The 72,089-nt window shown below is 42.8% G+C and overlaps 2 protein-coding genes across 5 annotated transcripts; one reads left to right on the forward strand and one right to left on the reverse strand.

Moving 5' to 3' along the window:
- Window positions 1-3,239: 3,239 nt before the first annotated feature.
- Window positions 3,240-26,501, forward strand: LOC140494524 (procathepsin L-like). 4 transcript variants are annotated; one of them, XM_072593788.1, is made up of 8 exons: window positions 3,240-3,276; window positions 10,428-10,567; window positions 13,729-13,851; window positions 18,760-18,918; window positions 19,456-19,680; window positions 22,019-22,187; window positions 25,299-25,416; window positions 26,019-26,501. In XM_072593788.1, exons 2-8 carry the CDS (start codon window positions 10,442-10,444, stop codon window positions 26,116-26,118), a joined length of 1,020 nt encoding a protein of 339 aa, XP_072449889.1. In that variant the 5' UTR covers window positions 3,240-3,276; window positions 10,428-10,441; the 3' UTR covers window positions 26,119-26,501. The 4 variants fall into 4 exon arrangements, with proteins under 4 accessions (XP_072449889.1, XP_072449890.1, XP_072449892.1 ...); XM_072593789.1 differs by lacking the exons at window positions 3,240-3,276; window positions 10,428-10,567 and adding an exon at window positions 12,219-12,314; XM_072593791.1 differs by lacking the exons at window positions 3,240-3,276; window positions 10,428-10,567 and adding an exon at window positions 12,693-12,740.
- Window positions 26,502-38,548: 12,047 nt separating this feature from the next.
- LOC140494526 (procathepsin L-like) lies at window positions 38,549-57,593 on the reverse strand. Its single transcript, XM_072593794.1, has 8 exons — window positions 57,566-57,593; window positions 54,816-54,957; window positions 53,117-53,239; window positions 49,070-49,222; window positions 46,213-46,431; window positions 45,922-46,087; window positions 42,510-42,615; window positions 38,549-39,545 (listed from the first exon to the last, which is right to left on the reverse strand). The coding sequence occupies exons 2-8, from the start codon at window positions 54,954-54,956 to the stop codon at window positions 39,425-39,427; spliced, it is 1,029 nt and encodes a 342-aa protein (XP_072449895.1). The 5' UTR covers window position 54,957; window positions 57,566-57,593; the 3' UTR covers window positions 38,549-39,424.
- Between the last annotated feature and the right edge of the window lie 14,496 nt (window positions 57,594-72,089).

Genomic DNA, 72,089 nt, shown 5'->3' on the forward strand with positions numbered 1-72,089 from the left:
CTGCACATTTTTGGATTGTTGGAGGAAACCAGAGGACCCGGAGGATACCTACACAGAGACAGGGAGAACGTGCAAACTCCTCACAGTTGCCCTTTGGTGGAATTGAACCCGGATCCCTGGCACTGTGAGGCAGCAGTGCTAACTGCTGAGCCACCATGTCACCCCAAAATTGTAATTTGACTCCTTTGTTCTCTTCCTAGTTAGAAATGTTTTAACCATAGTGTGATAGATGCATGCTAAAAAGAAGTAAATATATTTGTTGTCACTGGCTGAGAGGAGGTTAAAAATAGACAAACTGATACCCCTGGTCTAACAATAGAAAAGTCAACAAACTTGATAACAGGAAGTAAGGCAACTTGCATCACCTTCTCAGGCCAATCAATGCTGGCCAGCCAACAATGCCCAGGTTTTGTGAGTGAAGACAAAATTCTGCAAACAGGAGATATAAACCAGAAGATAATTGACGGTGGGAGGGGGGTGTTTGAAGCAGAAATAAAGATAAACTTTTCTGGAAATATATATTCTACAATTGTTTCTTATTAATGTCCGTTCTTTCAAGGTAGCTACTATGAGAACAGGTGCCATTCCAGTGAGTCAAGTCATCCAACTGATAGCAGGATGTGGAAGTAATGGAGAGTCATTATTCCAGCATAGATTAGAGTTCCCCTCAGTCCAAAATGAGTCAAATCATTGAACTTCTTCCAGCCATGCAGCTTTGCCCTCGGTTCTGTGCTTCTGGCATTCACACCCGCTGCCATGGTCTCTTGAAGGGAGGCTTTGTGCTGCTCCTCTTGGAGGATATGCCCCACTGTCTACATCTGGGTCTGCAAGACATCATCTGGCAATCTCAGGGCTTTCTCAGCTCTTCATTCAGCAATGAACTGATGACCTCTTTATAAGAGCCAGTTGCTTCCTCTGTACCTCAGGTTTGAACAGGCAGACAGGAATATTGATATTTAAAAACTCTCTCAGGATCCCAGAGACTTTTTTCTGAGAACAGGATATCAGGAGAGAGACTGCAGAATTTGGGTTTCTTTCCTTATACTGTTGGATCTGGAGAACAGAACACTAAATCCATAGAGGGTTGCAAGGCAACTGTGACCATAGGAGCCTCTGGTCATCTCAAAAATAAGTTTTCCCAGTAATTAAAACAATTAAACATTTAAAATGATCTCCTTGAAAGCAATTTCTCCAAAGTCACTTAATTACCAGTAAAAAGAACAGGAGGCTTACAGCACATATTAAACTATGGATATTATTTCCAATAAGCCACAATCTATGGTGTGTCCAAATTGTTCAAAATCTCTCGGTAATTCCAGATAGCCTTTACATATAATATGCATTCTAAATATCATGAGCACATTATATTTCCCTTTCCCACAGCTCTTTACATGTTACAGCTAATGATTAGCACGAATAGTGGTAGCTGCATATCTGCATGATTACATTGACCAGATAACAGCAGCGTTAAAGTGAAACGGCTCATGTTCAGGAAGTTTTGATCGTATCAGTGTTGCTGGGTGTCAGGACTTTGCACTAGAATCAAATTAATATCAGTAAGAGTGATAAACATATCAAAGGGATCACTAGTTATTTGTGGCCAACATTCTTGAAGATCAGCACTGAGCATCATCACTTCATAACCGACAATAAATTCTGTAATTGACAAAACTAGTGTGGAAACCTATTCCTAACATCCTTGCAGGAATGCAGAAAATCGTCAGAAATGTGCAGTTTACAATGAAGCATGGATGTCTGCAGTGGAGTCGGCGTACAGAGATCAAAAGTGCTGATATGATGGTCTAAGGAACATGGAATAGATATTGTTGGTGTTGAATAAGCCTGCCCCTGGTTTCCCGTAAAGTGAGAAGGACATTTGCCACATTGTCCAGCTGTTGGAAAGAGCTTGTGCACCGAGCCTATCAAAGGGAGCAGGCTGTTGCTCTGCAGCTAATGCAGTTGTGGATGACCACAAAACTCTTCTGCTCTTATTGCCTAGCACAGGCACGTTGGAAAGCTTTGCATGTTGTTAAACCACATTGTTAACAGAGCTTACACGCTCTTGAAGTCCTGGAGTCACACTTGAACCAAAGACAGAAATACTACTCGGAACACTTGCAGTGCTATAAGTAGAACCTTTCATTGTTGTAACTGCAAAACATAGGCTCATAACACCACTTGAAGCCCTGTTGCTTGTTATTAAGAACCCCTTGATGGGCAGCCTCCATAAACTAACAATCTATGGATTCTAAAGCACAGGCGGCAACGGTGGTTAGCACTGCTGCCTCACAGCGCTAGGGACCCAGGTTCGATTCCTGCCTCGGGTGACTGTCTGTGTGGAGACTGCACATTCTTCCTGTGTCTGCATGGGTTTCCTCCAGGTGCTCTGGTTTCCTCCCACAGTCCAAAGATGTGCAGGTTGGGTGGTTTGGCCATACTAAATTGCACATAGTGTTCAGGGATGTGTAGGTTAGGTGCATTAGTCAGGGGTAAATATAGGGTAAGGGAATGGGTCAGTGTTGGTTACTCTTCAGAGGGTCAGTGTAGACTTGTTGTGCTGAAGGGCCTGTTTCCACACTGTGGGGATTCTATAACGCAGACAAACGGATGCCTGTTTTCATCTGTGGCCACCACTGATGTCCAGCAAGTTCTTATTTCATATCCTCAGACTTCCAGCTTCCAGCACAGACTGGTGGTTAGTGAGGATGGATGGGGTGCACTGACTGACTGTCTTCTCTTTAACTCATGGATACAAAGTATTTCCTAAAGGCATTCTGACCTGGGTAACTACCGCAATGCTCTTCTGATGCCTGGGGTGCTCCAAATGTCATAAGGTGTGAAAAAGAGAGTTACTAATGTATTTAGATCCATTGGTAATGGGGCTGCCACGGAGTTAAAGGAGTTGATGGTGTCATTGGTACATACCTGGACTGTATCTTACTGCTGTGGTTTTTGAGTACAGAATAGGAAAGCATTGCAGCCCTCAGCACTGTTTGCACTTATCTTAGTGACTACTGCAAATAGGCACAAACAGACAAAATATAAATGAACTGAAGTGGCATTTTTGATTTAATAACTGCAGGCACATATGAAATGGGGGTTTGTGAAACTTGTAAACTGTGTAGAATGTAGCAATGTGCAGGAGAAGGCAGTGATGCTGAATTAACACCAGCAACTTACTTAGTCATTTTACCGGTTAGATAAAGATATCTGTAAAGTTTCAGGAAGTGTAGTGCAATGTGGGTTGTGGTACACAACAGACAAGATCATAGCAAGGTTGGTTATAATATTTCTGCTTCTCTCTCTATACTTCTGAATTAAATTTATTTTGTCTTTTGTGACCTATCCTTCTCCAAGATAAAGGCCTTTGAGATAAAGTTTGGAGTTTCAGGTTGCTGTAACTTGTGTTTACTTTAGTTCTTTCTAAATATGATGTGGAGATGCCGGTGTTAGACTGGGGTGGACAAAGATAAAAATCACACAACACCAGGTTATAGTCCAACAGGTTTATTTGGAAGTACAAGCTTTCAGAACACTGCTCCTTCGTCAGGTAGCTAGTGGGGCAGAATCATAGCATGCAGAATTTACAGTGGAAGATCAAAGTGTCATACAACTGATGCGATGTATTGAACAAACCTAGATTGTTGTTAACTCTTTAATCATTTCAAATGGTGTTGCAGGTTTCAATTCATTAATAAATAAATCCCAGAACTTCTTTCAAGTCGCATTCCCAAAATAACTTAAGGCTTTATATTTAAAAAATGACATCTCAGCAATTAGAATGCATTAAAGATGTCTGTCTGTATTCCAATCTTGAGTCAGACTGGTTCTATTTCCACAGTAGGAATTTATAAAATACCACATGAACTGACTGTCTACATATTGTGTGCTTTTTGAACAAAGTAGAATGTATCTGCAAATACAAATCTGCAAATTCACCCCATAGACTTATCTGTATGTGTGTGTGCGTGTGTGGGAGAGAGAGTGACAGAGTGTGTGTTTGTTTGTTTGCTTGTGTGGAAGTAGTGACTATAGGGTTTAAAGTAGTTTTTTGTGAACTAGCGTCTGCAATTAAGGTACAGAATGTAAGCTATAGTAGATGAATAAGCATAGAATGATGCTTTCCAAGAAACAGAAGTAGTGGTACATGTTAATTAAGTCTGAATGTCAACATGTTTAGTTTCATGTTTAACAAATAGATCATAACAGGGTAAACTATTTGTCATTAGTTGGCAAAATAATTAAACAAGGATAAAAAAAATTTCAGGATAACTAATTTTGAATCATAGCCTGGAGAGATGATCAAAAGTAGTTTTATCCCTGATAAGGTGACCAAACCTAACCTAGATTAATGGATTGATTAACAATTATGTTTGAATCCTTTGAACATTGGTTAGCCATCTTCTTTATGGGCCAGTTTATCACTCTGCTTAGAACATAGAACATAGAACATAGAACAATACAGCACAGAACAGGCCCTTCGGCCCACGATGTTGTGCCGAACTTCTATCCTAGATTAAGCACCCATCCATGTACCTATCCAAATGCCGCTTAAAGGTCGCCAATGAACCTGACTCTACCACTCCCACGGGCAGCGCATTCCATGCCCCCACCACTCTCTGGGTAAAGAACCCACCCCTGACATCTCCCCTATACCTTCCACCCTTCACCTTAAATTTATGTCCCCTTGTAACACTCTGTTGTACCCGGGGAAAAAGTTTCTGACTGTCTACTCTATCTATTCCTCTGATCATCTTATAAACCTCTATCAAGTCATCCCTCATCCTTCGCCGTTCCAACGAGAAAAGGCCGAGAACTCTCAACCTATCCTCGTACGACCTACTCTCCATTCCAGGCAACATCCTGGTAAATCTTCTCTGCACCCTCTCCAAAGCTTCCACATCTTTCCTAAAGTGAGGCGACCAGAACTGCACACAGTACTCCAAATGTGGCCTAACCAAAGTCCTGTACAGCTGCAACATCACCTCACGACTCTTGAATTCAATCCCTCTGCTAATGAACGATAATACTCCATAGGCCTTCTTACAAACTCTATCCACCTGAGTGGCAACCTTCAAAGATCTATGTACATAGACCCCAAGATCCCTCTGTTCCTCCACCTGACCAAGAACCCTACCATTAACCCTGTATTCCACATTCTTATTTGTCCTTCCAAAATGGACAACCTCACACTTGGCAGGGTTGAACTCCATCTGCCACTCCTCAGCCCAGCTCTGCTTCATATCTAAGTCCCTCTGCAGCCGACAACAGCCCTCCTCACTGTCCACAACTCCACCTATCTTTGTATCATCTGCAAATTTACTGACCCACCCTTCGACTCCCTCATCTAAGTCATTAATAAAAATTACAAACAGCAGAGGACCCAGAACTGATCCCTGCGGAACTCCACTTGTAACTGGACTCCATGCTGAATATTTACCATCTACCATCACTCTCTGACTTCGACCGGTTAGCCAGTTTTCTATCCAAATGGCCAAATTTCCCTCTATCCCATGCCTCCTGACTTTCCGCATAAGCCTACCATGGGGAACCTTATCAAATGCCTTACTAAAATCCATGTACACTACATCCACTGCTCTACCCTCATCCACATGCTTGGTCACCTCCTCGAAGAATTCAATAAGACTTGTAAGGCAAGACCTACCCTTCACAAATCCGTGCTGGCTGTCCCTAATCAAGCAGTGTCTTTCCAGATACTCGTAAATCCTATCCCTCAGTACCCTTTCCATTACTTTGCCTACCACAGAAGTAAGACTAACTGGCCTGTAATTCCCGGGGTTATCCCTATTCCCTTTTTTGAACAGGGGCACAACATTCGCTACACTCCAGTCCCCTGGTACCACCCCAGTTGCCAGTGAAGACGAGAAGATCATTGCCAACGGTACTGCAATTTCCTCTCTTGCTTCCCACATAATCCTAGGATATATCCCGTCAGGCCCGGGGGACTTGTCTATCCTCAAGTTGTTCAAAATGTCCAACACATCTTCCTTCCTAACAGGTATCTCTTCTAGCTTATCAGTCCGTTTCACACTCTCCTCTTCAACAATACGGTCCCTCTCGTTCGTAAATACTGAAGAGAAGTACTTGTTCAAGACCTCTCCTATCTCTTCCGACTCAATACACAGTCTTCCACCACTGTCCTTGATCGGACCTACCCTCGTTCTCGTCATTCTCAGGTTTCTCACATACGCATAGAATGCCTTGGGGTTATCCTTGATCCTATCCGCCAGGGATTTTTCATGCCCTCTCTTAGCTCTCCTAATCCCTTTCTTCAGGTCCCTTCTGGCTATCCTGTATCCCTCCACTGCTCTGTCTGAACCTTGTTTCCTCAACCTTATGTAAGCCTCCTTCTTCCTCTTTACTAGACATTCAACCTCCCTCGTCAACCAAGGCTCCCTCACACGACCATTTCTTTCCTGCCTGATCGGTACATACATATCAAGGACACGTCGTATCTGCTCCTTGAAAAAGTTCCACATTTCCACCACATCCTTCCCTGACAGCCTATGCGCCCAACGTATGTTCCTCAAATCCTGTCTTACAGCATCGTAATTTCCCTTCCCCCAATTGTAAAAACTTCCTTGTTGTGCGCACCTATCTCTCTCCATAACCAAGGTGAAAGTCACAGAATTGTGGTCGCCATCACCAAAATGTTCACCCACTAACAAGCCCACCACTTGTCCCGGTTCATTACCGAGTACCAAATACAATATGGCCTCCCCTCTGGTTGGACAATCTACATACTGCGTTAGAAAAGCTTCCTGGACACACTCCACAAACACCGCCCCATCCAATCTACTTGATCTAAAGAGCTTCCAATCAATATTTGGGAAGTTGAAGTCGCCCATGACTACGACCCTGTGGCTTCTGCACCTTTCCAAAATCTGTTTCCCAATCTGTTTCTCCACATCTCTGCTGCTATTGGGGGGCCTATAATAAACACCCAACAAGGTGACTGCACCTTTCCTATTTCTGACTTCAGCCCATACTACCTCCAGAGGCAGATCCCCCTCAAACTTCCTTTCTGCAGCCGTTATACCATTTCTAATTAGCAATGCCACCCCCCCTCCTTTTTTACCACCCTCCCTAATCTTACTGAAACATCTGTAACCAGGAACCTCCGACAGCCATTCCTGTCCCTCATCTATCCATGTTTCCGTGATGGCCACAACATCGTAGTCCCAGGTACCGATCCACGTCTTAAGTTCACCCTTGTCTGACGTTAAGGGCCGGATGAGGAAGAATTTTCAATGATCAAATTTGGAGAAGGTTGATGCCATTGTCTTCAATCCCAACAAATCCTACTCCTTAATCCCGATTCCATTCCTCTCTGTGTCTGGGGCTGAGTCAGATAGTTTTCAAACTTTGTCATTAGCCTCCAGATAAACCTCTCACTGTAAAGCTGCTCCATACTGAAGGCTGCTATCCTTACTGCATGCTGCCTGAACCCATCTGCTAGTAAACCTCACACCTTCATTACCTCTGTGCTTTCACATTCCTGGCAGATTCACAAATTATAAACCTGAGGTCATCCTAAACTCTGTTAGCCATGTCGTTACTCACCCAAAGTCTCACTCCTGCATTACTCCAGCACTTGCTGGCCCACTTTGGTTTCTGCCAGAGATTTTAAAACTCTCATCCTCCTTTTCAAATCCCTTCAAGACTTCATCCTTTTTATCTCTGTAACCTTCACCAGCTCTACAACTCTATGAAATATCTGTGCTCTGTTTAAAGAAATTTATGTTTGTATTACTTTGCTCTCCTTAAAGGCTCAGCTGTCTGTGAGGAAATCTTTGATACTCCCATGTTGCTATTGGGTTTGGTTTTAAAGAGTAGCTTTTCTCCCTGTTTTCACTCCCAAAGAAAGCTGGTTAAAAGTAGGTACAGATGAAGACAATACAGAAAACCTTTATTTCTCTTACGTGTGAGCTCATTCTGAGTATAAACACTCTTTTATTGTTAGCATTTAGCCCATCCAGTCCAAACTATTCCCCTGAAAAGCATCCCACCCAGATCCATCCTATCCTTGCATTTACCATTGCTAGTCCACCTGGCCAGCACACCCCTGGACACTTTAGCATGGCCAATCTACCCAACTTTGGACTGTGGGAGGAAACCAGAGCACCTGGAGGGTACCCACACAGACATGGGGCAAATGTGCAAACTCTACACAGACAGTCACCCAAGGTTGGAAATGAATCTGGGCCCCTGGCATTGCAAGGCAGCAGTGCATACCACTGAGCCACTGTGCCTTACCTCTGAGACAAAATGTTGAGGATTCAAGCCTCATTTATAGAATGAAGCTGACACTTTAGGGAATATTGTGTTGTCAGATATGCTGCCTCCTGGGTAAAATGTTAAAGCTGCGCCCTTTCTGACTCTGAATCTGGTGTAAAATATTCTACAGCAATATCTTAAAAAAGAGTAGAGGAGGTGGCTTTGTACAAATGGTACCGTTATCACATAAAAAACATTTCATCTGGTCACTTGCCTTGCTTCTGTAAGGCAATAAGATACAAGAGAAGGAGTAGGTAGGCCATTCAACCCATTGATTCTGCTCTCCCATTCAATGAGACCACAGCTGGCATGGACCCAAAACGATAAGTCTGCTTTCGCTCCACAAATAGTGCCGGACCTGCTGAGTTTCTCCAGCAATTTCTGATTGCCAGTATCCACAGTTCTTTGATTTTCTGATGATCCTCGACTCTACTTTCCTGTGCTTTTCCCCACAAGCCTTGAATATGTTGCTGATTAAAACTCTCTCTGTTTGTTGGACTTTGCACAAATTTGTTCCCATATTCTCCAATATCAAAACGGTCAATACACTTCATTACCCTGTAATGTGTTTTCAAATATTCTCTCTCCTTCTTTCTCAACCTTCCATTGTTCATATAATTTACCAACACTTTAACCTCAACCAGGGAATCATCAATTGTTTTCTTGATTCACTTGGGTTTCTCCTGTTTTCTTCAATTTCTATTCAATGCTTTGCTTTGGACCTTTTAGATTTCTCAATAGAAACATGACTGACACGAAAATGCCACTTCATGGAAAATGATCTGATTACATTGTAAATGTCACCAAACCCACAACTATTGTTATTCCACCCACTGCAAAGCAGGGCAAAGGTCAAAGTTGCAAACTGCCTCCTTTCATTGACCTTATGTGACCTTTAAGTTCAATGGTTCATTTGTGCAGAATGACGAGAGCTCACTTATGCTACCCTGGTGCTGTAATTACCCAAGGGTGTTTCACTTCAATCTTCCTTCAAACTTACCATCTTTAGTGTCACAACTCCAAACAATTCCATCTTATAATCACCTTCTCAAGGATGTTTCGTAAATTCTACCTAACCAGCAAATGTCACATCCTGACAAAGAATTTTGTAAAAGCCATAAGAGTCTGGTAGTTTAGTGGTTTTCTCTTTTGGATCAGTTCACTATTTGACTCATTAACAGACACTTGTTAAAGTTTCCAAACATAGCTACAAAGTAAATGTCATGGGGTTTTATAAGAGCATCATAATATCCAAACTGAGCCACCTGGAGAGATATCATGTCAAATAACCAAAGGCTTAAACTGTTAGGTTTTATGCCATGGTTTTGCTTGAAGTGGAATGCACAATCAAATGAAGGTGTTCTATACAATTTCAGAATGAAACATCATAAGCTCAAAGCTCTGAAATTGAATATTACCTGTAGATGTGACTATTCCACAGCACGAGTGGTCAGACTGTCTAACTGGCAGTGAATCAAAAACCTGGTGCCCAAGTTCTTACACACACAAAGTCCCATTCAACCATTAGCCCTGTCCTTAATCAAGTGCAGTTTCCCCATTACGTGACTCAATATTTATTTCTGATCATTTCTGATCACTCAACAATTTCTCTCCTCTGTTCTAACCCACAGAGACCACTATCCCATCACCAAGTCACCCTTTATTCACACATGGAGAGTCCTTGACACTGATCTCGCTCCGTCAGCTCTCAGACTGAACAGAACCTCTGACACTCCTGTATATATCTGTCAGCAAGGGCTTCCTGAGTCGACCAATCTGGGAGCTCATATTCTATGAGATCCACCTGGTTGACCTTGTTACAATCACTACATCGTCTGAAATCTGCTCAGTGCTCACAATCCTCCAGAATATCTGTGCTCCTCTAATTCTGGTCTGTTCAGTATCTCTGATTGTAATTGCCAGGCCTTCAGCTTTACGACCACCGACTATAATGTGGCCTTGTTCACTCTGAGTGAGTTAACAGGATGTTAATGACTTAGCTCATATCTTTACAATAAATACAATGGATGAGCCTTAGAATCAGGGAGACAGTGGAATTGGTTTGAATAAACATAAAAGTACTAGACTGCTTAGGAATAATGATTGACCTTAATAATGTCTGAAAGCAGAATCTCCATAGCCAATGATGAAGATCTTTCTGGTTCTGATGATTTGGATTCTGGCTGAAGTCTCCTCATTCACCTTTGACCCTGCTTTGGATGAAAGTTGGATGAAGTGGACATTATTTCATGGGAAACAGTATGAAAAGGTAAGAAACTGAAAACACAGGAGGCATCCAAGTTGGAAAAGGAATCGATATTTGATTTGTGTTCTTCTTTGGTAAAATAAAATGAAAACCTCAGCTTGTCAGCAAAATATTATAGATTTCAAACACTTTCTATTCCATCATTGGAATGCATGGAGTGATGCAGAAGATGAGACAGATCATAGAATCATGGAATCCCTACAGTGTGGAAGTAGGCCATTCAGCCCAACAAGTCCACACTGGCCCTCTAAACAGCATCCCAAATGGACCCACCCCCTACCCTATCTCTGTAACCCTGCATTTCCCATGGCTAATCTACCTTGCCTGCACATCCTTGGACAGATAATACAGATGGTCTGGGCTGCTACCGTGGTGCTGGCTGGTTCGATCTGGTGCAGTGGCCTTCGTGTTAGTGCACAGTAAAGAGTTTGGCCCTCCATTACTCTGCCAGCACCTCCAGGTCCTTCTCTGTAAAGCAGAATTACAGATTCCCTTTTTGGAACACCTCCAGAGAAAAATGTTGCATCAGTAGATGTAGAAAGGCAATTCCTGGCTTGCAGCATTAAAAATGGCATGCAGCTGGTGTTCAAATACCTTGCCTGGGGAATGATCAGTGCGGGCTCCTTTCACCTCAGCTGACTGCTGGATTGTGTGGGAAGGTCGCTCACTGTTAATAAGGACAATGCTAAATGAATGCATGAGAAAAGTGACCTTGGTAGGACAGCTTCTTGGAAACAGCTTGAAAAATAACACTTAGTCAAGGTATTGGAATCTTTGCCCAGCATCTCTCTTATTCAAGGGGTTAGCAAGAATGAAAAGTAATCCTGAAAATAGAAGTAGTTCTCGAGAAAATTTCAAGAAACAAGATAATTTGACACCTGTCAAGTATGCACATTGGCATTGTCTTAGGAACCTAATTAATAAACATATTTATAAACAAACTAGAAGGCAGGGGAATGGGTCTGGGTGGGTTGCGCTTCGGTGGGTTGGTGTGGACTTGTTAGGCCGAAGGGCCTGTTTCCACACTGCAAGTAATCTAATCTAATCTAATCTAATCAAAGCAACATCTTCATGTTTACCACTGACACCAAGATAGACTACACATTGTATAAATGGAAGAGTAAAAGCAGAAAGATATTAATAGATTGAGTGAATAGGCAAATGGATTTCAATGCAGGCAAAGATATAGCCATTAATTTTAGACAAAAATAAATCTGTCACAAAGCTAGTCCATTTTTTTTCTAAAAGCTGTTCCTTGGCTCAAGGAGACTCTATCCTTGATTTTTTTCAGAGGAGTAATAAACCAGGCCGAGCTCCAATCAGAATAGTTTGGTACAGAGATGAAAAGGATTTTGAGAGGCCTTTTGTTTATATGTAAACAGATGAGACTTTAGGCCAAAGTGGTCATGTTTAAAAAGCGCAGCGGGTCAGGCAGCATCCAAGGAGCAGGAGAATCGAATTTTCGGGCATGAGCCCTTCTTCAGGAAGTCATGCCCGAAACGTCGATTCTCCTGCTCCTTGGATGCTGCCTGACCTGCTGCGCTTTTCCAGCAACACATTTTCAGCTCTGATCTCCAGCATCTGCAGTTCTCACTTTCTCCTAGAATGTTTTAAAAGTGGCCTGTAAAGTGAAAGGGGAGTGGTCAACTGTCTAGCTGAGTTGAGCAGTTTTAGTTCAGTCCTGAACTTGGAAGTTCAACCTGGAGCTATGTGGGAACTCTCTCTCTTGTCTGCCCTTCAATTTTAGCCCGTAAGCACGTGTTCCATTTCTACGGGGTTTTACAGGGAGTTTGCTTATTGGGACTGTTGTGTGTATTCGGAACAGCATAATTAAGTCAGTTGGATAGGCTGAGTTCTCTAAGGGTTCTTTATTCTGTTCTTTGTGTTTCATTGTGTAATTTTGTGAATAAATTTTTGTCTGTTTTAAAATCTAGTAGTCAACCTAGCTATCTTACTCCAGGTAATTTTCACTGTACACTTACCGAAGCAAATTGTAAAATTATGGTCTGGGGCTTCCTGTTTAAGAATGTTTTGAGTGGTCTGGCCTAGTCTGTAACAGGCCCCAGCATTTCCTCATCCCTTAGCTCATCAATTGGGTGCCATGATGGCTCAGTGGTTAGAACTGCTGCCTAACAGTGCTGACATTTTGAACATCCACAAATACTCAAGGGTTCAGGTACAGGAAGTTCTTCTACAATGCGATGGTTGTGTTCTTGTGAAACCCCATGTTATAGAAAAATTGTGCTTTAGAAACAGCGCTTAAAGTGTTGCCGATGTAATTGTGTTACAGTCAACGTACATTTTAAAAGTTCACGCTTCAGAAATAGTGTCCCAAATTCATCAATCAAGTTATAGCGAATTTGTGTTGACGAAACACTCGTTATAGCAGAACGGCCTTTACATAGAAGATTGAAATCTTAAAACTAGCTTGAGTATAGAGGGCTAGAATACAAGGGAGTGAAGCTATCCAACAGCTATACAAAACCTTAGCATTTTTGAACATCAAAGTTCAGGAAACATATAACAGCTGTGGAGGAAATGCAGTATAGATTACCAGAAAGATATCAGATATTTCAAGAAACTGACAGGGTAGATAGAGATAGAGAATATTTGTTTAGTTAGAAGACTAGAACAAAGGGGCATAGTTTAAGTGTTAGTGCCTATCTCAAGAGTCAAATAAGGGAACCCTTTATTAAAAGGTGATAGAAGTTTGGAATTCTCTTCCGCACATAAAAATTAATGCTAAGTCAATCGTTAATTTTAAATCTTAGATTGGTAGATTTTGTTTTAACAAGTTATTGAGGGAGGCAGTGTTTATAGAGTTAGGTCACAAATTGAACAGCAGTGCAGATTGAGGCATTAAACAGTCTGTTACTGTGGGTCCTCTGACAGGAAGGGTTTCTCTATAGTTGTGGTACTGAAAGCCCTCACTATCCTCTATACAGCGAGCAGCTGTAACACATCTTTAGTAAATTTCTATTTACTAATTTCACCAAGTTATTTCAAACTAACAATTCAGCTGCAGTCTGAATGCTTTAACCAGACGGCCAGCTTCTGATCACTCCCAGTTGTTTCTGTGCTATGTCAGATCGATTATCCTGGTCAAGTTTCCAGGAGTCTTGGTTGTGAAAGTGCAATGGTTTTTCTTGTGCTTTTACATTTAGAATGAAGAACGTTGGAGGAGAATAACATGGGAGAAGAATCTGCAACAAATCAATCAACATAACCTGGAGCATTCGATGGGCAAACACACATTTCGTATGGAGATGAATCACTTTGGTGATATGGTCAGTATCAAATCCAAAGCAGATATTTCCATCACTCTCACCCGACCTTCAGTGACGGTGCGATCGAGCTTGTAGCAGTGTTTCATACAGAGGCTTGTGAGCTCAAGCCCACTCGGGAACTGCAAGGGTCTAATTTTTTAGATTAGGCCATAAGCCCAGTCACCCACTCAATCCATTCCATGGCATTTCTCAAGGAAGAACGGGAAGTTCTTCCAGTGACATGGTCAACATTCTTCTGTCAAGGAGCACTATCGAAAGCAAAGTAGCTACTCAGTCATTTGTTTATTTTGTTTGGGGGGACTTTTTTGTGCACAACACATTTCTTCAAAACAGCTGCTGTTATTATCTAAACAACAGGAATATACTTTAATGCCATTCATAGGTTGGGATAGAATCCTTACAGTGTGGAAGCAGGCCATTCGGCCCATTGAGTCCACACCAATGCCCGAGAGAGCATCTCTTTCGGACCCACCCCCCCCTACCCTCAACCTGAAACCCTGTGTTTCCCAAGGCTAACCCACCTAGCCAATGTATCCCTGGACACTATGGGCAATTTAGCATGGCCAATTCACCTAACCTGCACATCTTTGGATTGTGGGAGGAAACCGGAGCACCCAGAGGAAACCCACACAGATGCAGGGAGAATGTGCAAACTCCACACAGACAATCACCCAGGGAACCCGGGTCTCTGGCGCTGTAGGGTAACAGTGCTAGCCACTGAGCTCAATTCACATGTGAAGGGATTGATTAAATATTACATACAAACATACAAAAGATGTGCAGAAATAAGTCATTTGGCCCCCTGAGCCAGTTCCACCATTCCATAAGATCAAGTTTGATCTGATTACTTCACCTACCTCCCCTCACCCATTTATCCCCAGTAACCTCTGAGGTGAATTACCACCCCCATGCTAATTAATAATCTATCCACCCCAGCCTTCGAAATATTCAACAACTCTGCTTCCACTACCTTTTGAGGAAGAGAGTTCCAAACACATGTGGCCAACCTGTCAGTAAAAAAATAACTCAACTCTGTCTTAAGTGGGTGACTTTCTTTTAAACAACAACTCCTCGTTGTATATTCTCCTATAGTTCAAAATGGTAGTCTTGGACTCTTCCTCAAAGTGAATTTAAAATTTAATGATGTTACGATTGTTACTACCTGGGGCGCTTTCACTATGAAACCATTAATTAATCCTGCCTCATTGTACAATACCAGGTCTAGTATAGCCTGCTGTCTGCTTAGCTCAGAAATATGCTATTCAAAGACTCTACACTGAAAGCGTTCGAGGACCTTCTCATATTGGTTACTACAAACCAATTGATTTATCCAATCTGCGTGTAGATTAAATTTCCTTGATTATCACCTTGTCTTTCTGATAGGCTACCATTGTTTCTTCCTTTATGCTCCACCTAATCGTGCTTACTGCTAGGGGACCTTGACACTGCTCACATAAGTGACTTTTTGCTTTTATCATTTCTCATCTCTCCCCAAACAGCTTCTACATGCTGGTTTTCCTGAACATAGGCATCCATCTCTCTATTGCATTTATTCTGTCATTATTTAATAAAGCCGTGCTTTCAACTTTTCTGCCCTTCTGAAATATCATGTACCCTTCAATATTCAGATCCGAATATTTTGTTGCAATTGTACAGGGTCTTGGTGAGATCACACCTGGAATCTTGTGTCTAGTTTTGATCTCCTTATCTGAGGAATGGTGTTCTGGTAATGGAGGGAGTGCAACAAATTCTTGGGATGGCAGGACTGACATATGGAGAGAGATTGGATTAGTTAGGAGTTTATTCATTGGAGTTCAGAAGAATGGGGAGGGGGCTCTCATAGAAACCTAAAAAATGTAGCAGGACTAGATAGGTTAAATGCAAGAATGATGTTCCCAATGAGACGGAGGTCTCAAACCCATCTAACAGTTTTTGGACACAGGGTGGGCCATTTAGGGTTGAGATAAGGAGAAATTTTCAGAGATTAGTGAGCCTGTAGAATTCTCTGCTACAGGAAGCAGCTGAGGCCAAAACATTGAATGTTTTCAAGATGGAGTTAGGTATAGTTCGTAGGGTTAAAGGGATCAAAGGGTTTGGGGAGAAACTGGGAACAGGGTAGTGAGTTGATCAGCCATGATCCTGTTGAGTGGTGGAGCATGCTCAAAGGGCTAAATGGTCTGATTCTGGTCTTATTTTCTATGTTTCTATGGTATCCTGTAACCATGCCTTTGCAATGGGTATCAGATTGTAATTATTTATTTCTATTTGTGCCAGGACATTTGTTTCAAATGAAACAAAGTCTTGTCTTTTTATTATTTTCATAACCTCTAGTCTTACCTGGGGCTTTGTTGATCTGTTGATTACATAAATGCAGGCAAAATTCTTTCTTCAGTAGTCAGCTAGAATGATGCCTCTGAATCAAGCTGAACTTCTCTCTAATTGATGCTAATGATCAAACCCAACTTGGGATGGAAGCAGGGTACACATGAAGTTTCAATGGATATGAAGGGTTACCCTAACAACGTTGGTCTGACACTGCCTTTCAGAAGGCCAACAATGTCATATTCCCCATAATCTTGAAATATTGCCAGAGTTCAGTATACAGTAATTTCTCTGACAGCTTTTACATAAGACAATAACAATGAGGAACAGGAGTGGGCCATTTGTCACATTGATCTTGGATCACTATTCAGTAAGATCATTGATGATCTACTCACGGCCTGAACTTCATCTTACTGCTAAATCAAAAATCCATCTCACTCAACCCTGAATATATTCTGTACTACAGTCTTCACTGCTGTCTGGGGTAGAGAATCCCAAAGACTATGACTCTTAAAGAGAAGTTCCTCCTCTTCTTCATTTTTAAGCGGCCTTTTATTTCAAAACTATGCCCACTAATTTCCAATCCTCCAATGAGCATGAAACAACATCTTGTGCTTTAGTTGTCAACCTTGTGTGAAGTATTACCAAATGTGAATCAGGGGCCTGGTGCAACGATGGCAGTCTCTAACGCAATTGGTCCCAAAGATAAGGCTGAGAAGGTGCAGGATTCCCTGGCTTCTATTTGCTTTGTGCCTTCATCTCAGGAAACTGAGCTTTCCCTTCCTCTTCCAGTGGCTCCCCAGAGCTCGAAGCTGTCAATGATTGACTCGCAGCTGGCTCTGCACTGTCATCCCCTTGCTCCCCTTGTAGCAGGTGCATGGGAATCCATCAGGTCTTGAACCAATGGCCAACTCACCTTACGCGAGGTCCCTAGGTAGATGACCATTTAGTGTGAGTAGGTGAGCCAGTGCTGTTGTTTCTAACTTAACAATGAATGCTGATAGAATTAGCTCACTCCAGAATTGTTGGGTGTGTGACCTTGTTCTGCGAAGAGATGCCAAAGAAATGTCTGCAACAGTGAAGGTGCAGACTGCTCCTCCTTTTGTTAAGCCCGATGGTATGTGTCTATGTCACACTACCTTTTGAGAAGTGCTGAGGACTGAGGCTGGCCAGACTCACATTTTGGTGTCCTCAGTCAGTTTGTTGTCATTCCAGTTTCTCTTTATTAGCTTGGTGTTGCAGCTTTTTTAATGACCAGGTTGAAATAAGGCACTATGTAAATGTAAGTCTTCCTGACAGCATCAAGTGACGGAATTGCTGATGACAGTTGAACCGAGGTATATGGAGTTCTCAACAAACTCCAGAGTCACAATGCTAACACTGATTGACGGTTTTGGGGCAAGATCCTGGAAACTCACTTTTGAAACTTCAGTGGTTGTATTAATCTCCTTATAGGTGTCATATGGACTCTCTGTGTATCTGCTGTGTATCAGTCTGCAATGCTGCTGAGGCAATATTCCATGTGTATCCAAAGCTTTTAAATGAAGCATCCAATTCATCTCCAAAATTCAATAATAGTTACAGTCTGACTGACAGTCACAAGCGTGAAGCTTGTAGCAAACAAGGAGCATCATCCATCATAGTAAGAAATGACTGGTGCCCGGTGTTAGGGACTGTGCTTTAGAAAGGAAATGCTGCAAAGGTTTACAGAAATGGTTCTGGGAATGAGAGGATTCAGTTATGAGGATACATTGATGAGGCTGGGATAATTTGCTTCAGAGAAGATTCGAGACAAATACTGTAAATGATGAGGAGATATAGAGAAACTGTTCCCTATTGGATGGAAAGGTGAAGGACCGGAGGACCCATTGAAGAGGTTGGCAAAGGAACCACAGATGACATCAAGAAAAACGTTTTGTTTATGAGGGGGTGTGTGATGAGTGATTAGAATCTGGAATGCACTTGCCTGAGATCATGGCGGAGAGAGATTCAATCATAGATTTCAAAAAGAAACTGGGCAATTCTGAAAAGAGAGAAAGGGCAAGAGGACTAGCTTTTTAGACACAAACAGTTGAATGTCCTCCTGTAATCTGATAACCGTTTGATTAATTTGTTGCTTCTACCACCTTTGCAAAGTGGTTTCTGGGCTGTTTAGGAGAATAACATTGGTAGGGCAGTGTTCGAGTCAGGGAGTGCTGCACTGTTGGAGGTGCTGTCCTTTGGATGGAGTGTTCACCAGAAACTAACCTGCTCTGAGTGGACCTAAAAGATCCTATAGCACCATTTCAAAGATGAGCAGTCAAGTCCTCAGTATTGTCTTGGCCAATATTTGTCAACAAATCTCACTAAACACAAATGATCTGGCCATCATTGCATAACTGTTTGTGGGAGCTCAATGGAATTTGATTACCATGTTTCCTAAATTACAACAGTGATTACAATTCTACTGTATTTCATTGGTTGTAAAAAAAACCTTTTGAACACTACAATGCTGCAGAAGATGCTATACAAATGTAAGTTATCCTTTCTTTGAAATAAACATGGAAATAGAAAGAGTATCCTCATTATTTTACTTTTACTCTTCAGACTAGTGAGGAATTCAATCAAGTCATGAATGGATTAATTCAAAGAAACCCACAGAGCCCAGCTCCCAGTGAAGAGCCACTCCACCAGCATGACGATATGGATATTCCTCAGACCATCGATTGGCGTAGACATGGATATGTCACAGAAGTGAAGAATCAGGTGAAAATAAGTATCTTTAAAGAGAGTTTTTCAAGTCCAACTGGGTTAATTGAATCAAAGCCCAGTCATACTGTAAGATATTTTGAATGGAGTTGAATGTTCTAATGTCAGAGCTTTCTTTTCAATTAAAGTAAACAGTTCCTGTTATTTACGTACACTTCTATCTCATTGGAAATTTTATTTAAGTCACACTGCTTCCAAGCAGTGAATTTAAAATTGTACTTTCAGGCAAAAGACCTCTGGTCCATTCAGCTAATCTAGCTATAGTATATGGTTGATGCATTCCTGATTACTCCAATTCCTCATACTGGCAAAACTTCTGCTAGTTCCTTGTTGGAATCCATTATGGTCTCTTTGTTCATTGACATACTGTGTTACTGTTCTGCCAGCATTGCGATAGGTGAGGAGTATTTCTTGAAATAACTGTGGCTTATTGTTATTATGACACAAAATTGAATCACATTAATATTGAATCATAGTTTAAATGGATCTGTAACTAAATAAAACAGAGGGTGACCTTGTTTACTGCATTATTAGGGTCACTGTGGCTCGTGTTGGGCATTTAGTGCAACTGGATCTTTGGAGGGACAGATCTACAGAAAGACAAATAAACTCATCTCACTGAGTGAACAGAATCTCGTCGACTGTTCCAGACACCATGGTAACAAAGGATGCAGTGGTGGACTGGTGGAAGAAGCCTTTAAGTATATACAGAGCAATGGTGGAATAGAAAACGAGACTTCCTACCCTTACACCGCAACAGTACGATCTTTCATTGTTTATTTTCTGTGCATCCACATTAATAATTATATCAGTCAGTCAGTAATATGGGGAAGCTATTCCAATAATTTATTCCACCAATAACAATAATTTTTTTAAGCTTTGACATGTTTCATTACAGTTTCCGTCAGTGTCTTACTTTTAAGTCGATACCATGCTCTATTTCAATATCGCTCCCTACAATCCTAATATCCTACTGCTCACTAACAACCAGATCATATCAATTGTACCATGTTAGCTTGCTAATACCTGCACGTGCTCGGGATGCATGGAGCTGATGGGGGAAACAGAGATTCTTCTCACATATCAACCTTAACAAATGCTCCTGTCGTGGGGAGGTTTGCCTGACAGTAACAATAGAACCAAACAGGTAACAGCACAGAGAGGAGACTATCTGTACCAGCTCTTGGCTAGAGCAGACCAAACCTAATCCGATTTCCTGGTTCACTCTAAGTGGTCATGTCTCTTACAGTACTTCAAACACTGAGTTACTTTTCTCTCACAATGTTAGTTCCAGCCAGCACTCAATCCTTCAACATTTCTGCAAACCTGTTCTCAACCTCAGCAACAATTTAAAGTTGATGATTTTCCAACGAAAGAAAAAGTCTGTCCTCCCACATCCCACTTTAAAGTTTCTTGTATATCTTTCTACATCTCCTGCTCCAACTGTTCCCAATTAGTAAGACATGATATACTTGTAACCTCTTCTTCCAGCTGACCTTGTTCAGACATACCCTTGAGTTCCACGCTGGGTACAGTTCTCATTCAGAATGACAGAAAATAGTTGAAATGGTTCCTTTCCCCAGTTTTCCATCCTCCCCCACCCCAAATGACCAATTCATCATAAGGTATCATTAAATTAGTTGGTGGAGCACACTTGAATATATGTTTAATGGCTCAGTTACTGGATAAGCAATCTTGAGGTTTGGGCAACATACGATGAGTTCAAGTCCCACCAAAGTTTTTTGGGAATTTCAATCCATCTTTTTAAACATCTGGCAATTAAAAAGCTAGTTTTGGTGAAAGTTCACACAAAACTGCCAGACTGTAATAAAAACTGAACTGGTTGATTTGTCTTTTTGGGAAGAAAATGTGCCATCCTCACTTGGTCCAGACTAGATTTGGGCTCTGTATGATTGTCTCTGCAATGCTTCCTGAAGTGGCCACCCAGCTCCGCTTAGGAAGTGGGGAATGGAATCCCCACCGTGTGGAAACAGGCCATCCGGCCTAACAAGTCCATACTGACCCTCTGAAGAGTGTCCCACCCAGGCCCATCCCTCACCCTATCACAGTAACCCTGCATTTCTCATGGCTAATGCACCTAACCAATACATCCCTGAACACTATGGGCTGGTTAGCATTGCCAATCCACCTAACTTGCACAGCTTTGCTCAGTGGATCGAATCTGGAGTACCCGGCGGAAACCCACATCGATGCTGGAATCAAACCTGGATCCCTGGTGCTGTGAGGCAGCATTGCTAACCATTGATCCACCATGTCTTTCTGAGAATTTTTTAAAACGACATGGGCACATCTCAGCTTTTGTAGGTGATTAAATGTAATCCTATGGTGAATTCATTAATCATACACTATTGCAAATCAACCAGAGCTGCAAATACTTGTATTTTATCTGTTCATGGGCATGGGCGTTGCTGGGTAGGCCAACATTTATTGCCCATCTCGAGTTGCCCAGACGGGCAGTTAAGAGACAACTACATTGCAGTGCTTCTGGAGTTGCATAAAGGCCAGACTGGTTAAGGAAAACAAACTTCCTTTCCTAAAACACTTTACAATAATCAGCAGTGGTTACACGATTGCCATTACTTTAGCCTTTTTCTCCAGATATGTATTGGATTCAAATTTACCATCTACCATGGTAAATTATATCCATCCTCAGAACATTATATTCTGGATTACCAGTCCATTGACATTACTGTTGTGCCACCATCTCCCCTATTCATATTCCTAATCCTTTGCTGTCTTTGCTCCATTACTGGGCCCTGTACCTTCAGCTCCCTGTGTCTGATTCTCTTCAGTTACTCCTCTAAGCCCCTGTGCTTTCCTGACACTCTCACTGTCTTTGACCCACGTTAAAATCCATCTCTTTGACCACCACCGTTTAACCTACCATTGGACGATCTGCACGCATTTGTGAAACCGTTTCAAAGTGATTTGCATATTAGAGTTAGTTTTAAAACTAGTTACTGTTGTTGCTGCCTTTGTTGTCTGAAATATCTGGAGGCATTAGCTCCAGAGATTCAGCTCAAATCAAAATGTCAGGATATACTGCAGGCTGTTAATTTTATTCTCTATGTTATAGGATAAGCAGTCTTGTAGGTACAATCCCCTGCACAGTGTTGCTAACTGTACTGGGTACAAAACCATTCGCCAGGGCAGTGAGCCTGCATTAGCAATGGCAGTGGCTTCAGTTGGACCTATATCAGTTGGAATTGATGCAGCTCAACCATCCTTCCAGTTCTACCAATCAGGTAAGGCCTACACGAAGTGATTCTGTGATTACACATAAAGAGGGACGTTTTGTGCACACCATGGTACCCACTTGTGCCTCCAGCTATTGGTGGAAACCTCATTGCTGGAGGTCAGAGTTCTGAATGACTGAGGGAGAATCCAGTAGCAATTCTGCTCTGTTAAATTATTTAGAGGTCAGTTAAACTTACAAGGTCAGGCAGAGGTTTACAGGACTATGGGGAAAAGAGTCAAGGGATGAGATGAATTGGACAGCTCTCCCAAAGATCTGATATTGGCCTTCTGGGCTAAATGGCTACTTTCAGTGCTACATCATTTCCACTGCAAGAGCTCACTGGTGGCACTGTGGTATACATTCAGTCAAGGGTAACCCTTTGAGTCCTGAAAATTAATTTTAATCACGGGAATAGGTCAAACTTGGCCAAGGAAATGTCCTGCCAGTCATCAGTGCATCATAATTTACATAGTTGAAAGAGGTACTTAGGGCAGAAAAGGAACGCATTAAGAATGGCTTAATAACAGCACTACTGACTAAATTGGCTAAATCCTGAAGGTCATATCTACCAGACTGGGCTTGTGGTAAATAGTGAAAGAATCTGCAAGTGGGAAAAGAAGCTTTGATCTTGTACTCACCAATTTACCTGCTGCAGATTTATCAGTTTATGACAGTTCTAAAAGGAGTAACCACCATACAACATATTGTGAAGATAAAATCTTATTTCCACATTGGTGATATCATTCATTGCATTCTGTGGAACTACCATCATGATAAATGGAATTCAGGTGATACCTGGGCATCCATCAAAGTGCAGTTGGCTACAGAATTGTATTCCATGCAAACTGCTCCCTCACCCGAACATTACCATCGAGACAGGGGCCCCATATGAGTCACTGAGGACTGCATGAGGGAATGCCAGCTGTATCACCAACACAGGACTACCTGCAGGCTAAATGGTATGCCACGGTCTGAGCTGGGTCATCTCACAACAAATGGATCTGGTTAGAGTCACAAATAGTGCTTACAATTAAACAACCAGAGGAAACTCCACAAACATGTCCATCCTCAGTGACAATCAATCCATCACAATATAGAAAAGACGATTGAAGAGTGCATGACTATCTTCATTTGGGAATACTGAATACATGATTAGTTTGGGGCTCCTTGTGATATTCCCAATATTATCGCTGCCAATCTTCAGGCAACTCACTTAAGTTTGCTTTGATATCAAAGAAACAGCTGAGTTCAGTAGACACAGGAAAGGTAACAAGCAGGAATAACATGCCAGGTGTAAAGACTGATGCTCCAGAATGAGTCGAATCCTTAACCAAGCTGTTCTGGCCCAATAAGTGGCAAACTGTTCAGGTATGTCCATAAAAATACAGAGCAGATCCAATCTGGCCAATTATCAACCCATTAGCGAAGTGATGGAAGGTGTCATCAGTGCAACCGAGCGATACTTATTCACAATAATTTGTTCATCAATGTATAATTTAGGTTCTGCCAGGATAACTTAGTTGCAGAGCACACTATAGTCCATTCAGAAGAGCCTATTTGTAGATTAGATTCCCTACAGTGTGAAAACAGGCCATTTGGCCCAACAAGTCCACATCCACCCTCTAAAGAGTAACCCATCCAGACCCATTTCCCTCTAACTGATGCACCGAACACTATGGGCAATTTAGCATGGCCAATTCACCTGACCTGCACATCTTTGCACTGTGGGAGGAAACCAGAGCATCCGCAGGAAACCCACGCTGACACGGGGAGAATGTGCAAACTCCACACAGATAGTCACCCGAGATTAGAATCGAAACCAGGTCCCTGGCGCTGTGAGGCAGCAGTGCTAACCACTGAGCCATCGTGATGTTAGATGAGAGTGATTTCTCTTGACCCATTTGAATCTGCTCCAACAACACTCAATAAAATTGTCTCCATCCAGAAAAAAAAGCAGCCCATTTGATAATCACTACCCCATTCACCACCTTAAACATTCACCACTCTAGCAGTATTGACACATGTTGTCTGTGGGGTAACCATCACTAAGATGCACGGCAACAATTCACCAAAGCTCCTTTGGCAACACATTCCAAATTTGTGACCTTTAACACCCAGAACAGCAAAGGCAGCAGATAAAGGAGAACTTGCAAATTCCCCTCTAAATTGCACATCATTTTGTTTGGGAACCATTTCGCTGCTCCTTCACAGTCCCAGCAACACTGTGGACGAGTCTAGATTCCAGCAGGTCGATTTGGCAGCTGCACCACCTCCTTCTCAAGGGCAACAGGGACAATTAATGAACGTCAGCCTTTCGAGGGAAGTTCTCAGCCCGGGACCAAAGAAGGTTATGGAAAAAGACTGGAAAAACGGACAGTCTCTGAAGTAGAGGAAATTAAGAGGAGGTCTGAAAATGGTGTTCAAATTCATAAACATTTTGAGTCAGGAGAAATTATGAAAAAATGATTGACAACGAGAGGACACAGACTTGAGGTAACTGGCTAAAGATCCAGAGATGGCCCGATGAAATATTATTTCCTATACAGCGTCTTGTTATGGCCTGGAATGCACTGGCTTAAAAAGTGATGGAAGTAGCATCATAAATAACTGTGAATAATTGAAAAATGTATTACATATGTAAAATATTTGAAGGAAAGAAAATGTCATGGTGCTTTGTGGTAAAAGCAAGGGAATAGGATTTTCTGGGATATGTTTACCGTACAGTAGGCACAGGTGTGTGGTGGCAGAAGTGAGGACTGCAGATGCTGGAGACTAGAGTCAAGATCAGAGTGGTGCTGGAAAAGCACAGAAGGTCAGGCAGCATCCCAGGAGCAGGAATATCGACGTTTCGGGCAAAAGCCCTTCATCCGGAATGCTTTTGCCCAAAACATCGATATTCCTGCTTCTCGGATGCTGCCTGACCTGCTGTGCTTTTCCAGCATCACCCTAATCTTCACAGGCATGTGGTGGCCATCCCGTGTGCTGTATTGCACATGGTCCAGTCCGACAAAAAGAGCCAAACTTGATTTTCAAGGGAAAGTAATCAGAGATGAGGTATGGAGTCTCCCAGGTAGATTTATTGCAGGCTCTTCATCTAGTTAAACTTATTTCCATACAGGGATTTATCACGATAACAAGTGCAGCACTACCAAGGTGAATCATGCAGTGCTGATCGTGGGATATGGAACTTATGGTCAAGGAGAAACTGCGCAGAATTATTGGATTATTAAAAACAGGTACTTCCCACACAATATATTCCAATATCCTCTGTCCTGAGGGCTTCTATTTCAGAATTAGGCTCACAAATCAGAGTGCTCACCAACCATGTAAAAAAAATCAATTGGGTCTATACTCGTGTTGGACTGACTAGTGAATTAAGTCTTCATTACCCAGGGGAGAGAAAACCTTAAATCTTTTCCTTTGGATCTCCTTGTGCGAGGGCTGCGTGTACAGTACTTGTTTTGAGATGGTATTAATGATAGAGTGCATGGACGGGTAAAATTTTCATCCAGTGTGTGAAAGCCAGTGGGTTTCCACTTCAGTGGGAACGTAACATGAATTGTACTATTTGTGCCTTCTTCCTATTTAGATCAACTACAATTTAAAAGCTTAAATCATTCAAATAATTTATCTGATAACACAGACTTTTTAAAAGGTCTGATGATTGGGTCTAACATTTGATCAAGAGATCAGATTTATCACATTGGACCTCTCCCAAACTCAACTCCTAGGAATGTACAGTGAGATTTTTCACTTGGTCTTATTGCTGTAAGGAGCCATTAGCCTGAATACAAGGACAATGCAGTAATTTAACGCAAATTTGTTTTTGTTTCTCCAGCTGGGGAAAGCATTGGGGCAACAACGGGTACATGCTTCTCGCTAAAGACATGAAGAATCAATGTGGCATTGCCAGTTTTGCAGTTTATCCTCTGGTGTAGTGGCAATGTCACTATCAGGCAGTCCCAGTCATGGCTGTGGTTTGATACAATCAGGACCAGATTCAGAAGTTGCTACAAGACATAACTCACCATCGTATCAGTGGTAACAGGAAACTGAGAGAACTCAGACTTAACATTTCGGATCGAGTGATCCTTCCTCAGAATGGATCTGTGTTTCTCCACAAATGATGCCAGACCTGCTGAGTTTTTCTAGCAATTTGTTTTTCTTTCTGATTTACAGCATCCACAGTTCTTTCAGTTTTTTATTGAATAAAACTTGCTATATTGGACTGTAAACTTCTAAATTAAGCATCAAAGTTACTTTTAGCCTTGAAGTTGATACCCTGAAGGGATTGTGGCAAAGATTGTGGCAAAGGGCGGCACGGCGGCACAGCGGGCGGCACGGCGGCACAGTGGTTAGCACTGCTGCCTCACAGCGCCAGAGACCTGGGTTCAATTCCCGACTCAGGCGACTGTGTGGAGTTTGCACATTCTCCCCGTGTCTGCGTGGGTTTCCTCCGGGTGCTCCGGTTTCCTCCCACAGTCCAAAGATGTGCAGATCAGGTAAATTGGCCATGCTAAATTGTCCGTAGTGTTAGGTAAAGGGGTAAATGTACAGGAATGGGTGGGTTACGCTTTGGCGGGTCGGTGTGGACTTGTTGGGCTGAAGGGCCTGTTTCCACACTGTAAGTAATCTAATCTGTAGAAATGGCACATGATTTCTGGTCTGAATGCCAGTGCAGTAATTGCTTACAGTCACAGTAAAATGAAATGCTTTTCATTGACACTTCTGAGTAATTTACACACTGTTAAAACATAGAGTTACCTGGTAAGATTGGAGGTTCAGTTGATATCCAATCCTGGGAATCTTTCTACACATTGGCCCAATCAGGAACAATATCCAGTAAACAAATTGCAGTTCTTTTTGTCATGTGTGATCTCTCAATACATATGGAAATTAAAGATGTAAAAGGGAAACAAAGAGCACAATATCATACAGCAGTTATTAAAAAATGGCTTGATGCTCCATTAGAGAAAGGCATAATAATTATAATTATACATCAGTCAGTTCTAGACTATTTACGCTACGTATTATGGAACAGAGCAGACCCCCACAAACTGTTTTAAGAAGGTAGCCTAGACCCTAATGTTTTCTTACTTTAACAGCATATGTGACTTGCTGTGTTCCTGATGTAATGCGACTGGTCCAATTACTTGAAATTAAGCAAAATACAATTTATTTAAACATTATAGTTGAAATACAACCAAAGAAAGAGGAATTTAGAATAACTTAACTCGTGGGTGGCATGGTGGCACAGTGGTTAGCACTGCTGCCTCATAGCGTCAGAGACCCGGGTTCAATTCCCGCCTCAGGCGACTGACTGTGTGGAGTTTGCACATTCTCCCCGTGTCTGTGTGGGTTTCCTCCGGGTGCTCCGGTTTCCTCCCACAGTCCAAAGATGTGCAGGTCAGGTGAATTGGCCATGCTAAATTGCCCGTAGTGTTAGGTAAGGGGTAGATGTAGGGGTATGGGTAGGTTGCACTTCGGCGGGGCGGTGTGGACTTGTTGGGCCGAAGGGCCTGTTTCCACACTGTAAGTAATCTATTAAAGAATGGAAAAAAATAACAGATACATTAACTGTTACAAATGAACTGTTCCAATATAGTAACATCCTATAAACACACACCCTGAGCAAAAAGGCAAATTCAGAAAAGCAGACTTGTTCCTCAAGCAACCCAGCATCAGAGTGAGCCCCCAGCTTCTAGCTATAACCAAGAGTGAAGGAAAAGATAGCTTCTACTTCCTCAAGCTTACAGCTAAACCGAAAATCTAAAAAAACCTGGGAATCCTGGTCTGTGAGAGGTGGCGACACCCAGCCACGCTGCCTCTATTGCTCCGACTTTAAAAAAACCCCAAGGCCTCACAAGCTGCTTCCTCCAGTGGTTTTGGTAGGCTGCTCTGTGTCTCTGCCTTACAACCTCTCTTCAAAAAGAACCAGGACACAATAATCTCTTAAAGCCACAGCATCATCACTATGCTGTTTTCTCCAACAACTTTTATTTACGCATCGCCTTCAGTTTGGGTGAGACATCCTTCATGCTGCCACATACATTCAGGGTGAGAGGGGAAAGACATAAAAGAGACCTACGGGGCAACGTTTTCACACAGAGGGTGGTACGTGTATGGAATGAGCGGCCAGAGAAAGTAGTGGAGGTTGGTACAATTACAGCATGTAAAGGGCATCTAGATGGGTACATAAATAGGAAGGGTTTAGAAGGATATGGGCCAAGTGCTGGCAAATGGGATTAGATTAGCTTCAGAAATCTGGGCAGCATGGACGTGTTGGACCGAAGGATCTGTTCCTGTGCTGTATATCTGTATGACTCTATGCTGCAACAGGAATGTTATCAAATAACATTTGACATGAAGCCATATTGGGTACAATTAGGGTCAAAGAGGCTGGTTGTAAGAGGTTTCTTAAAGGAGAAGAAACCAAGAGGGGAAGAGGATGATAAAGAGATGGAAAGGATGAGGGACAAGATCTCAATTGCTCAGCTCCAAGGCAGTTGGAGCGAGATGAGGAAAGAGGAATTTTCAAAAGGCCAGAGGTGGAGGATAATTCAGTGGGTGTGGGCTATACGAAGCTACAGAGATAAGGAGCGTGGGGTTGTGGGGAGTTTTGAAAATAATTGCAAGAATTTTAATACTGACCAAGAACACGATCTGGTCATCAAGATGATGGGTGATTGGGATTAGATGTAAGATCTTTAAAAGTTTATTCAAGAGATATGAGCATTATTGCCTATCCCAGATTGTCATAGTCATAGAGGTGTACAACATGGAAACAGACCCTTCGGTCCAAATCGTCCATGCCGACCAGCTATCCCAACCCAATCTAGTTCCATCTGCCAGCGGCCCATATCTCTCCAAACCCTTCCTATTCACATACCCATCCAGATTCCTCTTAAATGTTGCAATTGTACCAGCCTCCACCACTTCCTCTGGCAGCTCACTCCATACACATACCACCCTCTGTGTGAAAACGTTGTCCCTTAGGTCTCTTTTATATCTTTCTCCTCTCACCCTAAACCTATGCCCTCTAGTCTTGGACTCCCCCATCCCAGAGAAAAGACTTTGCCTATTTACCTCATCCATGCCCCTCATAATTTTGTAAACCTCCATACGGTCACCCCTCAGCCTCCGTTGCTCCAGGGAAAACAGCCCCAGCCTGGTCAGCCTCTCCCTAAAGCTCAAATCCTCCAACCCTGGCAATATCGTTGTAAATCTTTTCTGAACCCTTTCAAGTTTCACAACATCTTTCCGATAGGAAGGAGACCAGAATTGCATGCAATATTCCAACAGTGGCTTAACCAATATCCTGTACAGCTGAAACATGACCTCCCAACTCCTGTACTCAATACTCTGACCAACAAAGGAAAGCATACCAAACGCCCATTGTCCTTGGGAATGTGACAGTAAGTCACCTTCTCAAATCACACAGTCTCTATGCTCTATCCATTACCTCCCATTGTCTTTCTCAGTGGTAGAGGCTGTGGGGTTTAGTCGGTGTTTTCAAAAGAGGTTTTGCAAGTTTTTCCCATGCCATATGGGGAATTATATAACTCGTTACATTTATCATGCAAGTGTCAGCGAAACAAGAGATATAAATTTCTGGATGGTAGGTTAGCTCGCTGAGCTGGAAGGTTTGTTTTCAGATGTCTCGTCACCATACTAGGTAACATCATCAGTGAGCCTCCGGTTAAAGCACTGGTGGTATGGCCAGCTTTCTATTTATGTGTTTAGGTTTCCTTGTGTTGGTGATGTCATTTCCTGTTCTTTTTCTCAGGGGGGGTGATAGATGGGATCGAACTCGCTGTGTTTGTTGATAGAGGTCTGGTTGGAATGCCATGCTTCTAGGAATTCTCGTGTATGTCTCTGTTTGGCTTGGCCTAGGATGGATGTGATGTCCCAGTCAAAGTGGTGTCCTTCCTCATCTGTATGTAAAGATAGCAGTGAGAGTGGTTCATGACTTTTTGTGGCTAGTTGATGTTCATGTATCCTGGTGGCTATTTTTCTGTCTGTTTGTCCAATGTAGTGTCTGTTACAGTCTTGCAAGGTTTTTTGTTAATTACATTGGTTTTGCTTGTTGTCTGTATAGGGTCTTTCAAGTTCATTAGCTGCTTTTTTAGTGTGTTGGTGGGTATGTGGGCTACCTTGATGCCAAGGGGTCTGAGTAGTCTGGCAGTCATTTCTAAGATGTCTTTGGTGTAGGGGAGAGTGGCTAGGGTTTGTGGACATGTTGTATCGGCTTGTTTGGGTTTGCTGCTGAGAAATCGGTAGACTGTGTTCATTGGGTACCTGTTCCTTTTGAATACACTGGATAGGTGCAAATTTCTTGACACCTCACTGAGTTTAAATGCTTCTTGATTAAAATGGTAATTCCTAACCAGCAGCTTGTAGAGATTGGTCTGGGCCTGTCAGGTGATCATTGGACAGATATATCAGTTGGTCAGTCAGATTGGATCATTGGACTGATATATACTTCTTAGTCATTGGATTTAGAGTCACAGAGGTACACAGCATAGAAACAAACCCTTTGGTTGAACTCATTCATGGCGGGCAGATATCCTAAATTAGTCTAGTCCCATTTGCGAGCATTTGGCTCTTCCCATTCAAATGCCTTTGAAATGTTGCAATTGTATCAGCCTCCACTACGTTCTCTGGCAGCTCATTCCATACACGTACCACCCTGTTTATGAAAACGTTGCCCCTTAGGCCCCTTTTATATCTTCCCCCTCTCACCCTAAACCTATTTTCTTCAGTTTTGGACTCCTCTACCCCGGGGAAAAGACCTTGGCTGTTCACCTCATTTACTTATCCTTAGACATCCAACTCCATCAGTCTCTTGGCTTTCATTGGCATATCCACTTCATAAGCTGTGAATTGAGTTTCACAAGTTTACACTGGGTTTGTTGTCTCTTGGGTTTCTGCTCTCCTAAGCTTCTGTTTAAAGACCGGGACCCCTTGTACTGACTCACATCCCCTGACATTCTAAAAAACTGATGCCCAAGACACTATCAATAGTCTGGGGGCTTTTATTGACAAACAATTTAATTGAAACCACCGCATAAATACTGTCATTACAAAAGCAGGTTAATATCCAGTGACTCTGCAGCAAGTAACTCATTGCTTGATTCCCCAGAGCTTTCCTACAATCTATAACAACCCCATCAGGATTGGGATTAAATATGCTCCATTTGTCTGGATGAGTGCTCTATTCAAAATGATCAGCACAATCCTGGACACAGCATATCGTTTTCTCAGTATCCCATTTACTATCTTAAACATTGAATTCATCCCAATAGGCCATAAACTATAAGACATAGGAGCAGGCCATTCAGTCCACTGATTCTGTGCTGGCATTCAATTAGTTCAGAGCTGATGTAATAATCCTCAACTCCATTTTCCTGCCTGAGGGATCAGTCGTACACATTATCTACAGGATGTGAGGCTGGGAATCACAAAGGTTTCTTCGACAGCAACTATGAACCTGTGACCTCTCCCATCCAGAAAGTGAAGGACAGCAGATGGTGGGGAACACTGCCACCTTCAGGCTGTTCCCTGAGTCACACACCGAACCTGGAACTCTCTCACCATTCCTTCACTGTCTCTGGGTCAACAATTTAGGACTCTCACCCTAATAGCCCTGTACTCTGAATGTACCGACATCAGATCGACTGCAGTGATTCAAGAAAATAGCTCACTGCCACCTTTTCCAGGGAGACTACAGGAAGGCATCAAGTTCTGGTCTTTACAGCAAAGTTCATTTCCCATGAAAGCAGAATCAAAACCCTCTCAGAAGCTGGTTTGTAGCACACTGTTACTTACCAATTTGCTCACAATGGGATCATACATTCTCCCACAAAGGGAGTTCTGAGTAAGTTAGATACAAATGTAATGCTGGTGAACCAACAATTGCTATTGCCACTTAACCCCGTGACTATTTATTTCCACTGTCATTCCTGACGGTGAAGAGAAACAGGAATTCACGCCATCGGCTGGTACATGTGCTGTTCCAGCTGCTGACATCACTGACTCCCAGCCACCTCAGTCCCTCTCACTCACTGCCCCATACCCAATCCCTCACTGCCCATTCACCAACCACTCACTGCCCCATACCCCAACACCTCATTGCCCCCTATCCCAACACCTCACTGCCCCATACCCAATCCCTCACTGCCCCATTATCCAACCCCTCACTGCCCCATACACACACCCCTCACTGCCCCATACCCAATCCCTCACTGCCCCATACCCCAACCCCTCACTTACCCATACCCAATCCCACACTGCCCCATACCCAATCCCTCACTGCCCCATACCCACATCCCTCACTGCCCCATACCCCAGTCCCTCATTGCGCTATACCCGAGTCCCTCAATGTGCCATACCCCAACCCCTCACTGCCCCATACCCAAACACTCACTGCCCCATACCCCAACCCCACATTGCCCCAAACCCAATCCCTCACTGCCCCATACCCCAACCACTCACTGCCCTATACCCACACCCCTCACTGCCCCATACCCAGTCCTTACTGCCCCATACCCCAACACCTCACTGCCCTCTACCCCAACCCCTCACTGCCCTATACCCAGTCCCTCACTGCCCCATACCCCAATCCCTCACTGCCCCATTATCCAACCCCTCACTGCCCCATACACACACCCCTCACTGCCCCATACCCAATCCCTCACTGCCCCATACCCCAACCCCTCACTTACCCATACCCAATCCCACACTGCCCCATACCCCAACCCCTCACTGCCCCATACCCCACTCCCTCACTGCCCCATACCCCACTCCCTCACTGCCCATCACCAATCCCTCACTGCCCCATACCCAATTCCTCACTGCCCCATTCCCCAACCACTCACTGCCCCATACCCAAACCACTTACTACACCATACCCCAACACCTCACTGCCCCCTGCCCCAACCCCTCACTGCTCTATACCCCAATCCCTCACTGCCCCATTCCCCAACCACTCACTGCCCCATACCCAAACCACTCACTGCCCCATACCCCAACACCTCACTGCCCCATACCCAGTCCCTCACTGCCCCATACCTTAACCCCTCACTGCCCCATACCCACACCCCTCACTGCCCCATACCCAATCCCTCACTGCCCCGTACCCCAACCCCTCACTGCCCCATACCCCACTCCCTCACTGCCCATCACCAATCCCTCACTGCCCCATACCCAATTCCTCACTGCCCCATTCCCCAACCACTCACTGCCCCATACCCAAACCACTTACTACACCATACCCCAACACCTCACTGCCCCCTGCCCCAACCCCTCACTGCTCTATACCCCAATCCCTCACTGCCCCATTCCCCAACCACTCACTGCCCCATACCCAAACCACTCACTGCCCCATACCCCAACACCTCACTGCCCCATACCCAGTCCCTCACTGCCCCATACCTTAACCCCTCACTGCCCCATACCCACACCCCTCACTGCCCCATACCCAATCCCTCACTGCCCCGTACCCCAAGCCCTCACTGCCCCATACCCCAACCCCTCACTGCCCCATACCCAGTCCCTCACTGCCCCATACCCCAAACCCTCACTGCCCCATATCCAGTACCTCACTGCCCCATATCCCCACCCCTCACTGCCCCATACCCCAACACATCACTGCCCCCACTCCAACCCCACACTCCCCCATACCCCAACCCCTCACTGCCCCATAACCCAACCCTCACTGCCCCATACCCCACTCCCTCACTGCCCTATACCCAACCCCTCACTGCCCCATACCCAGTCCTTACTGCCCCATACCCCAACACCTCACTGCCCTCTACCCCAACCCCTCACTGCCCTATACCCAGTCCCTCACTGCCCCATACCCCAAACCCTCACTGCCCCATACCCAGTCCCTCACTGCCCCAAACCCACACCCCTCACTGCCCCATACCCCAACCCCTCACTGCCCCCACTCCAACCCCTCCCTGCCCCATACCCCAACCTCTCACTGCCCCATAATCCAACCCTCACTGCCCCATACCCAGTCCCTCACTGCCCCATAACCCAACCCCTCACTGCCCCATACCCCAACCCCTCACTGCCCCATAACCCAACCCCTCACTGCCCCATACCCCAACCCCTCACTGCCCCATACCCAATCCCTCACTGCCCCATACCCACACACCTCACTGCCCCATACCCCAACCCCTCATTGCCCCATAACCAGTCCCTCACTGCCCCATACCCCAGTTTCTCACTGCCCCATACCCCAACCCTTCAGTGCCCCATTCCCCAAAACCTCATTGCCCTCTATCCCAACCCCTCACTGCCCATTACCCAACCCCTCACTGCCCCATTCATGGTAGATGGATCCAAATCGATGTGTCAGTTGATAGAGTTCCAGTTAAATGACATTTCTCCAGGAATTCTTGTGTGAGTCCCTGTTTGGCATGACCTAGGATGGGTGTGTTGTCCCAGTGCCAGTGTTCGTACCAGAGGCAGTAATGCAGAGACTTGAACAAACAGCTCTGCCAACCATCCAACCCAAACTTTGGGTCCCCTACGTGAATGGAACCTTTGTCATCACGAAACAAAACAATTTAGAGGAAACCTTCAAGACTATCAATAATATCCTTACTGGCAGAAGATTTACAAAAGAGAGGAAAACAACAACAAACAGCCATTCCTAGATGTCACAATAGAGCGAACAGCCAATGGGAACCTTCAAACCAGCATCTACAAGAAAACAACATATACGGAACAAATACTGAACTACAGAAGCAATCATCCCAACACCCACAAATGAAGCTGCATGAGAACATTGTGTCAACAAGCCAGCACACACTGCAGCACAGAGCAACTACTCAGAGCAGAGGAAAATCACTGATACAACGTACTCAAAATGAACGGGTACCCAATGGACACTGTCCGCTGATTTCTCATCAACAAACTCAAACAAGATAAAACATGCTCAGAAACTCTAGCCACTCTCCCCGACACCAAAGACATTCCTGGAAATGACTGCCAAACTACTCAGACCCCTGGGTAACATGGGAGCCCACAAACCCACCAATACACTAAAACAGCAGCTAATGAACATAAAAGACACAGTCGAGATAACAAGCAAAACAAATGTCATTAACAAAATACCTTGCAAGAACTGCAACACTACATTGGACAAACAGGCACAAAAGTAGCCACCAGGGTACATGAACATCAAGGAGACACAAAGAGACATGACCCACTATCATCAGTATCCTTACATACAGATAAGGAAGAACACAACTTTGACTGGGACAGCACATCCATCCTAGGACAAGCCAAACAGAGATAGACACAAGAATTCCGAGAAACAACTGGAATTCCATCAACAAACACATAGATTTGGATCCCATCTACCACCCTCTGAGAAAAAGAACAAGAAGTGACACCAGCAACACAGGAAATTGCAACACCAACACAGGAAATTACATCACCAACCCAAGGAAACCTAAACACATATACGGAAAGCGGAACATAACACCAGCGCTTCACTGGAGGCTCACTGATGGTGTCACCTAGTATGAAAATAAACCTTCCAGCTCAGCGAGCAAACCTACATCCACAGCTGAATAAAATTAGAATCAAGAGCCATGTAAGGACAGGACCAGGTGGGAAAAGTAACTGTTTTCAGACAGGGTGAAATTGCAATGGTGAGGCCGTACTGGAGAGCAGAGGAGAGTAGAGAGAAGAACAGATACAGTTATTGTTACAATCCACGACAGAATGTCTCTTGACAGGGACTTCCAAGGTCAGATTGGCAAAAGTGAAGAATTATAATCATTAGCAACTGTCATGGCTGAGAGGGAGAAATAAATTGAATTATTTTTACTGTTCTTCTCCTCAATCTATAACAGAGACTGTTCGTAATTATCTCTCTGTTTTTTTATTTCCCTTTAAAGATAGATTATGATGAGTTGCCCCCAAATCCTGTTTATGAAGTACCATTTAAAATAACCAACAGCAAATTCTTTATAATTAGCAGAAAGTTGGGTTTATTACTGCATGCAAAACACAGAGCAACGGCCCATGGAACATCAATGCATCCAAGAGAGAAAGAATACAGAAAGGTAATGTAAGACATTAAAATCAAAGATATCAGTATTAGTTCACGTGAATTCAAATGTCCACTAAGTCAGTGTCCAATTGAAGCTCTTTCTGTTGGCTGTGCACAGAAATCCCTCTCACCGAAGCTCAGATGCAGTTGAATTTCTGGTGAAGATGTGATAGTTATCAACTGGGAATTAGTTCACTTCAGAGGCAAAACACAGCTTTCTTCCAGAAAGCAGACTCCTGAGAAATGTTAGATCAGTTGCAGGTAATTAGCTAAGCCTGGGGCTGTTTATGAGGTGCCCCATATGGTGTCACAAACAGACGAACAAAGAAGTCCAAGTTGAATAAAGAAAGGTGGTTCAGACAAGCCAACAGCTTCCATCATTTGGTTAGAGACACTTAACAAACAAGATCAATCGATTCCCCTGATCAGAAACCATTGTGTTTTGTAGTGGATAACTCTGAAGACATTTGCATTAAGGTCAGGTGACAATGGTTTTAATGGTCTCCTTTGTTCAGAACTGACAGAGGTAAATGTCCCATTAACAAACTGCTTTGCATTGGCTTGGCTGGAATGTTCATAAATGACAAGGAGTGTCATATTCCAGAATGTCATTATTTCACATTTGTCCTAGTAATTGCAGGAAATTCCTGGAGGAAATTAATTTGTTAATGAGATTGAGACCCACAATGTCACTACCACCTGGAAAATCATTTAGAAATCAGAGATTTATATCTTGATCACATTTGTACTTTGATGTGCGGGTTTTTTGGGGCCAGGGTGGAGTTTAATCATAGTCTATTTCTCAGAAGTTATGATTTGGAGGAGCTGGTGCTGGACTGGGGTGGACAAAGTTAAAAATTTGCTCCAGGGTTATAACAGAGCCTTACCATTAGCAGTCAATAGGCTTCCAGCCACTAGAATTCCCTTTAACCAAGCTTTTGGTCACATCTCCTAATGTTCACTACTAGCTGCTGTCAATTCTTGTCCAATCAATTCCTATGAAACACCTACAAATGTCTTTCTAAATTATAGACCCTGTATTGGAGAGGCACAGATACATTGAAGGGTTGTGGAGTGAAGGATACAGATAGTGAAGGGCAAGGGCAGAGAGAGATCTGAGAATAAGGGTTAGAATTTTAACAGTGACACTGATTAACAAAATCCAGTGTAAGTCAAAGAGCACAGGACTGAGAGGTGAACTGAATTTGGTGTAAATCAGAATAAAAGCATCTGGGGTTTGGATGAATTGAAGATGTTGGAAGATACAAGGTGAAAGGCTAGCCATGAGTGTGCTGGAACAGTGCAAACCAGAAGGCACTGACATAGATGACAGTCTCAGCAGATGAGCAGAAGCTCAATTGGGTGAGTCAGGCAGTGGCAATAGGAGTACAGAGCTTAGCACATATGTGCAGGCAAAAGCTCAGCTTGGAGTCAAATACAACACCTGGATTGAGAAGAGTACAGTTTGGTTTCACAGTCGTCAGGGAGAGGGAAGGAATTGGTTGCTCTGAATTCAAGATTATGGCCGAGCCCGCAATATTTTGGACACCACAATACTGAGCAGGAGAAGAGCTCTGTCTTCCAGTATTGCAATAAATCTGACAAGTTAAAGACAGTGGTGGGATTGGGAAACATTCTGCTGAGGTACACCGAGTTGCTTTCAGTGTATAAGTGGAATTTAACAGTATTTGTCAATGTTATCACCATGGGGCTTCAAGTAGATTAGAAATAGGTGGGGGAGGGGGGAAAAGCCAAGTACAGACCCTCAGGGAACACCAGAAATCCTTGTGCTGGAATGGAATTGAAGCCATGAAAGGTAATTCCTTCCAATAAATATAGTTGGGGTAATTCTATGTAACACTGCATTCCACCCTCAGGAAGGATGTTGAAATAATGGATCGGGTACTACCTGCTGTCGAAGAATATGTGTGCACAGAATGACTTGAAAAATTGGATCAGTTTATATTGTGATAATGAAGATTATTCAGTAATTTGTGTTTATGATCATGGGAACAAAATGGACATAGATGCACAACTACATTAGATCAGGCAAACGCTTAAGGCAAAGTTTGTGAATTTGGGAGTGCATCAAATTCTGGGTTTGGCATGTTAACATTCCAGAAGTGTTTAGCTGGTTGGTTGAATGAAATGGGATATAGGAATATGGAACTATTTGGATGAAATTAGAACTACTCCTCTTATGGAGAATAAGCAACATAGACTGATTTGCTGAAAAACTACTTGTTGCATTTTGTGAACAATCCAATGTTGAAGAGAAAACCAAGACACACAAATTGATTGCTGTCACACTTTATATCCCGTACTTTGCACAAATAACATCTTCAGGCCATGACCTGAATGTTAGACAATGTCGTCATTCCCTGTTACTGTGCACAACGAGCAATGGCCTTGCTGTTTATCTTACTGTTCAAGCACATGCATTTATTATGTTTCATTTATTGAAAACAGATTTTCACCCTCTTTACCCATAAAACATTTACAGAGGAACCTCGGTTATCCGGCATTCGATTATCCAAATATCAGATTATCCAGCAATGTTGCAAGGTCCCGATGCTTGGCTGAACTATACAATCTGATATTTGGTTATCTGGAATTTGATTAACCGAACAAATTACTCCCCACCTTTGGATAATCGAGGTTCCTCTGTACAGGAGGAACCTCTTATCAATATTGTCAAGGAGATAATGTTCTTATTTCTAAAGCAGAAAGTCAGAAGGTCAAATTTGATTTCGAGATTTGATCATATAATTGAAGCTACTACAAGAGTAGTGCAGGATTAGACATGTTCACTTCCAGGTTAGCTGTTAAATGGAAACTTTTTCAGACAAAGATACAAAGTCCCATGACAGTATTCAGAGAAGGACTTACAGGTTTTCCTCACCATCATGTTTTCTGAATAAACTCTTGTAAAACAGATTATTGGGTGTTTAATATCATGATTATGTTTTTTATGCAAATTAGATGGTGTGTTTTCTCACACTGCAACTGTGACTATCCTTCATTAATCAAAGCCTTTTGGAACATCCAGAAGTGATTAAAGCAGCATTATCAATGCAGAGATGCAGCAAGACAGATACTCATCAAGAGTAGACAGAAAATCAGCAGCACCAGGCAAGCAATTGATTCTTTTTGGTTGGTTTAATCCAGTGTTAACGTTGGCATTTTGAGGATTCCATCTCAGGGTAAAGTGCCAACCGAGCGATTCCACAGTGGTTACCCCTGTCCTTGGCCATTTTCATATAGCCTTTCATGCCCCAACCTGTTCCATGACTAAAATGTAAGAGAGCAGCATGTTAGATTTCTACTCAAACACACCTTTAAACAGAACATTTAACTAACTGAACGTTTCAACATCAGATTATTGTTTTACCAAAGAGCAACGTTGGACATTGAGTAGCACTCGCACTCAGAGAATCACTCGATTGTCTGCGTGGGCCTTGCTGTTCTCATTGTGACACAATGTTCAGCAGAAGCAGCTCAGGGTATGAGCAGGTAGATGATTAGATACCCTGGTTGCTATTGTAAACCGTGGGAACTGATATCAGAATGTGAAGAGAGAGCCACGTTTGATACTAAATCAGATTTCCCAAACCTACTTTCGCAGAGCAGCATTGAGTATTTGGATAGACCACACCTTCCCCCAACTGGAATATCAAAAGGAGATCTGGTGAGCCACATGGTGTCCTTTCAGTCATGAAAGGAAGTCCCATTGAAATCCATCGAGATTTGGTGCAACATTTCAATGAATGGCAAAAAACTATCAGGTGGAATCTTAAAAGGACTCTCTTAGTGCTCACTGACTCTGAGCCTCCCTGGAGGTGGAGATATAAGGCTCACAGTACTGCTGTCTGATTTAGCACACGCAGGCGCACACACACATACACACACACACACACACAGACAGCAGATTGTCAGGATTGTCAGCAGTCTCAGTCTGGAAGGTGACAGCTTTCAGTCAGTGAGGGGGGAGTCTCTGCATGAAACCTCAGGGTAACCTCTGATACCAGTTCAGGAGCTTGGACATGGTCAGCTGCTTGGGATGGTCACAGAAGGATCTTCTCTTTATAATGAGATAGGGAAGACGGCGTTCCCTTGAATTTTCATTCCAGCTGCATGGGCCTTTGAGATCCAAGTGCAGTAATAATCTTGGCAATCAGACGTTAATGCCATGATCAGTTTGTTAATGCCAATCATGGTGCATGGGACACTGGAACAGCCAGAGAGCCTATGGGGGACTTTAGGGTGGAGCTTAATGTCAGGAAATCTACCGCACTCCTTGAGTCATTCTGTCCTATTGTGGATCGTTTTCTCCTGGGGAGAGAGAGAGAGAGAGGTGGGTAGTATGGGAGATGAAAGGCAGTGGTACTTTAGGTGCAGGTGGTGAGGGTCTGAGCGAGATGGTGGCTCCAACAGGTCAACAAAGGATTTTCTCCACTGGGGCCGACCGAGTCCTAAGGCATGTCTGACTCATCTCCTGCACTTCTGTCGTCACCTCTTCCGCTCCTTCCCCGAACAATGACAGAATTCTCCTTGTTCTCCCTTTCCATCCCACTAGTCTCTACATTCCAATGATCATCCTCTGCCATTTCCACCACCTCCAGCGGGATACCACCACCAAACACATCTTCCCCTCCCCTTCACTATCAGCAATCCACTGGGACCAATCCTCCCCTCTTCATCACTCCTAGCCCTCTGTCCCATGTATCCACACTGTCCCCTGCCCTGGTTCACTCCCATGCCATCACTGAAGGTATAAAACTTGTCTTTTTACCTACTCCCTGTTCAAGGCCCCAAACACACCTTCCAAATGAAGCAGCAATTCACTTGTACTTCTTTCAATCTAACCGACTGTGTTCGCTGTTCACAATATGGTTTGCTCGACATCGGCCAAACTAAATGCAGGCTGCGATGATCTTGATTTGCTCGTTCCTTGCCATTTGAATACACCATGCTCCTCCCATGCTAATATTTTCATCTCAGGCTTGCTGCAGTGAGGAACGACACCTCATTTTTCACTTAAGCACTTTACAGCCTTCAGGACTCAACATTGAATTCAACTTCAAGGTATGAACACTGACCTCCAATTTGATTCGACCTCCACTGCACCACTTCCTTCCCCAACCCTCACTCCCATGTCTTGTTTGTGTGTCATTGTCTTTGTTCTCAACAAGACTAACCTATTTCCTTCAATTCACATCATTCATTAGACTGATTTTGTATCTCAATCCTTCCTTTACCAGCTTTTATCTTTTGATTTCTGCACTCTTATCATCCAGTCCACTCATTTTCTCCCTCTGTCAACAATTAAAAAGAGCAACTAAGTCATGTTGCACTTGAAATATGAAACTTTCTCTCTGACTGAACCACTGGCTGTTACGGCTTGGGTTGGCTTGGATAATTGCTCGAAGTTCGATGGATGGTTTAGGGCAAGAGGGGAAGTCACAAATTATGGAGTTGAACAGGAAAATGAGGAAGCAAGGTAACAACACACACTGTGCAGTCCTGGTGCTAACCCACACTGAAAACATTAAACTCCAAAACCAGTACAGATATGGTTCCTCCCTATAAACCATTTATTAGGCCACAGGTGGAACACTGAGTGCAGTTCTGCTCACCACACCATCAGAAGGATGTGATTGTACTGGAAAAGATGCAGGGGAGATTCACCAGGATGGTGCCTGGGATGGAAAGCCTCAGTTATGAGGAGAGACTGGGTTTATTTTCCTTGGAGCGAAGGAGGCTGAGGGGAGAGCTGATTGAGATATAGAAACTTATGACAGACACAGACAGGGCAGATTGTGAGAATCTTTTCCTCGTGGCAGACATTTCTAAGACCAAATAGCAAAATGTTTAAGGAATAAATAGTTTAGGGGATATCTGTAAAAAGAAAAATCATCCGACGTGTGGTAGAAGAATGGAATGTGCTGCCTGAGAGGGAGGTGAAGGCAGGTAGTCTTACAATATTTAAGAAACATCTGGATACGCACTCAAAATGCCAGGGCATAGACGGCTCTGGACCAAATGCAGATAAATGGGATGAGTGTAGTTTGGTGTGTGTTGGTCAGTGTAGACATGGAGGGCCAAAGGGCCTGCTCCTATGCTGCATGATTCTATAAACCTTGCTATGACTCAATGAGATACAGTATTTAAAAAGAAAGATTTAATTGTAGGTAAGTTAAACACAGTGCGAATTAATACACATTTATGTGTTTCTGAATATTTTTGTGGGTTTACCTGTTTTTAACAATCCAATAATTCCCCTGTTGATCGTATTGATATCCAACCACTAACATTGCATGATTAAGTCTTGTGCTGCTGCAGTTTGGCTCATAATAAATACCTGCAAAGAGTACAAATATATTATCTGTGCAAGAAATTCATTTTAACCACGTTTCAGAAAATTCCCAGGCTTTGAACCTTTACATCCAAGGACATGAAAGTCACAGAGTAACTGATAAGATAACAATCAAATAGAACATTCTGATCTGCTAACTGGAGCTGAATTAAATTGTCAATGGTTAACTCGACTGACCCTTTTTGGGATCTGTCAGTAATTAGTCAGGAAAGGGCAGTGTCTAAGATTGGTAAATTTTGTGTTAGGAGTTTCATCAGATTGTTTCATCAGTTTCATCCTTTTGTTTATAACTAACATCTCTTACCACTTGCTTTATATGTTCGCTAAAAATTCTTAGGTTTACTTATTGCTGGGATCTTTGCTGAGATATTTGTATCATCGATAGACACAGGTGAGGTGCTGAAAGCCTGGAGGTTGGCTAATGTGGTCCCACTATTTAAGAAAGGTGGTTAGGAAAAGCCAGGGTTCTACAGACTGGTATCAGCATTGGGCAAGTTGTTGGAGAGAATCCTGAGGGACAGGATTCACGTGAATTTGGAAACACAAGGACTGACGAGGGATAGTCAGCACGGCTTTGTGTGTGGGAAATCATGTCTCACAAACTTGATTGAGTTTTTTGAAGAAGTAACAAAGAGGATTGTTGATAGCAGAGTGGTGGATGTGATCTACATGGACTTCAGCAAGCCCATCGACAAGGTTCTCTATGGGAGATGGGTTACCAAGGTGAGATGTCATGGAATACATGGAGAACTAGCCATTTGGATACAGAACTGGCTCAAAGGTAGAAAACAAAGGGTGGTGGTAGAGGGTTGCCTTACAGACTGGAAGGCTGTGACCAATGGAGTGCCACAAGGATCGATACTGGGTCCACTACTTTTTGTCATTTATGTAAATGATTTGGATGTGAACATAGGAGGTCTAGTTAGTAAGTTTGCAGATGACAACACCAAAATTGGAGGTGCAGTAGACACTGAAGAAGCTTACCTCATAGTACAACAGGATCTTGATCAGATGGGCCAATGAGTTGATGTGTGGCAGATGGAGTTTAATTTAGATAAATGTGAGGTGTTGCATTTTGGAAAAGCAAGGCATAGCAGGACTTATACACTTACTGGTAAGGTCCTAGGGAGTGTTGCTGAACAGAGAGACCTTGGAGTGCAGGTTCATAGCTTCTTGAAAGGAGAGTCTTAGATAGATAGGATAGTGAAGGCAGCGTTTGGTATGCTTTCCTTTATTGGTCAGCGTATTGAGTACAGGAGATGGGAGGTCATGTTGCAGCTGTACAGGTCATTGGTTAGGCCACCGTTGGAATATTGCATGCAATTCTGGTCTCCCTCCTATTGGAAGGATGTTGTGAAACTTGAAAGGGTTCAGAAAAAATTTACAAGGATGTTGCCAGGATTGGAGGATTTGAGCTATAGGGAGAGGCTAAATCGGGTAGGTCTGTTTTCCCTGGACGGGTGACCTTATAGAGATTTATAAAATCATGAGGGGCATGGATTGGATAAATAGACAAAGAATTTTCCCTGGGTGGGGGGGGGCCCAGAAATGAGGGCATAGGTTTAGGATAAGAGGGAAAAGATATAAAGGGGATCTAATGGGTAACGTTTCATGCAGAAGGTGGCGTGTGCAGTCTGTCAAAGGAAGTGGTGGAGGCTAGTAGAACTGCAGCATTTAAAATGCATCTGCTTGGGTCTATGAATAAAAAGGGTTTAGTGGGATATGGGCCAAATGCTGGCAAATGGGACTAGATTAGGTTAGGATATCTGGTCAGCATGGACGGGTTGGATTGAAGGGTCTGTTTCCTTGCTGTACATCTCTATGACTCTATGATGTTAACTGCAATTCTATTCTCATTCTGTCTTTGGCAATTTTACTTCCCTCTTCATTTTCTCTCTCAACTTATTATATTTGACCTGGCCCCTGCTTGTAGAATTAATCTGACATGCATCACAGACAGAGTCTCCTTTTATCTCATCATATTTATACCTTTAATCATAAAGCTCAGGGTTATGATGTGCTTATCATCCTTTTTTAAAATCTGTCTACCATCTTCAAAATTAACGGACAAAATGCGCTAAGGCTCTGTTTCTTTATCCTCTGTAAAATGGCTTATTTTGTATCGGTGGTCCCTCCTCATTCTTCCAAAGAAAATGCATTTTGTGTGTTTCATTTCATCTGCCCATTTCTCTCTTTCATTTTAATCCATGTCCTCTTTAAGTCTTGTTGACTTCAGGACTTTAATAACTGTGTGAGGATGGAATGAATCAACAAAAGATAAACTTATGTCTGGAAGGAATCAGAAATAAATCCAACTGGAATAAACTGTTAAAGGACAAGGACAAACTTAGAAACGAGTTCATCATGTCTTGGAAAGGAGGGAGTCAAGATTATTTCGACAAAACTGCTTTGGTGCCTGCTGGAGAAATTGGATGCTTTATGTCACAAGGGCAACTGATTGTCATGCAGAAGAACTGAAGGAGTTAACTACAGGAAAGCTGTGTCTTTGAACAGACAGCTAATGCCAAATGGAACAAGGAACAAAGAAGCTACTTCTGATAATAAGGCAAGATGCAGACTTGCAGCAATTTGGATGAAAGAACATTTAAAGAAAAATCGTTAATATGAGCCCACAGAGACTGAAGGACGAAAATGTGTGAAAGAATCAAACTCCAGAACTCCACCTTAGTGACCTTTGAAGAACGACACTGTACAAGGATCAATCCCTGGACACTTCCAGAGACAGACACTTTTGCTTATAATCCTGGCCGGATTTCACCATTAATCAGGTAGTCACCAAGTCAGGTTATGAGGCTTAGCTTGCTTACTTGAGGGGTCTTATCTTGGTTGCTACATCAAATTAACATTAAATTGTTGTTTCAGTACTTGATTGTCTGTGTGATTTCTTAATAAGTAACTTAATTAATGGCAACTTGTAATGATTTACCCACAACAAGCCATCTTTGGACTGTTCACTCCACTTCAAATTATTTACAAATTGAAGCCACAACACGAATGCAGACTGAAAGCATCAGTGCTCTTAGCATTGAATCATGGGAAGTCCCAATGAATATTTCACCAATTGGGGGGAACAAAAGGGAGATTTGTGTTTTGAATGACAAGGGCAATCTGAGTTTTAATAATGAACTGTATTTCCAATACACTCCCATAGCCTTTTGTCCTGCATTTACAACGATGATGCCAAATATCTTCGAAATGGATAGTACATTGAATATGAAAAGTCTTTACTTTTGAACATTATTCCAAGTGTGAATGAATTTTGTTTCTTACCGCTTTTATAAAGATGGAAAGATGTGTGATTTGCATCGATAGCAACAGAAATGGGTCCAACCTGAGCCACTGCTGCAGCGAGTTGATGCTCAGAATTTTGTTGAATGCATTTCACACACGCACAACGGGTGACAATATCACTTCTGTTAAAGTGGCATTTACCATTCTAAAGTATGTTAAAAAACAAAACATTCACACCTCAATATTTAAATTAAAAAGAGAGAGCTAATTAAGTAATGAGAGACAATTTCAATTACTTCCTAAAAGCACATAAATTAATTTCAAGATTACCTTGGCTGTGTAGGGATAGGAAAATTCAGAGCAAATCCCATTTTGTTTTACATACTCCAAAGCAGTATCTACATGTCCACCACAACACCCACAGCTTTTCCGATCACAGTCAACCAAGTTCTGCTCACTCAGAGAAATCAGCTTTCCTGTTCTCTTAAAAAGCTGTCCTTCAAGTGATCCAGTTGCACTGAAAGCCCAGCATGAGCCACATGTCTGTCCCTGAACAATGACAGAGGGTAGACAAACATTTGTGTTATCTTCTACATAGAAACATATGAAGTATTTAACCTGTTGGGAGTTCTGAACCATGTGGGCCTCTTAAGTCTCACATTAGGGGCACTTGTAAGCCACACATTTAATTGATCTTATCCAACAAAGTGCTACAGGGTTTTTCTCTGTTAAATGACAAGCTGTTACCGATACTGTAATAAACCTCTGATACAGCCTGCTACTAGAATGAGCCTTTTCATTAGGCCATTCTCACATCAAAACCTTTTTATTGTGTACATTTCAAGGATGGGACTGTGCCAAGGTGAAAGTAAAGCTGCCCTAGTCTTATCAGACCATGGGACTGCTCCCTTGTTAGAGAGAGATGGTTTAATCTGAGTGTGACCAGGGCTCAGGCATGGGGAGACATAGAGAGGAGAATACTTCATGGTCATCTCAGCTAATGCTAAAGTGAACCCAAGCTGTTCATATTATTCTGCATTACAAACCAGCTGTCCAGCCAACTGTGCTAACCGATCCCCTTCTGCCAAAGATTGCTCAGGTGTCAAGTTTGTGCAAAAGGTCCATTGTCTTACAATTGTTCCACTTTAGTGAGAGACTGGAAATAAGAGGGAAATCCTCACCACAGTAAAGGGAAGGAAAGTTTCAATCAGCTGTTACCAGAACAGAGGTGATATAATTCTTCCATGTGTAACACTTTACACTGTGACCTTGCAGCCCACAGACATTAAAAAAGACCAACAGATGAGATGGCAATTTCGGAACAGAGTGTTATTCGAGCTTAATGTGCTGCAAGAGGCACAAACGGGGTCATTTATCTCATACCAATGGATAACTGTCAGAAGTGTTCGTATAGAAACTATCTTGTGAACTAAAGTGATTCACCCAGGAGCACAGTCATGAGAACAAAACCTCTGGCTCCTGAACAGTTTAACCAACTTTGGATGGCCGTGTTTTAGTCTGGGGAAAGCTCGTTCAGTAACAGTCTGTAAAAATCTACTCACCCATTAATGTGGCAGTCAGAAAAATCTAGTCTTCTATGAACATTAGTAACTGGAGATGTCGCTCTCTACAGCAAACCAGGCCCCATGCTCAGCTAAGCCAATTTCAGTGTCACCCTTTCTCAAACGTGGCTTCCAGAAGAAATCCTACATTCATGTGAAAAGTGACCCAAACATATTGGTACGTCTCCAACCACTGGGAGGTGGGACTCGGCAAGATTACCTGACAGACAGGAACCTTCACTGGTGACAGACTTTCTGCAGTCAACCACAAATCACATTAGTTAAAGCACATAGGCTTGATTTTATGTTCTTCTTAATTGTAATTGGTTTGTGAATATCAGCCTGGGGCCCACAGATCTGACTGCAACAATTGCAGATCTTCTTCCTGGCCACCAGATGGCACCACATTCCATTTCTACACACACCCTGGTGACGTTGTGATGTGGTGGATTGGGCTGGGAGGACAGGGCCTTTCTGATTGATTACCATACTCGCAGAAGACTGTCGGAAACCTCAGAGAAACACCAGAAATTATTTGTTTAAACTCATCTTCAGGACCTCTGTTAATATTTTACATTCATCAGGCAGAGATCAGGAATGTTCACTGAAGTTCATACTGTCCCAGTTAAATAATACTACCCTTTATTACACAACCCTAATTGCCCAGAGGGTCTGGAGGCAGATGTAGGTCAGACCAGTTAGGGATGTAAATGTTTATCATCACCCTTTCACATGCCCCATTACTTTAGACCAGCCTTGTCCAATACGGTGGCCCACCAAAGAGTTCTGTCTGGTCTGCCAACAGCTTTGCAAACACAAGAGGTACAAGTGGACGACTCTGTGAAGAGATGCTTCTGCACTCAGAGGCCATGTCCCTCCCATGGTTGATCAGGACAGGCTCAATAGTGAGTGTGTAAAAGAGAGTATGTGTGAGTTTGAAACAGTGTGTGCATAAGGGAGGGTAAGTGGGGGCGTGTGAATGTGAGGGAGTGTGTCTGTATCAGAGTGAGAGACAGTGTATCTGTGTGAGTAAGAAGTCGTGTATTGTGTGAGTTAGTGATGGAGAGCATGTGTGAGGGAATGAGGAAATAAGGGAGGGTGAGTGAGGGTTCACAGTGGGACTAGAAGAGAGTGATTGTGAGCAGGAGAGGGAGAGAATGTGCACATGAGTGGGAGAAGGAGGGGATTTCTGAACCCTGGGACATAGCGAGTTATCCCTTAACTCTTATCCTAACCTTCTCCTCCTTTTCCAAACCCAAATATATGTCTACAAAACACATCTGAGAGAGAAAGAACATTGGAATTTGTCTCTCTCCATGTAAAAAAGGTTTAGAACTGCATTACTCAATTTACCACACTGAAGTTTCTACTCTTTTATTGGTTTCTTGACACATTTCCATGCCATTGTTTTCCATATTGAGCTAATAATATAGAGTGGGGATTTTCTACATGGGCCTTGAGTAAGGTTTGTATGATGTCTGTCTAATCTCACCTGATTTGGAGATGCCGGTGTTGGACTGGGGTGTCTCCACAACCACCTGATGAAGGAATGGCGCTCTGAAAGCTAGAGCTTCCCATTAAACCTGTTGGACTAAAACCTGGTGTTGTGTGATTTTTAATCTCACCTGGTTCTTCACTTTAGTAACAAAACCCTTTGTGCTCCAGTCAACTCTCTGAGGCAATTTAACATGATTCGCTGCTGCAAAGAGTTCACACACTGTGTGATCAATCTCCTTTTCTTTAAATCCATTGAAACGCTGATTGAACTCCTCTGTGGTCTAGAAAAATCGAGATAAAATATTATTAATAGATTAGAAGTATCAGAAAGCATGGAATAAGGGCAGCTATCAGTTGGGAAGATACCCTACAAGAATCAATATTTATGTGAATGATCTGGAATCTAAGATTGAAAGTGCAAATTCCAAATTAGCTGATCACACCAAACTGGATGAATTGGCTTATATTCATGAGAAGTGCAATATGATACGATTAACCATGAACAAACTTGCAAATTGAGCATCCACCTGGCGCATTCATTTCTGCATGGGTCAGTGTGAGACAGTGCATTTTGGTAGGAAAAAATTAAAGGACACAGATTGCTGAGAGAATGAGGTCCTTGCTTGTGTTCCTGGGTTGGGTACACAGTGGGAGGAGGAATCCCAGGTCCACCGACTAGACCTATACAAATGACCACCCTGTCAAACTGAGAGGAGGAGACATTCTTTCAGCCAGAGGCAGTGAATCATTCCCACAGGAGGCTGTGGATCCAAGTCATTGAATGTATTTAAGACAGAGATGGATTATTGATTAGTAAGAGGATCAATGGTTACAGAGAGTAGGCAGGAGAACAGGGGTGAGAAACTATCAGGAGAAAGTGAGGACTGCAGATGCTGGAGAGTCAGAGTCGAAAAGTGTAGTGCTGGAAAAACACAGTTGGTCAGACAGTGTCCAAGGACCAGTAGAGTCAATGTTTCAAGCATAAGCCCTTCATCAGGAATGTAGGGGGAAGGGTGCTGAGAGATAAGTAGGGGGATGGAGGTGAGGCTGGGGGAAAGGTGGATAGTTGAGAAGGAAGATGGATAGGGAGGATGGTTCAAGAAGGCGGTGCTGATCTGGAAGGTTGGATCTGGGATAAGGTGGGGAGGAGGGGAGATTTGGACACTGCTGAAGTCAATGTTGATGCCATGTGGTTGTCGAGCCCCAAGACAGAAAAATAGATGTTCTCCTTCCAGTCAGTGGGTGACTTTGATTTGGTGGTGGAGAAGGTCCAGGATTTGCATGTCCTTGGGGGACTGGGAGGGGAAGTTGAAGTGGTCAGTCACAGGCGGTGGGGTTGTTTGGTTTGTCTGACCCGGAGATTTCCCTGAAATGTTCCATGAGTTGGAGCTCGGTTGGTGGGGAGCGTGGAGCTAACAAGGGAGTCATGGAGGGAATAGTCTCTGCAGAATGCAGATAGGCGCGAAGAGGGAAATATATTTCTGGTGGTGGGGTCTGACTGAAGTTGGTGAAAATGGCCGAGGATAATGTGAGGTGGAATGTGAGGTCAGGGGGGTTTTATTCTTGTTGTGGTTGGAGAGATGTGGTTCAAGAGTAAAGGTGCAGGAAGTGGAGGAGTTGCAATTGAGGGCATTGTTGATCATGTGGAAGCGAAGATAGTGGTCAATGAAACAAGAAGACATCTAGAATGTCCTGGAGTGGAATTGCTCCTCCTGAGAGCAGGTACGGCAGAGGCAGAGGAATGATGAATGATTGAATGATGGAGTGGACCCAATGGGCCAAATGGCCTAATTGTTCTCCAGCAATTTGAGAAATAAGGAGCTGACGTTTGGTATTGTAGCAGCTTGGCACAGTGGCTCCGTGGTTAGCACTGCTGCCTCACAGCTCCATGGATCAGGGTTCAATTCCAGCCTTGGGCAACTGTCTGTGTGGAGTTTGCACATTCTCCCAGTGTCTGTGGGTTTTTCTGGGTTCTCAGGTTTCCTCCCACAATCAAAAGATGTACTCGTTCGGTGAAATGGCCATGCTAAACTGCCCATAGTTTTTGGGGATGTGTAGGTAGGTGCATTGCTCAGGGGTAAATATAGGATAATAGGGGAGGGGAATGGGTCGGGGTGGGTTACTCTTCAGAGGGTCGGTGTGGAATTGTGGGACCAAAGAGCCTGTTTTCCAAATGTAAGGATTCTGGGATTTAAATCTTATGTTCTTAGGGTCGTTTGGAGAAAGGAAAGGGAGTAATTGCTCAGGCTAGAAGAGGGGACTGAGGAACATTACATTGTAAACGGTTGGATTGTATGATTTTTCTGGTTTCTGTATGTTACCTTTTAAAGACAACTACGGATCCTACATTTCCTGTATTAAATATGATGTGGAGGTGCCAGTGGTGGACTGAGGTGGACAATGTTAAAAAAAATCACACAATATCAGGTTGTATTCCAACAGGTTTATTTGGAAGTACAAACTTTTGGAGCGCTGTTCCGTTGTCAGGTAGCTAGTGGGGCAGGATCATAGGACATAGAATTTATAGTCAACAATCACAGTGACTTAAACTGATTCGACGAATTGAACAAACCTAGCTTGCTGTTAAATCTTTCATTATTTTGAATGGGTTGCTGGTTTCTATTCGTTAATATGTAAATCCCAGAACTTCTTTCAAGTCACAATTGTGAGATAAAATTTCATGAAAAAAAGTTTTTATAAAAAAAGATAAGTTTTTATAAAAAAAGGTGACATTACAACTCAGACAATGCATTTTAAAGGCATGAGGTTAGAGTCTGAATGTATTCCAATCTTGAGTCAGACCGGTTATATTTCCAAAGTAGGAATTTATAAAATGCCACATGGACTGACTGCCTACAGATTGTGTGCTTTTTGAACAAAATAGAATGTACCTGCAAATACAAATCTGCAAATGCAAATTCACCCCATAGACTTGTGTGTGTGCGTGTGTGCACGCGTGCGAGAGAGAGAGTGAAGTGGGGGGGTGGGGAGAGAGAGAGAGAATGTGTGTGTGTGCGCGCATGCGCTTGATGGAGTTTGTGCCTAAGTGTAATGGAGTACATGCTTGTGAGAGGGTGTGAGCGTGAATATGAGTCTGGGCGGGGGGTTGAGTGTGTGTCTGAGAGAAAGCGTGTGTATGAGAGAGGGGCTGCGTGAGTATGTGAGTGTGATAGTGTGTAAGAGTGTGTGTACATGTGCTTGTGTGTGAGTGTGTGTAAGAGAATGTATAGTGTAGTGGGGTCACCTGTAGCAAACTGCCCGGCCGTCAGGACAACATCGACCACAAAACCGTACAACCCTGTCAAGGCAGCAACTGCAAGGCGTGTCAGAGTGTCACCATGGAAACTAACATTACACATAGGGACACCACCCACCCCCCGCCACCCCCCCCCCCCCCCCCCCCCCACCCCATGTACCCAGCAGGTACTCATGTGACTCGACCAATGTTGTCTCTCTCATACGCTGCAGGAAAGGATGACCTGAGGCATGATACATTGGCAAGACCAAGCAGAGGCTACAACAACGGATGAATGGACACCGTGAAATAATCACCAGACAGGGATGTTCCCTCCCAGTCGGGGAACACTTCAGCGGTCAGGGACATTCGATCTTGGCTCTTCGGGTCACCATTCTCCAAGGTGGACTTTGTGATGTGCAACAATGCAGAGTGGTCGAGCAGTGGTTGATAGCCAAGTTCGATACCATGAGGATAGCCTCAACCAGGACCTTGGGTTCATGTCACACTACAGGTGACCCACTACATGAGACACTCTCAGATACAAGCACACTCACATACACACACTCCTACACACTCACACACTGATGCGAAGCCTCTCTCATAAACACAATCTCTCTCAGACACACACACCCATCTCGCACTCATGTGCACACCCTCTCACAGGCATATACTCCATCAAACTTGCACACACACTAACAAGCATGCGCACACACACTCACACTCTTTCCCTCTCTCCCAAATATACACACTCAGATAAGTCTAGGGGGTGAATTTGCCTTTGCAGATTTGTATTTGTAGATACATTCTATTTTGTTCAAAAAGCGCACAATCTGTAGGCATTTTATAAATTCCTACTTTGGAAATAGAACCGGTCTGACTCAAGGTTAGAATACAGACACGACAGGCACGACAGATCCCAAACGTATTTATAACTCACCAGATCTCCAAACTGGTTCAATCCCACAGTGAATGTGTGCTTTCCCATTGCATACTCCATGTTGTGCCGTTCAATGTATCTCACATTGTCCTCCCACAATGCTCTTCTGTAGGCCTCCTCAGCCTGAAAAAAAGGTTACACCAAGTCAACTGAAGACCCAGCTGTTATTGTCACTGTGAGTACAAAGACGATGCTACATCTGAACTCTGACCATGAACTGATGGGCTCCAGCTCACAGGCAATAAAGATTATTCAGACACAAACAATCTCGATTCAGGTAGATGCAGATGGCTGGAACACGGGCGATTAATTAATTACCTCAATTTAAAATTATGCCCACAAACAGTGAATATACATCAAGCTTTCCATATGTAGGTTGTGGAAATCCAAGGAATATCATTGTTACGCCAATCTTTTACAATGATTGTTTAGTATTGATGAAAAGTACTCTAACTTTCAGAACAAAGAACAAGAACAAAGAACGAAGACCAATGTAGCACAGGAACAGGCCCTTCGGCCATCCAAGCCTGCGCCGACACACTTTGCCCTTCCATACTAAAACTGTCTTCACTTACAGGATCTGTATCCCTCAATTCCGTTCCTATTGATTTATTCATCCAGGCTTCTTGAAAGTTGCTATTGTGTACACTTCCACCACCTCCACTGGCAACATGTTCCACTCACACTCTTTGTGCAAAATACTTGCCTCGTGCATCACATTTAAACTTCCCCCTCGCACCCTGAACATGCGTCCCCTCGTAATTGACAGCCCCCACCCCCCCCTCCCCAATTCTGGCATAAAGCCTCAAACTTTCACTCTATCCAAGCCATGCCATTCACAACCTTGTAACTTCTATCAGGTTGCCCTTCAACCTCCTGCATTTCAGTGAATACAAACCCAGTCTATTTAACCTTTCTTCACAGCTAAAATCCATGGTACCAGGCAGGATCCTGGTAAATCTTTTGTGAACCCTGTCCAAAGCATTCAGATCCTTCTGGTTGGGTGGTGACCAGAACTGATATTACATCTGTGCAGAGAATCCACTTAGGTTAAAAGATGTGTTATCTAGATTGGAAATCAACTACCCAACACTGTAATGGGTTTTTGGGATTTGCACACATTCACCATCAAATCATCTGCCTCATTACCAATTCTTAATTAATATTTTAGAAAGCCAGTGTTTCTGAATTAAGAATCCCAGGAGCAAGGGAAGGCATGCATTTAGCACAGTGGAAACAATTGAATCAATTAGGACAAAAGATAAAATAAATGAATTATTATCATCACACCAGCACTTTCAAATACTAGAAAGGAGGAGGAAGGAAAGCCTGAGGGAGGTAAGATAAAGAGAAGTGAACAAATAATTTTGATTAAGAAACAACAAATGAACACAAGAGGAAGAAAGATAGAGAAGAGGTGAACGAGAAAGAGCAATTAGAAGTGATGTGTTACAGTAATAAAAGGAAAAAAAAATTAACTTAAGAAAGAGACAAATAATTCTCAGTGTTTTTTTTTATACAGAGTTAAGAATTACGGGAGAGAAGTTTTTGATATAAAAGAGGAAGCAAATGTACCCATTGCCCGTGGAGCACAAACCAGTTTTACCACAAAAGAGAGGCCTTTTAAAAACAATCTAAAACTTGAGAAACGCCTTCTGCTTTGAATTGCCCCGTGGAACTGCAGTTGCCCAGCACTTACCATTTTATATTGTTTCCCATGCAATGATTTCCAGTTGATCCAGGCTTCATCCAATGTTGAATCAAATGTGGAAACAGTGGCTGCAGCCAACATGGAGACCAAAACCCAGTCCACAAACAGAGAGCACCTCATGATGGGCATTCTGATGGAACAAAACCTTCAACCTTATTTTCAGTCAACACAGAATTTGTGAAATCTGAACCAATTAAATTTTAAAACTAGGATGTTACATTTCTTCCCAATTTCTTGTGGCTCCTTTCAATCTCCCCCTCTGTAGAAATCACCATTCAATTTGGAACAGTAAGGAAAAGACAACGGGCAGATGGCAGCTACAGTGTCAAGGCAAGAGGGAAGCAGGAAAAGGATAGAGAGTCAATATTGGGAGAAAATAGACCACAGACAGGTCTGAAGTATTTAATGTCATCAATTCAATGTAAAGAGTTTCGTGAAAATTCAGGTGGGCTGAATATCCACCTTGATAGACTCTTAAATGCTGAAAGATTGGGAAAGATATTGCAAGGGCATTAGAGTACAGGTGTAGAGAGGTCTCATTGTAATTGGAGAGAGTCTTTGTGAGACTGTACCTGGAGTACTGTGTACAGCTTGAGTCTCGTGCAAAGGAAGAATATACTTTCCATACAGGAAATTCAATGGATATTTACTTTCTTAATCATTGAGATTGAAGGATTGTTTGTGATGAGAGATTGAAGATATGTTGACTGTTGTTACAGTTTTGAAGAATCTTTGGTGAGAAATCTACACAAAAACAACCCTTTGCCCATCGAGTCTATGCCAGTCAAAAACAACCATCTGACCATTATCCCAGCACTTGGCTCATAGCCCTGTCAGCTTTGGCATCACAAGTGTAGGTCTAAATACTCTTTAAATGTTATGAGGGAGTTCTGCATCCACTAACCTCTGAGGGAAAATATTTTCCTCACGTTCCCTCTAAACCTGCTGCCCCTTATCTTCAATCTGTGTCATGCCCCAATCATTGATCTCTCCACCATTGGGAGAAGTTCCTTTCTGTCTATCCTGTCACTATTCCTTGGATGTTTATATACCTCAATCACGTACACCCTCAGTCTCCTCTGCTCAAGAGAACACAACCCCAGCCTATCCAATCGCTTTTCAGTAATTGAAACTCTCCAGCCCAGGCAACATCCCAGTAAACCTCTCCACCCTCTTCAGTGCAATCACATCCTCCTGTAATGTGGATTCCAGAAATGTGCACAATACTGTCACTGTGGTATAGCTAATGTTTTATGTTCCAACATAACCTCCCTGCTCTTAAACTCTATGCCTTGTCTAATATAGGTAAGTATCCTAGATGGTGGTTTAACCAGTTTATCCACCTGTCCTGCTACTATAAGGGACCGATGAACGTGCACACCAAGTTCCCTCTGATCCTTGGCGGTTCCCAGGCTCCTACTGGTTATCGTGTATTCCCTTGCCTTATTTGTCCTGCTCAAGTGTCTCTCACATATCGGAACTGAATTCTATTTGCAACTGATCAGCCCATCTGACCTGCCAATCTAAACCCTCTTGTAATCTAAGGCCACGCTTTTATCTACCACCTTCAAATTTTTCTTAATCATTCACAAACTTACTGATGAACTTTCCTACACATCAAATCGAAATCATTTGTATATTACATAAACATCCAGGGCCCCAGCACTGATCCTTGAGGAACAGCACTGGACACAGGTTTCTAGTCACAAAAACACCTCTGGAATATCACCCTCTACTTTTTACCGTTCAGCTATTTATGAATACGATTTGCCAAATCTGCTTGGATCCCATGGGCTCTTACCTTTGCTATCAGTCTCCCATATGGGAACTTATCAAAAGCCTTTCTGAAGTACAAGTAGACTACATTAAATGCTTTGCCCTCACCTACATATCTGTGCACCCCGTCGAATCAAGTTGTTCGGACATGACCTCCCTCAACAAAACTAGACAGACTTGCTGAGCGTTTCCAGCAATTTCCATTTTTGGTTCTGATTTTCATTCTTTCTCTTACAGGACATGATGGGTCTATGTGGATAGGTTATTTCCCTTAACTTTTCCCAGTTATTGTTCAGATCAAAAACTATTTGTGCTGCAAATAATTGGAAATAGGAATGTCTAGGTCAAACTTAACTTCCCTGATGAGTTAGACTTAGAGATCAACAAACAGAGGGACAATGGAGAAGGAAATAAAGTGAGTAAGAGTCAAATCAGGTCCAGAAAAGTAGAGAAAGCAAAAGCGACTGAGCAAGAATGAAAGTGATAAAGGACAGAAAACATTTGCAGTTTGTAAGTTTTAAAAATCACGAAGTAATAATTTACTTTCTGAAAAGAAGGAGACCCACCAGTTTCAGTTGTTCTCATTTTGGGCTAGATATTGAATGGCATTTCAAGAACCTGCACCTCATTTTAAAAACAGCCCTTGCTCAGTTAAATGCTAGCTTTAATTTACAGCAAAAAGTGCAGTAATTTTGTGAAACTTGAGAGGGAGGTCACAATGAGCTGCTGTTCATACAGAGCCATCAGCAGAGTGGCACAAATCATCGAGCAAGTTATGGTGGATCACAATTCACAGGGTAGTTCAACATCCCCAAAAATCAGTGAATGGTTCACACTCGTTATACTGTGTGCATCACATTCTCTGTTAAATTACCAGTAACTTCTTCTCAATTGCTTCTACGATCAGTTTGCATGACATTTGCCTTAAAATAGTTAATATAGTCTCCCTATTGCCACCTTACCTCAACAGTTTGTCTTCTTCTAGTCTGGTCTTCCTCAAGAAGTGTACTCAGAGTGAGCTGATCTGTGATTTTATACCATATCTTAATGTTTTGGATCATCCCCCTTTGAACATGATGCAAATAGTCAGTGATTGACAGGTTCAAGAAGGACTATGTTTATGTAAATGACTTTTTTTTGTCCACACCAACATTAAAGCCACATTGCTTTCTCACAGGAATGCAATATCTTGGCTATAGATAATGGGATTAATCATTCTTATATTTGAGGCAAAATGTTGCATCGTACAATTACAATGCATTGGACTTTCTCACAAAACAGAACTTAAATTCACGGCTCCACTTTTTAAACACAATGAAGCACTTTATACGATAATGCTACATACAAAACTGAGAGAAGGTTTGAAAAAATTGGTGCCATTTAATTAGAACAGGGTGGATAGAGATAATGAAAGATTTGCAAGGGGCAGGTCGGAGAAATAAAACAAAATCCTGGGGTTAATTTTCAACTATGCAAATTAATGATATGATTTTTGGAAGATAGAAAGTTGAAATGGATTTTGTTGTAACATATAACAAAATACTTGGATATGAATTCAATTAAAAGACACAACTGATCCAGATAAAGATTTTGAAGTCAGTTTCCTGCCTTTCCCTGCATTTAAGTGCAGACAAAGAAGGTACCTTTACTTTTGCATTTAGTCATTGTTGTATTCACAATGCACTCCAGTCCACGGCATGGCACGGTGACACAGTGGTTAGCACTGCTGCACTCACAGTGCCAGAGACCCGGGTTCAATCCCCGCCTCAGGCGACTGACTGTGTGGAGTTTGCACATTCTCCCCATGTTTGTGTGAGTTGCCTCCCACAGTCCAAAAATGTTCAGGTTAGGTTAACTGGCCATGCTAAATTGCCCGTAGTGTTAGGCGAAGGGGTAAATGTGGGGGAGTGTGGCTGGGTTGCGCTTTGGCGGGTCAGTGTGGACTTGTTGGGCCGAAGGTCCTGTTTCCACACTGTAAGTAATCTAATCACTCTTGATAGATGATGAGAGAGGTAGATATTTATGACATAAATGTCATTGAAATGACTGAAGAAAATAGGCTGAGCTGTTCCAGACTCAACAGTTAACATAGCTAACCAAAGCGATCAACTTAGTCAACACAATGTTGAACTTTACAAATAAAATAGTGAACTCAAGGAGAGGCAAAGGCTTAGTGGCATAATCACTGGTCTGTTCATCCAGAGACCCAGGTAATGTCCTGGGGACATGGGTTTGAATCCTACCACAGCAGATGGTGGAGTTTGAGATCAAGAAACATCTGGAATTCAGACTCTGAAATACTACTCTGTGTCCATTGTGAATTGTTGGAGAAACCCATAAGACCATAAGACATAGGAGTGGAAGTAAGGCCATTCGGCCCATCGAGTCCACTCCGCCATTCAATCATGGCTGCTGGGCACTTCAACTCCACTTACCTGCATTATCCCCATAGCCCTTAATTCCCCGAGACCACAAGAATCTATCAATCTCTGCCTTGAAGACATTTAGCGTCCCAGCCTCCACTGCACTCTGCGGCAATGAATTCCACAGGCCCACCACTCTCTGGCTGAAGAAATATCTCCGCATTTCTGTTCTGAATTTACCCCCTCTAATTCTAAGGCTGTGTCCACGGGTCCTAGTCTCCTCACCTAACGGAAACAATTTCCTAGCATCCACCCTTTCCAAGCCATGTATTATCTTGTACGTCTCTATTAAGTCTCCCCTTAATCTTCTAAACTGCAATGAATACAATCCCAAGATCCTCAGCCGTTCCTCATATGTTAGGCCTACCATTCCAGGGATCATCCATGTGAATCTCCGCTGGACACATTCCAGTGCCAGTATGTCCTTCCTGAGGTGTGGCGACCAAAACTGGACACAGTACTCCAAATGGGGCCTAACCAGAGATTTATAAATTCTCAGTAGCACAATGGTGTTTTTATATTCCAACCCACTTGAGATAAGTGACAACATTGCATTCGCTTTCTTAATCACAGACTCAACCTGCATGTTGACCTTTAGAGAATCCTCGACTAGCACTCCCAGATCCCTTTGTACTTTGGCTTTATGAATTTTCTCACTGTTTAGAAAGTAGTCTGTGCTTTTATTCTTTTTGCCAAAGTGCAAGACCTCGCATTTGTTCACGTTGAATTCCATCAGCCATTTCCTGGACCACTCTCCCAAACTGTCTAGATCCTTCTGCAGTCTCCCCACTTCCTCAGTACTACCTGCCTGTCCACCTATCTTCGTATCATCGGCAAACTTCACTAGAGTGCCCCCAGTCCCTTCATCCAGATCATTAATATATAATGCGAACAGCTGTGGCCCCAACACTGAACCCTGCGGGACACCGCTCGTCACCGGCTGCCATTCTGAAAAAGAACCTTTTATCCCAACTCTTTGCCTTCTGTCAGACAGCCAATCCTCAATCCATCCCAGTAGCTCACCTCGAACACCATGGGCCCTCACCTTGCTCAGCAGCCTCCCGTGTGGCACCTTATCAAAGGCCTTTTGGAAGTCTAGATAGACCACATCCACTGGGTTTCCCTGGTCTAACCTGCTTGTCACCTCTTCAAAGAATATCAACAGATTTGTCAGGCATGACCTCCCCTTAGTAAATCCATGTTGACTTGTTCTAATCTGACCCTGCTCTTCTAAGAATTTAGAAACCTCATCCTTAATGATGGATTCTAGAATTTTACCAACAACCGAGGTTAGGCGAACTGGCCTATAATTTTCCATCTTTTGTCTTGATCATTTCTTGAACAATGGGGTTACAATAGCGATCTTCCAATCATCCGGGGCTTTCCCTGACTCCAGTGACTCTTGAAAGATCTCAACCAATGCCTCCGCTATTTCCTCAGCCACCTCCCTCAGAACTCTATCTGTTCACTAATGTCTTTTTGGAATGGAAACCTTACCTGGTCTGGCCAACATGTGACTCCAGACCCACAACAAAAAGTGGTTGACTCTCAAATGCCCTCTGGGCATTTAGGGGTGGGCAATAAATGCTGCCTCGCCACGACGCCCTCATTCTGTTAAAGCATAAACAAAAGTTCGAGGAGATTTGAACTGTACAGATCCCTGATCAGACCAGATCGACAAAAAATGGTATTTGATCTGATGAGGGAAAAGATCCATTCAGCTCATCTCTAACCTAATGAAGTCTATGGAAACTTTGGAAAAGTCTGAGGCTTAACATTTTTGAATGGGAAAGGTACATTGATAAAAGTATCTCAAACTGAATTATAAACCAACAAAGGACATGAGTTCACCTTAGTAAAAGACAAATGTGAGATTTCTTTTCTTCATTTACAGAGCATGGGCATGCTGCATAGACTAGGATTTATTGTCCTTCCCTTACTGCCCGGGTGCAAGCACTTTATCTGAGTCTAAAGCCACGTACGGCTCAGACCAGATAAGGACGGCAGATTTCCTTTAATCATTATGAAAAGAGAATGGCTGTTCACATAAAAGGGAATCCCAAAGGCTTTACTGGCACATTAAAAGGAGTGAGGGATAAGGAGTGGGGATAATTAGAAACAGAAAATAGATTTTACATGTGAAAGCACAAGGCATAGCTATGATATTATATTAATACATTGCATCGATAGAGTCATAGAGTCAGACAGCACAGGAACATACCCTTTGGTACAACCAGTCCAGGCCGACCTTAATTCAATACTAACCTAGTCCCACCTGCCTGTGCTTGGCCCATATCCTTCCAAACATTTCTTCTTCACGTACGAATCCAAAAGTTGTAACTCTACTCGCAAACATCACTTTCTCTGGAAGTTCATTCCACACAAGGAACACTCTATGTAAAAAAGGTTGCCCTTCATGTCTTTTTAAAGTTTTTTTCCTCTGACCTGAAGGATTTGACCCTTGATTGGAAATCCCCCATCCTAGGGCAAAGACCCTTGCTATTCATCTTATCTATGTCCCTCATGATTTTATAAATCTCCATCTGTTCCAAGGAAGATGATACTACCCAGATTATGGTGACAGAAGGAAATTTAAAACGATAAGAAAGAGATATTAGATCGACTGTCTGCATTAACACTGATAGGGCACCAAGATCAGATGAGATAAAAGCAAGGATATTGAAGGAGGTGACAGTGATATTGTCCAAAATGTTTCTGTCTTCCTTGGACTCGAGCATGTCATCAAAGGACAGAGAATTGCAAACATCATGCCTTTGTTTAAAACAAAATGATGTAAGGATAAGCCTAGCAGTTACAGACCAGTTTAATGTCAGTAGCTTGAATATTCTTCGGCCCAACTTGATCCATTCTGACCATGGTGCCCACTCAGCTTGTTCCAATTGCCCCCATTTGGTCCATATCCTCGAAAACCTTCCCATCCATGTTCCTATCCAAATTAGTGAGTTTTGAGAAGATTTGTAGGTCATGTTGAGATTCTGGATATTCTAATACCATAGTTTGGGACAGAATGAACAGTCACATGAACAAATATGGGTTAACTAAATTAGCATGGATTTCTTAATGGAAAGATGTATTTTACTAACTCACTGGAATTTGAAGAGAATAACAGCAGGTTGATGAAGAGCAGGTTGTTGATGAGCTACACATGAACTTTCAAAAGGTGTTTGCGCTGCACAACAGACTTGTGATCAAAATTATAACACCTGGAATAAGAGGGCCAGCAGTAATGCAGATTGGAAACAGAGACTAATTGTTTAAAACAGAAATCATTGGAGGAACTCAGCAGGTCTGGCAATATTTCTGAGAGAAAATAGAATTAACATCTCAAATCCAGTGACTCTTCTTCAGAACTGATGGCATCTAGGGAAAATGGTCTTTATGTTGATGATGGATGATGTGGTGGGGAGGGATAGTGAGCAGATAGGTCAAGGGAGAGAAAGAGAGAGAGAGGCAGAGCGGGAGAGAGAGAGAGGAGGTGAAAGATAAGGAGGGAGGAGAGGAAGGGAAGTTGGCAAAAAGATGGTTGAAAGCAAGCCAGGGAAGAAGAAAGTCTGGAGAGATGATAATGGAGACTGAGTGGGCGAAATTGGCTAAAGGCAACCCATGGTATGATCAAAGACACGGAAGGAAGGGGTCAGCTTCTAAAAGTATCGAACTCAATAATGAGTCCTGAAGGCTGCAGGAGCCCCAAGTGGAAAATGCCATGTTGTTATTTAAGCTTGCACTGGGCCTCACTGGGGAACATATTCAGAGAGATTTATCACATGTTCAGTGGTATCTTAAATTATGCTGACAAACCACTTCTAAGTGAGTATTGCCTGTTCTATAGTTGTCTGAAGAGGCAATACAGTGGCACAAATGGATTAAATTTGTGCGCCTCAACCCGAATATGGTGTAGACCATGATGTTGATCAGTGATCCTGCTACCAATCCGTTCTATCTTATTTTGCATAAAAGCTTGTCTATGTCTCACATAGAAGTTGGAGGGGAAAACAAAAGGAATTTGTGGATGCATTGCACCTTTTTCACAGTGACAGGCAATCACTGCAATATCACTGAGATAACATTCTGACCCAATAGAATCTCTCTGCCTGGACTGAGAATTAAGATTAACAGATAACTGCTCTTGTGGCATCATCATGCCAATGTTGACCTAACCAATCAGTATTTTGTTCACATGCTGTATAAAATGGTGTCCCTTTATTCAAGCCTGATTCTTGCATCCCCCTTCTGAGGTGTGCAAGTTGAAGCATTTCAATGTTTTGTCTCCTTTTACTAACATTTAAATTCCATACTATCAAGCAAAAATGTAGAGTACTTTGTTGAGGATATATCAAGCAGGAAAGATAAAGGAATACCACTAAATGTGGTGTATTTGTATTTCCAAAAGGCATTTAAAAAGGCATTTAATAAGGACATTTCACAAATTGGTTCCTGTACAAGATAAGGGCTCTGAAGTTTCAGGAAGATGTATTAGGAAGAATAGAAGATTAGTTAGCTGATCTGTAACAGATAAATCGGGATAAACTGCTCATCTTCAGCTTGAGAGATTGTAACTAATGTAGCCCTGCAGAAATCACTATTGAAGCCTCAAGCGACTATATTACTGAATTTGAGGAAGGCAGCTCCTGTATTGTAACCAAATTTGCAAATGATACAAAGATTGATTGGAAAGTTGAGGTTCGGTTGTGATGAGGATACAAAGAGTCTACAAAGAGATTAAGTGAATGGGCTACATTGGTTAAATCGAGCATAATATGGGAAAATATGAGGTTGCCATTTGCAGAATAATATTTGATGGAGAGAATATGTGGTACAGAGCAACCTGGGCATCTTTACCCGAATCACAAAATGTTAGAAATCAGGTACAGCAAGTATCAAGTGAAGACAGCACTCAGAACACATTCACTGACTATACCGTGTGAGCTCATCAACAGTGTCAATATTATTAGACAGATCGATCTCTTCATTGAGGCTTTTGACTGTCTGGCTGATGTTCTATAACTACAAAAAGAAGTCTCTTTATCAAGAACTTCACATTGCACTGGAGCAGCTTTATGTTAATCCATATTTAACAACCTGCTATGAAACCTCCCCTCTCATTTTCACAGCTGAAATATACAGCAACATTCTAAAACAATCAACATTTTAAATTAAACAACACTGTAAATTCTTTAAAAACACAACAGTGGTCTATTTCATGATAATAACAGATTATTTTTTAAAAATCCACAATTAAATTGGCATATTAGTGAAAAACTAATAACTAAAACTAACCAAATGTTCATTGGGCCATAAATCGTGTGTACCAAGTTTCATCGACATTCATCCATTCATTTTGGGTTACGTTGTTAAGAAGTAGACTAAAGCAGGAATAAAACCATTAGTTCCACCAGCCTCAACTCTGATAAAGCTCCAGTTAAACAGAAACCCCACATCATGAAAGCTGTCACTAAATTAAACATCAGCAGTTCACCAGTACCAGCAGTGCCACAGGGAGGTGTGGCCACTGTTGGTACTACAGTGTGAGAGCTGATTGTTCCCTAGTTAGAGGCAAATGTTACTTGGGTGAAAGTTGCAAGGAGTGGGGTTATTGGCAATGGGAATAGGGACCAGGCAGAAGAGCAAGTTGAGGGAGAGGGCTAAGTAATAAGAGGAGGGGAAATCCTTCCAGCTGAAACCAGTGTCCTGATGTCTGTTCCCTTGATTAGGCATAGAACGCCCATGAACAGGGGAACTAGGTTTCTCATTGCATTTGCTTGGGTGATCTTGATTGTTTTGAATTTCTCTCTCCCTCTTGACTTTTCCATGTTATATTGTGAAAATACATCTAAAATACTGTTTCATTCTCTGACATTACTTTGTTTCCCATTACCAATTTACCAACCTCAACTCAAGACATGAGTACTCACTTTAGCTACACTTTCCCATTATACATATTTGTCCAAGCTTTCACTATCCATTTTTATGTTTTTTTGTTGCAATCCTCTAACTTTTTCGCTCCCCCTTTTCAAAAGTCATATTATCTGGTTTCTAAAATGTTCTCTTTACTCAGACTATCACTAATCTTTGTGGCATTATAGGTCTTTACTTTCAGTGGGATGCAATCCTTAGATCCTGAGTTCACCAAAGATGGTACATCTTTCTTTCTCAATGGAGTATGTTTTAGAGTCATAGAGTCAGGCAGATGTACAGCACGGAAATAGATCCTTCGGTCCGACTCATCCATGCTGACCAGATATCCCAACCCAATCTAACCACACCTGCCATCACCCGGCCCATATCCTTCCAAACCCTTTCTATTCATATATCCATCCAGATGCCTTTTAAATGTTGCAATTGTACTAGCCTCCACCACTTCCTCTGACAGCTCATTCCTCATGAGTTTATAAACCTTGATAAGGTCACCCCTCAGCCTCCAATGACAACTCGAGCCTCTTCAACCTCTCCCTACAGCTCAATCTTCCAACCCTGGCTATTTCCTCAAATGTCTGTCACTAATTATCTACAACCATACCTTCCAACCTATTTTCCCACTGCACTTTCACAAATTGTGTATTCATACTCTTTGTAATTATTTACATTTAAACCATTGGTTTCAGACCTCCATTCACTCTCAGACTGAATGTGCAATTCTATCATGTTGTGAGACCTGTCACTGACAGGGTTGTTTTGTATGAGGTCATTGCTTAATTCTATCTCATTACATGGTAGTTTTGCTGGGGTGGTAGTGGGTGCAGGGGAGTGTGGGGTGGGGGCGCGGATGTTGTCTCCTTCAAAGGAGAATCACCTCCACAGCACTAGTTATCACCAGCACCAGCAGATTTAGACCCTTAAACCGAGAGCTGAAACCATCAATTTGGCTCTGGGCAGAAAGGCTGCCAGCAAGCCATCCTGTTCTGGACCTGAATGGAGGGAGGTCACTGAGTGGCAGAATCCCACACTCTCGACCTGATCACTGACCCCCAACTTGCTGGGCTCATTAAATTCCACGGTGGATTTCAAGGTTGCATCAATTTAAGAACTTTACATTTTTCACTGCAGTAGCATTGCTAAAAATCTTGAAATATCTGTGTACTGCTGGGGTTAGGAGGCTGAGGTGAATTAAATGGCCACATGAGCTTTTGTAATTATCTTATGATCTGTAAAGGACAGGATGAAATCTTTAAGCAGTCACACATTCACACTTGTGAGCACACACTGTCTTAGCCATAAGATAATTTCTACACGTACTGATGAAACCACAGAAATTAGTTGGGTGACTGTGCGATTTTTTGTTAAAGAAATGGGTACTGCAACGAGCCCCAAACATATAACCATTCTTTGTTCACACGTCCAGACTGTAGGCAGGTTGTCCGTGTAACAAAGGGACATTAGTGAATATAATGTTCAGAGAGCTCATGGGTTTCCTTGTCACTAAGATCGAGACTGGCCAAACAGCTCGCTCTGCTACATCCCACCCTTCCAATATCCCACATTGTAAAATGTCCTTGAATGCCCTTCTCTCGCTCGCCCTAACCTGCATCTTTTTCTAACTTCTGTTCTTTTTACTATCATGCCATTTTCAAGTTGATCTTTTACATTCAATCAACTTCCTGCTTCTGTGGCTCTATTCTGACCACTCAGCCTCTCCTCTGGGTTCTCCCTTTAGCTGTTAATGGTGTCCTCTGTTTAGGGGCCAGCAATTTCTCTTTTATGAATATCTCAGTAGAGACTGTATTACTTTGATTTTATAAAAATAGAAGAAATCCAAAGCTCCAGTTATTAAAAGAACAAAGTCACACAATTCATGCTTTTAAAGTTGTTGTACAATAATTAAACCAGACACACATTAATTACTATCTCATGTAACCTCCAAAATCAGGAACCCAGAATCCAGTTTTTAGTACTGAATTAATAGCCAGACAATGGTTTATTACAAAATATAAATTCCACATGAATTGCCAGTAATTGGACAGTAATTGGCTAAGCAGTCTACTTAACACATAAGTTAATCTTGGTCACAAAGTGCTTAAAACACTGTCTTCCTCATGAAGCATTTCAGCTCCATTCCTGCATTGTGAGCCTGATCCCCAGCCGACAGCATTGTACAATGAATCCAAGTTCCATGGGCACGGTCTTCACTGAAATGGCAGAGACCAGCAGAACCTCCATAACTCTGCTTGTGACCACTTGGATGGCATAGATCCACCAATGTTGTGTTCCAGTAACAGAAATAGCTGTAACTACATTCATTTTAAAACAGTTATGGAAGGGACAAAACTGGTCCAGAGGTTCAAGTTCTAAACTGGGGCAAGGTGAATTTTGATGGAATTAGACAGAAACTTGTAGGGATCAATTGAAGTCATCTGTTTGCAGGAAAAGGGACCTCTGACAAGTGGGAGACCTTTAAAAGTGAGATAGTGAGAGTTCAAGGTCTATATGTTGCTGAGAGGGTGTTGGGCAAGGTTAACAGGAATAGGGAACCCTGGATGACAAGGGATACTGAGGATTTGACCAGAAAAAATGAGGAGACATGGATCAGGTATAGGCAGCTGGGATCAAGGGAATCCCAGGAGGTATACAGGGAATACAGGGGTTTACTGAAGAAGGATAACAGGAGGATGAAAGGAGCACACGGGATAGTCTTGGCTGGGAAGATTAGAGTGAATACAAAGAGGCATTTTGAAAATATTAAAGGAAATTGAATAAGCAGAGAGAGAATAGGACCCCTCAAGGATTAAAGTGGACACATATGTGTAGAGCCGCAGGAGTTGGGCACAGTTCTCAATAAATATTTCTTTGTGGTTACCATGGAGAAAGACATGAAAAAGACTTGGGAACTTAGGGAAGTTTGTGATGTTATCTTGGGGACAGTCCATATCACAGTCGAGGAGGTGTTGGATGTATTAGAATGTATGAAGGTGGATGACTCTCTTGGTCCTGACCAGAGATATCCAAGAACACTACAAGAGGCAGGAGAAGGAATTGAGATGATCCTGGATGATTTTTGTGCATCGTCGTTAGCCATGGGTGAGGTCCTGAAAGACTGAAGAGTAGCAAATGTTGTGCCATTATTCAAGAAAGGCTGCAAAGAAAAGCTTGGGTAATATGGACCAGTGGACCTAACATCTGCGTTCGGTAAGTTACTTGATAAGATGCTGAGGGATAAGATATCCATCCACTTGCAAAGACAGGGTTTGATTTGGAGTAGTGAGTGAGAGATCATGCCTCACAAATTTGTTGGAGTTCTTTGATAAAGTGACCAGGAAGGTTTTCAAGGGCAGAGCGGTAGGTGTAGTCTATATGGATTTCAGTAAGGCCACTGATAAGTTCCACATGGTAGACTGCTCTGGAAGGTTAGACCACATGGAATCCAGAGGACCTTGACAAATTGGATACACAATTGGCTTGATGGTAGGAAGCAGAAGGTAACAGTGGACGCACGCTTGTCAGACTGGAAGCTTGTGACTGGTGGTATTTGGTGCTGTGAAGCAGCAGTGCTAACCACTGAGCCACCACGCCACCCCTGCCATAGATGTTTTTGTACACACCCTTCACCATCTTTTGTCTTCACTGGGATATATTTTAGTTGTGGGGATTTAAGTAGCTCCTTAAACAACTGCCACTGCCCATCTACCATCTTACCTGTTAGCCTTCTTGATAAACCTACTCAGGCCAAATCTGTCCTCATGCCAATGTAATTTTTTTTGTTTAGTTCCAGAACACTACTGTGGGACTCCACTTTCTCACCCCAAAGTGAATTTTGAATTCTATCATCCTGTGCTCTGTATTCCCCAGAGTATCCTTACCCATGATGTGATCAATTAATCTCTCCTCATTATACAATACCATATCCAAAGTAACTTGCTCCCTGGTTGGTTCCACAACATACTGCTCCAAGAAACAAGCTCAAATACATTCAATAAACTCTGTCTCCAGGTTTCCTTTACCAATTTCATTCTTCCAATCTGTGTGCATGTTAAAATCACCCATGATTATTGCTGTACCTTTCTTAAAAGTCTCTAATATTTCCTGTGTCCCACTGCAGAACTACTGTTTGGGGATCTATAGATTACTCCTGCCAAGTACTTCTTCCCTTTGCTATTTCTTATTTCGACCCAGACTGATTCCACATCTTGATCTCCTGTGCTTATGTCATTTCTCATGACAGCACTGATCCCTTCCTTCACCAGCGAAGCTAAACCACCTCCTTTTCCATTCAGTCTATTTTTCCTCGGCCTGGTCTCCTTGTAACCATATCTCAGTAATGGCTACCAAATCATCCCCTTTTGTTTCTTTTTGCACATTTAACTCATTAGTTTTGTTTCAAATTTGTTCTACTGGTAAATTTCTGTACTTTTTTATAATTCCTTAGTACATAAAGATTTCCACCTGTTCTGTCCCTCACCTTTCCTAGTCTGCCATATCACTAACCTGTACTCTTACCTCCTCTTTTAATTTGGGTTATCTAATTTCCCCTACAACTGAGCGCCCAATCCACACCACCACAACCACACCTCCCACTTCTCCACACACCACCTATTTAGTTTCAAGCCCTGTCGACAGCCCTAGATATGCAATTTGCTTGGACTCTGGTCCCAGCACGGTTCAGATGAAGACCATCCAATTGGAACAGGTCCCTTCTTCCCCAGTACTCGTGCCAATGTCACATGAATTCAAACCCATTTCTTCCATACCAATCTTTGAGCCTCGTATTTCCCTGCTTGATCTTATTGATCCTGTGCCAATTACCTTGTGGCTCAGGTAGTAATCCAGAGATTATTACCTTTTTGGTTCTGCTTTTTAAATTAGCTCCTAGCTGTTCATACCCCCTTAGTTTTATCCATATCATTGGTATCTACGTGGACCATGACAAATATTTCATATGCCAATGCAAACAACCTCTCTGTTTCTGTATTATCTACTTCCTTCCTAACTTGAGATGTACAGTGTGAGGATATGTCTCAGTTATGTTTTGATCAAGGACAGTCGGTGCTGTGGCATTAACTACGCAGCAAGTGGCTTCCATCACCTGTAAACAACACCCCAAAACCCCCCAATGTACCGGATGAAGTCGGGTCATGTGCTCTTGGGTCAAAGTGACTTTTATGTAACCGTCCTGTTCATGTATGAAGAGGATGAAAAGTTTTCCATTATTGGGGATGCCCACAACAGGGCAGAACAAAGACCATTGTTCAGTTTCTGGAAAGTGGAATGCTGCTCATGGGAAAACAAGAAAGTGTCCTCGGAATCTCTTCCACCCTTTAAGAGATTGGTCAGGGACTGGGCTCTCTGGGAGTAGCTGTCAATCCAACTTCTATTGAAATAGCCAAGGCCGAGCAAAGCTCCCAGTTCCTGGGTCATGGTGGGTTCTTTGGGCGTCTGAATAGCAGCTGTCCTATCCTCAATGATCTCATGTTTCCTCTCTGAAATCCTCTGTCTCAGACATATGATTTCTTCCTGGATAATCAGATCCCTTTTTAAGGTTAGTCTTCTGGCCTCAGGAGTGGTCCAGGTGGGTACAGGGGTCCTCCCTGTGCTGCTCTTTGTTGGACAGGCATTTAAGATACCATGTCGATATTGTATAAGCACAGAGGCCATAGAGACAGCTCACGCAGATGGATTTGCAGCACTATATGGAACACAGTGGGACTACTGTGAAATCCCTGTGGTAAGCATGTCCATGTATATTGCTGCTTTTGCATGGTAAAGGTGAACCAGAGCCAATGGAACCAAACAGAACCCGTTGGCCATATCTATCACAGAGAAAAACGTATGATTTGGATCGAAGGTGTGAACGCTGGCAGGGGGGTCAGTAACTGAGGGTGCTTTCTGTTTGATGCACTGGTGAGCTCTCTGGTGGTGAACAGTCAGGCACCATGTACCATTGGGTTTCTTCACCAATTACACCAGACTGTTGGAGGAGCCATGCGTTTTAACAAGGACCCCTTGCTCTTATAATTGGGCAATGACGGGTAAAATGACAGCAATAGAACCAGAGCAAATAACATATTGTTTGGTACATGGTGGGGTGACACCAGTCTATGTTATTGGCGCCATTTTTATTGGCCACAGTGATGCTTAATCTTTTGCCCAAATGGTCTCATCATTCCACTTGGGTAAGGTGCCTTATGGACCAGGTAACTTGACCATTATCAAAATGTTTCAACGGGTCTATCTGGGTCAAGACACCCATGCCCAGCAAGGCTTGTCTGACAGAACCCTCCCACACTGAGGTGATTATTTCACAGGGGCCCAGCCAGATCAGAAGGAGTTCTGTTGTCTCAATTTTGAGTTCTTTGCCCCCAGTCCCCAAATCAATCCTATTCCCTTCCTCTTTGGGTAGACCATGGCCAACAAACAAAGACAAGTTAACTCAAGGGCACCTGGGTCAAGGAGATAGTCAATTTCCTGGGGGTGGGGGCAGTGCTGAGTTAGTTTTTTTGCAAGATCAATGAGTTGCTTCAACTGAGACTCCGAGCACCCTTTAAGTTGTTCAAGTAGAGTCAGGTTTTCCATCAGGACAAGTTATCCCTTCCAGCAGCCTCTTAAGGTACTTTGGGGTTCTGTTTCCCTCCTGGATCCTTTTCCCTTTTCTGCAATTTTTGCTCCAATGTCTTGGCTTTCCATAACTGTGGTATTTTCCGGGCGGTTTCTCGGTGTCGGTCAAGCTGACAGGATGTCTGACTCTGAGTTTCCATTCCATATACAGTTCCAGCTTCCTTCCTTCTCCAATCAGGTCTCTGAGGGAGATGCAGCCCTGCTCCCAATCGCAGCAATGTCACTTCAACATTGCTACAAGTTCGGGTTTAGGGCCAGCCACAAAGGCTGGTTTTAATGGGATGAGTGTCTGCTATACTGTATTGTCCGCCCCATCATCACAAGCAAGCCCTGAGTGTTCTCTCCAAATATGAAGAAAGTGCTCCACAAAGTCCCTAACGTTTTCAGTGCCTTGCTGTTGGCAGGTAGTTATTTTGTTTCAATCTGTCTCAGGAGGGCGGTCATCACAGAGCCAATTGCAGAAAGAATGACACCCATCCTCTAACTTCTGTCCATCGTC

The sequence above is a fragment of the Chiloscyllium punctatum genome, chromosome 24 (assembly GCF_047496795.1).
Source record: "Chiloscyllium punctatum isolate Juve2018m chromosome 24, sChiPun1.3, whole genome shotgun sequence".
In the NCBI taxonomy this organism is placed as follows: domain Eukaryota; kingdom Metazoa; phylum Chordata; class Chondrichthyes; order Orectolobiformes; family Hemiscylliidae; genus Chiloscyllium; species Chiloscyllium punctatum.

Excerpts from the sequence above, each read along its gene's own strand:
- LOC140494524 (XM_072593788.1), top strand. The coding sequence starts at position 10,442 with ATGATGAAGATCTTTCTGGTTCTGATGATTTGGATTCTGGCTGAAGTC. Across the intron at positions 10,568-13,728 it reads ATGGGAAACAGTATGAAAAG|AATGAAGAACGTTGGAGGAG; the intron begins GTAAGAAACTGA and ends TTTTACATTTAG. Across the intron at positions 22,188-25,298 it reads CTTCCAGTTCTACCAATCAG|GGATTTATCACGATAACAAG; the intron begins GTAAGGCCTACA and ends ATTTCCATACAG.
- LOC140494526 (XM_072593794.1), bottom strand. The coding sequence starts at position 54,956 with ATGCCCATCATGAGGTGCTCTCTGTTTGTGGACTGGGTTTTGGTCTCC. Across the intron at positions 46,088-46,212 it reads CCTATCCCTACACAGCCAAG|AATGGTAAATGCCACTTTAA; the intron begins GTAATCTTGAAA and ends AACATACTTTAG. Across the intron at positions 42,616-45,921 it reads TTTCCATCTTTATAAAAGCG|GTATTTATTATGAGCCAAAC; the intron begins GTAAGAAACAAA and ends TACTCTTTGCAG.